Raw genomic sequence first — 60948 nt, 5'->3', positions numbered from 1 at the left:
ATATTCGGTTTTTTTTCACAAGCGGCTTCAAACAAAGTAACAATATGAAGCTAAAATTTATTAATTGGATCAAAACCATGAAAAATTTGACCAAAACCAGTACGAATTTCTAGAAACTTAACTGAACCATGTCAATTGATTAACCAAACCATAACCATTGCGATAAGTTGGTTACCCTACATTAAGTTCTTAACAATAACAATTCCAATGTAGATCGATCGACTTACAATATAGATTCAAACAGCTTAAAAGCTGTTTTTTGCTCATTTGTAAAGAACTGAGGCAATCGTTCTTGGATGTTACCTAATTAAACCATGACTCACTTAACCAAACTATGACAAAATCACTAAAATAAACGCCCTTCGCTATGACGACGTTACTACTCGTGACCAAAGCTAACAATAAAAATACAAGTAAGCTGGGTCCTGGCTGACGAACTATAAAGATGGGGTCAGAATTCCATGCTAAATCAAAAGTACAAAAAACGTCACACAAAACAATATAATAGTGCACAAGTCTTTCTTACCTAATCATATTCAATAATGCGTTCTACACACACTGATATTTCTGGCTTTGGTGTCACCGTAAAAGAATAACACAAATATACTAGCAGAACTAACTCACAAACTGTGAATCGCCTCGTTGATTGCATAATATCTTGTTCGCTTCTAATACGGAAGGTCGTGAGTTCGAACCAACGGCTGAATCAACATATCTGAAGACAATCTGGAGCAGGATTGTCTTTTTCAGTAATTGAGAATATTTGAAGATCTCAACGTGCATTTTTTTAATAAATCTAGCTAAATAGGCATTGTCTAAAAAAAATAAATCAAATCAAAGTTTTATTTATTGTCGAAACAAAGTAACACAAGCTCTAGGTATCTTTTAAAATCGAAATTATAAAACATTACACACAAGCAAAATGACATGCAAACAAACACACAGACACACAACAAGACATAAAACATCTAGCACATAAGTAAAATAAAATAACAGTGTTAATGCAAATGTATTATTAAATCAAAGTGAACTAATTAAAGTATAAAAGCAATTATGTCTCTTGTTATGCAATTGTGTTATATTCTTAACTAGTCAGACCTCCTTTCTTGTCTGAAAACTAGGCCAGTTGAAATTAGATAGTAATAAGGGTATCTCGTGACCTCGAACTACAGGTAAACAATCGACCAATAGTTCAAAAATAAATGGTGAGTAAAAAGCATTGAATATTTACACAGGATAAATAGTATACAAAAAGGTATGTACGTCTTAAAATCTTGTCACTTTCTGAAATTTTGAAAAAAATGTTGTAATTGTAAAACATATATGCTTAGCACACCATATTAGACGAGAATGCAAAGAAAATTTATACGTAGATCCTACTTATATGTGATTGTCTCTAAATTGCGTGTTTTTATGTAAAAAGTTCGTAGATTTTAAAGTAAATTGACATTTAAAAAGTAAAACACCGTGTAAATTATACTCATATAGAAAAGGAGAAATGTTACGGAATGAAAAATATTGAAAATAGTTCAGGACTTCATGTAAGCTAGCTTCGACTGTATATTCATGGCGTTTGTCTCAGTTTGTTCACATATTATAAACAATACAAGTATTTTAAAAACAGTAAAATACATTAAAAAGTATTAACACAAAGCATTTGAGTATTATTCAAAATCAACTACACAATCGTCCAAAAAAAATGTGGAGTTCCAACCCCGGAACCCTCCCCTGGATCCACCAGTGCATGATTGTCAACATATATTTGTTCCTAATAAGATTTGTTCCTGAGGGAAACAATATCATAATAATATTTGTTCTGTAAAAATTATGTCAAATTATTTCCATCTGTATTATATTTGTTCCACTGATATTAGGAACGTATCTTATATGTTGGTGAGTATAACAAATGTTCCTATTATGCTATAGTTTAGTATTATATAAATCAAAACAGGGTTGAAATGCTGATTATATGATTATTATGTAAAATGAAAAGTGTGAATGAGTTAGATATATTCACCTGTACACAACACGTGAATGTAACTGAAACATGGAAGCTGATGAGTATAAAAAAATATTTATGTTCTTAAAAAGTAAATAAATATGTTAACAAGTTCAGCTGTGAAATATAAATATTAATTCTAATGAGAAAAATATCATTTAAAGGTAAAATATGCATACCAGTAATTGTAGATAATTCATAAATGATTATTTAATGTCTACAACATTGAATCGTTACATTGGGAACAATTATTTCACATATTCACGATACCTGTTCTTATAATAATTATAAACACCAATTTACCATTCCCGCATTAGTAATAGATAGAATATAATAATATTTTTGGGTCGGAAAAGATATTATATAATACTTTTTCCAATTGGAATAATTATATATAAGATTCTTTCCATTTTTTTAAATTCATTTTAATGAATGATTGGTCAAATGATAAAAGTCAAAATGTTATACCAAAATTTCCATCATAATATTTATTCCAAAGATAATTTAATATGTAATAAAAATTCCTATTGGAAATTATTTTATGTGATAAAAATTCTGAGGCATTGGTCCTTTTATTATGGTGATGGAATAAATAGCACATAGCAATAATTCCAATTGGAACTTTTGTTACATAATAAATTATCTTTGGAATAAATATTATGATGGAACTAATATTCTGTGACATGATTAAGGTGGATTGTTCTGACATTTTGTGCAGTACCTTTATTTTTATTTTGAATTTGCAGAAAGTATACACTTAGATGTCATTATTCAATTATTATTTTTGTGGTAGGATTTGTTTACAAATTGAAAACTAACATAATAATTAAACGTATTATAGGCAATAATTCTAGTACTAATTATTCACAGGTATGCGTACTTCCTTAGTATATGACAAACCCAAAAATTATGACAATTGATGATGGATGACATTACAACTTTTCTGTAAAGTTTTAATAAATCATTTAAATTGATATTGATCAATTAAACTTTTTATTACTTCATTTTGTTTTAAAACCAAACAAGCGTTTAAAAACTGTGGTTGAATGTCGTTTTTCTTGTCCTAGGGATATTTAACGTATGTAAACGTAAGTAATTTTGAGATATCTATACTAATAAGTATATTTGGTTTTAGGTCCAAGAGATTTGACCATTAGTTGTTTATTTATGCGTCATTTGGTCTCTTTTGGAATTGTCTCATTAACAATCATACTTACAAGTTGATTGATAGATTGGCCAGGCTCTACAGTTTATACACAATTTATTTTTATAGACAGTTGAGGATTACATGTTTGTATACCTGTTGGCTATGTTGAACCCATTTTTTTTTAACGGAATTGCGCACTAACCGAACTAAATGAAAATAATTCTTTTGGTTAATTCCACCTCAAAGCCTCTTGAAAGTCGCGAGGCATTCAGTGCGAAGCATAACCTCATACCTAACTGCATATTCAAGACGACCCCCTATCACTGGTTCGAACGATATATTTTGCTAACTCAAAGTTTTGCTGACTACCCATCTGTGCAATAAAAGAGTGACACAGATGAATACGATGAAAAGTGAAATATCAACATACTGATTTAATCCAAAGTAACATTGAAAATACTTTCTCTTAAGAACATGTGTATTTCTTTATAAAAAAGACAGTTTTTCATAAAAAAAATCAAAATCATCAATTTCAACAAAATAAATAACTTTCTTTTTTCTTTTCTTTTTAAATACTATTTTAAACTTTTGAGATATAAGAGAAGTTCAAAATGTGTGCTTGTTTTTTCATAAACCAGTTTATCAGACCATTAAAATATTTATCAATCCATCACAATTCATTTAGTATATATATACATATGGTTTGGTTTGTGTATTTAAATTAAGGTAATTTGAAACCATAACATATCAAATATATGTAGAGTATAGTAACTACCTGATTTGTCTAAATAAGAAGATATGCGGTAGGGTCAATTTCCCCTAGATATATTCATACCTGGGACATTTTCAAAAGTCTTCCAATCTTTGACTAACTTCACAGTGTGACAGCTTTATATGTATATGCATTGCGATTTTAAAAACATCAGATCGGATGTATTGGTGTGTTACGAATTTGTAAATAATCTGGGACCCTGGCTCACTGGTCGACAGTAGCGTATTGAGTCGAAGAGGGGTTATACTACACACGTAGGATGCTAGATTAATTTATAAAGGCCTAAAGATTTCAAAATGTTTGTATATTTTGCACACTTCGGATAATTATCTCAAAATTGAATAAGAAGGACATACTGATCAAAAACCAAAATTATATTTTGTAAGTAATTTATAGCTTTATTTTGTTTTTCAGTTAGAATGATTTACTAGCATTTGAATTAAGAACAATGCAAAATAACCATCACGATTTTAGGAGTCTGTATGCAAAATATTCACAACCCGGTACATGCATATGATATTACATAACATAAAATGAGATAAGAGAATCTTGAAGATAATTATGTTAGATTCATGTATGTACAGTTGTACTCAGAAATTTAAAAATAAATAAATAAATATAAATACATTTTATTACAGACAGGTTTTAAATTGAATGATAAAAATAGAAACTCGGTCAATGTTTTCCTAGTACATTGTATATCGACATACAGGTGCATACTGCTCCTTTGAAACAAGTTACGGTTTTGTTGCTTTTCCGTGATTGTTTTAATGTTAGTTTGCTTTGTCTCTCAGTTACAGCATAGTCCTTGAACATTACAATATAATAGTGCATGTGTCCCTAAAGTAAGTAGTGTCTCATATATAATGTATTCTCATATGATAGTTGCCCTTGTGCTATTCGTAAAAAAAATTCCTTTGATATCCAAATCCGAACGCTTTTTATTTGTCTGGTATCTTAGTTTTATAGCATTATTCAATACCAGCATGGGTCTTCGGTCAATATTTTATGACCAATCAATGGCCCGTGAACATTCTCCTCATTGTCCTTCTGACAGTGTCATTGACATTTACGCCATGTCTCAGTTTTATATATGTGAGTACGTATACTAATATATGTATTTACAATAACAAGATATGGAAAGAGATTCAAATGACCCCCACCCCCTTTTCCCACCACCACCACCACCACCAAGGACTAAACTACGTTGTTAATTGTGTTTTCCCCGGAAGTGTCTGTGGTGTCTCGTACGGGATTCATACCAAAAACAAATGTAATTTTGAAAATATTGCACATTAAAAAATAGCTTTAGTTACTGAGGGTCTGTATAATGGTGAATGAGTGAAATTTCAATGAATATTTTATATGCAAAAGCATAAATAACAATAAGGCAATACATAAACAAGTATATTCAATGTGACAAAAAGACAGATAGCAGAGAACAATACATAATGTTGTAAAGGTACAATAGTTCACAATATATGTTTCCATGCATGTTTCAGATAGTTACACAGTTTAAAATTGAAATTTCAATATTTCAAATAAAACTAATTGGTATTCCATGTAATTCTAGAAATTCATTCAGTACAGCATACAGGTTTGTGGTATACAAAGTATATATTTTGAATATAAATAATGTTTAACAGCCGGAACTCGTAGAAGTATGTCCTTGGTCAAAATATGTCTTATTCTTTTCTGTTGTCCACATATAATTCTTTCTAACCAATAAAACAAAGTAGAATTATATTATCTCAAAATGAACCACGAACATGGAAAGTGTTGCCACAGAATCATCGCCTCAAATCTAGCCACGGAATCATCGGCAAAAATCAAGCCACGGAATCATCGTCTCAAATCTCGCTACAGAATCATCGGCTCTAATCTCGCCAAGGGGAAACTTTATATTATCGGAAGCAGATATTACAGCGTTGGACTACATATCAGATGAAATATATTTAAATTGTGGTGGTAGCTTGAATAACCCCTATAGGTGATATGAGGGGAAGTTTTTATCATCCTATTTTGGTTAATAGTGTTTGTTTTTTTTGACGATTGTCAGCTTCTGTCAGAACGACATACTCGTTATCTCTTAGTTTTGAAGTGCATGTTTTTCCATTTTTTGTCGAACCTGCGACTTTTGTCGCAGAAAGCTCGACATAGGGATAATGATCCAGTGGCGGCTACGGCGGCGTTAGCTAACTTCTTAAAAGCATATATTTTAGAAGGTGGAAGACCTGGATGCTTCATACTTTGTATATTGATGCCTCATGTTACGAAGTTTCCGTCAGTCACATGTCTAATATCCTTGACCTCATTTTCATGGTTCAGTGACTACTTGAAAAAAAGTTAAGACTTTTTGTAATGTTAAATTCTCTCTTATTATAAGTAACAGGATAACTATATTTGATATGTGCTTACCTTGCAAGGTCCTTATGCCTGTCAGACAGTTTCCCCTTGACCTCGACTTCATTTCATGGATCAGTGAACAAGGTTAAGTTTTGGTGGTAAAGTCCATATCTCAGATACTATAAGCAATAGGTCTTGTATATTCGGTGTATGGAAGGGCTGTAAGGTGTACATGTCCAACTGGCAGGTGTCATCTGACCCTGACCTCATTTTCATGGTTCAGTGGTTATAGTTAAGTTTTTGTGTTTTAGTCTGTTTTTCTTATACTGTATGCAATAGGTCTACCATATTTGGTGTATGGAATGATTGTAATGTGTACATGTATAGCTGGTAGGTGTCATCTGACCTTGACCTCATTTTAACGGTTCAATGGTCAAAGTTACGTTTTTGAGTTTTGGTCTGTTTTTCTTATACTGTATACAATAGGTCATCTATATTTGGTTTATGGAAATATTTATTTATATGTCAGTGGCGCCGTTTTTATTTGACCTTGACCTCATTTTCACGGTTCATTACAATTGCTCAGTGTTAAGATTTTGTGTTTTGGTCTGTTTTTCTTAAACTATAAGCAATAGGTCAATTATATTTGTTGTATGGAAGAATTGTTAGCTGTACATGCCTGCCTGGCATGGTTCATCTGACCATGACCTCATTTTTATGGTTCATTGGTCAATATTAAGTTTTCTTGGTTAATGTTAAGTTTATGTGACAGTTGTAATAAAGCTTTATATTGAGGACTATCAACATAATATCAAGGATGAGTAAAGAAGGCGAGACATTTCAGCGTGTGCACTCTTGTCTTAGATTGCTTTGGTATTTTTTTGAAGTGCATGTTTTTCCATATTTCCTAGATTACTATGGCATTATTTTGAAGTAATGTGAAAACTTGTAATAGTTTCTACGTTTGATTCTGAATTAATCAAGTCTATTTCTAGGGGTGCTTATTGATCTATTTCGTATAGGAGAACCATCGTTTTTTAGCTATGATACTATAATTGTACGGTTGTACCACTTCTTTTTCTAGGGAAATTCCAGTGATTGATAACCAGGTTGTATCATTATGAAGAACCGATTATGTCAACTTATGAACCAGAAACTACAATAAAACTAGACCCAACCTTAAAACCTGATATTTTCGAGCCTAAACAAGACGAAGATAACCAGTAAGTAACTGATAATTGATTCATCTGTTTTAAATGTTTTGTGTTTGCATACCTGTTCTTACAATTTATAAAATTCTAAATTCATTGATAAATTAAATTATAAAAAACTAAAGATTCAGCCCCCTCAGACATGGTTGACCTAGGGTAAATTTTGCTACGTTAGGTTCTTTTCGGTCATAAAGTTCAAAATGTATTCAAGTAGTTATATTTCCTCGATTTTGAAAATAAGTTTGAGAGTTCCTGTGAAGTTAATCGAGTTATTTCACAGGTTTATATGTTATTTTTTTTTACTATGACTGTATTTTGGTGTCTGAATCAACAAAAAATGCTGCAGTAATATGTTTGACAGTTACAACATGTTGTCTCGATGGAGGCTTGGTTCGGGGTCAGAATAATGTGTTCAAGTAAGGTGACATGTCATTCTGCATGCCGTTATCCCGTGAACTAGCATATCAAAATCCCATGTTCAGCATGTCAGCTAAGTACAAAGAAGGGTTAATATCCAAATAATCATGTTTTCGTTCTGATTTACCACTGGATGTTAAACAGCTATTCATTATCATCATTAAATTCTCCAATTTGACCAGTGTTTATCAATGATTTCTTGTTGAGGTGAAAAAGTATAAATTTCAAAATTCTAGGGCCAGTTTCAATATTTCCTGAAGTAGAGATGAATATATTGCGCTATTAAATTGTTATAGTGCATTATCAGATGTATATGTGTTTCGTTATATTAATTAACTTGAAAACTTTGTAATTTTTTAAGCAAAACCGTTTGTAGAAGGGACGTACGGTGTGTAATATACTTCTCGCTCAGTCTTAAATTTATACAGATTGTTTGACCATCAGATATTTGTTAAAAGAGCAACCTCTTCAACATAGCGAAATGTGTGCACATCCATTTTAATGTATATTTTCTATAATCAAACTCGAAGAAAACTGAGGTATAGAAATTAGATCACTTGAACTTCCCCAATCGACAGTAAATTCTATACTAAAGAGGATTGTCCGTATGGTCCGGCGGGATCATATAGTATACATCTGCAGACGTCCTTGGTCGGAATGCACTGAAACACTTAACCTGTTTCATTCTGTATGAAAATAGTCATGTCGTCTTCGTGTTACAGCTGCCTTTGCAAACTATCTTTAAGGTGCTCTTTTGTACATTTCAAACAATACCCCTTTTTCTGTTGGAATCTATTGTTCACGCTCTTCATACCGTTTACCTTAATCTACTGTCTGAATTTGACGTTCCGCAAACAATAATTCATCACTCAATCAGGTTTCTTCAAATTGCTTATGAAGAATTCTTTTTCATTATTCCCGTAGTCTGTATAGGAACGACATCAAAAGATCAATGTTGGATAAAAACGTAATTGAAATATATAATATGGGGTGGTTGTGGTAGGGGGTTTAAAACTGCTACAAGTTTTGTTTATCGAAAATCGATTTTACATATATCCTTATTGTTTTGTTTTTTTTTTTGCTTTTTTAGCTCACCTGGCTCGAAGGGCCAAGTGAGCTTTTCTCATCACTTGGCGTCCGTCGTCTGTCGTCCGTCGTCGTCGTCGTTAACTTTTTACATTTTGAACTTCTCCGAACTTCTCCTAGAGAACCACTGAATGGAATGAAACCAAACATGGCATGAATGTTCCTTATGAGGTGTTGACCAAGTGTTGTTACTTTGTAGCCGATCCATCATCCAAGATGGCCGCCAGCAGGGGAACTTAGTTTAACATAGGACCCTAAGGGAAATGCATACAAATGACTTCTTCTAGAGAACCACTAAATGGAATGTAACCAAACATGGCATGAATGTTCCTTATGAGGTGCTGAACAAGTGTTGTTACTTTGTAGCCAATCCATCATCCAAGGTGGCCGCCATCGGGGGACTTAGTTTAACATAGGATCCTATATGGGAAACGCATACAAATGACTTCTTCTAGAGAACCACTAAATGGAATGAAACCAAACATGGCATGAATGTTCCTTATGAGGTGCTGAACAAGTGTTGTTACTTTGTAGCCGATCCATTATCCAAGATGGCCGCCAGCGGGGGACTTAGTTTAACATAGGACCCTAAGGTAATGCATACAAATGACTTCTATCTTCTAGAGAACCACTGAATGGAATGAAACCAAACATGGCATGAATGTTCCTTATGAGGTGCTGACCAAGTGTTGTTACTTTGTAGCCGATCCATCATCCAAGATGGCCGCCAGCAGGGGGACATAGTTTAACATAGGACCCTAAGGAAAATGAATACAAATGACTTCTTCTAGAGAACCACTGAATGGAATGAAACCAAACATGGCATGAATGTTCCTTATGAGGTGCAGACCAAGTGTTGTTACTTTGTAGCCGATCCATCATCCAGGATGGCCGCCAGCGGGGACTAAGTTTAACATAGGACCCTACGGGAAATGCATGTAAATGACTTCTTCTAGAGAACCACTGAATGGAATGAAACCAAACATGGCATGAATGTTCCTTATGAGGTGCTGAACAAGTGTTGTTACTTTGTAGCCAATCCATCATCCAAGGTGGCCGCCAGCGGGAGACTTAGTTTAACATCGGACCCTAAGGTAATGCATACAAATGACTTCTTCTAGAGAACCACTGAATGGAATGAAACTAAACATGGCATGAATGTTCCTTATGAGGTGCTGACCAAGTGTTGTTACTTTGTAGCCGATCTATCATCAAAGATGGCCGCCAGCGGGGGACTTAGTTTAACATAGGACCCTATGGGAAATGCATATAAATGACTTCTTCTAGAGAACCACTAAATGGAATGAAACCAAACATGACATGAATGTTCCTTATGAGGTGCTGACCAAGTGTTGTTACTTTGTAGCCGATCCATCATCCAGGATGGCCGCCAGCGGGGACTAAGTTTAACATAGGACCCTACGGGAAATGCATGTAAATGACTTCTTCTAGAGAACCACTGAATGGAATGAAACCAAACATGGCATGAATGTTCCTTATGAGGTGCTGAACAAGTGTTGTTACTTTGTAGCCAATCCATCATCCAAGGTGGCCGCCAGCGGGAGACTTAGTTTAACATAGGATCCTATGGGAAATGCATACAAATGACTTCTTCTAGAGAACCACTGAATGGAATGAAACCAAACATGGCATGAATGTGCCTTATGAGGTGCTGACCAAGTGTTGTTACTTTGTAGCCGATCCATCATCCAAGATGGCCGCCAGCAGGGGACTTAGTTAAACATAGGACCCTAAGGTAATGCATACAAATGACTTCTTCTAGAGAACCACTGAATGGAATGAAACTAAACATGGCATGAATGTTCCTTATGAGGTGCTGACCAAGTGTTGATACTTTGTAGCCAATCCATCATCAAAGATGGCCGCCAGCGGGGACTTAGTTTAACGTAGGACCCTATGGGAAATGCATATAAATGACTTCTTCTAGAGAACCACTGAATGGAATGAAACCAAACATGGCATGAATGTTCCTTATGAGGTGCTGACCAAGTGTTGATACTTTGTAGCCAATCCATCATCAAAGATGGCCGCCAGCGGGGACTTAGTTTAACATAGGACCCTTTGGGAAATGCATACAAAAGTCTTCTTCTAGAGAACCAAGGAATTGAATGAAATCAAACATAGCATGAATAGTCCTTTCCTTATGAGGTGCAGGCCAAGTGTTGTTACTTTGTAGTCAAATTTTATCTGTTTTTATATGTTTTCAAAAACCCAAGTAGAGTCAGGTGAGCGATACAGGCTCATGAGAGCCTCTAGTTTTTTTTTTTATCCTACATTGAACTTTTGATGTCGTCCCAATAGTGATGTTTATTTCATCCTCATTAATTGTTAAATAGAGGTTACACATAAAGTAATTTTAAAAAAAATCAAGTGTAATTCAATATACATGTCTTTTTTGTATATTTGCATCTTGTATGTTCGTATACTAGGCAGAAAAATATAACTTGTAATTAAATGTCTTTTTGTCCATATTTGACTTTCAGTACCAGGTATGCCATTACATCAAATCTCCAAATAAAATATCTATTTGTATTTTTGTCAATTTTTTACTTTCAGTACCCAGTATGCTATTTCATCAGTCATCTGTGTATCTATTTTCATCTTGGTAGGAGTAGTTCTTGTTAAGTTTTGTTATTTACGGAGATTGTCTGCTAAAAACTTTCAAAATGGTAAGTGATTTATAATTCGTAGAGTGCATGCATGCGATCAAACACATCTAAATACATTCATTACTAATACCAGGCTTAAAATTTTGTACGCAAGAAGCGGGATTCGTCTACTATAAATCTTATCAGTGAAACGCTTGAATAAAAATAATAAAACAAATACAAAAAAAAAAAAAAAGAGTTGGAGAGTAGTTATAACAGATACAAATCGTGAATGTACACATAAAACTATGCAATCCAAATATTTCCCATTACTTTGTGCCTTTATCATGTTTATGGAGAATTATTCACCTAACTTCAAGACATACAATAAACTTTTATAAATATATACACACGCTTAACGGGGAATAACTTCCGATGTTTGTGCTTAAAAGCTTGTCTAGAATGAGAAAAGACTACTTAGTATTTGATGGACGTGCATACCTACATGTGTCAAACGAGAGATACGGGTATCGATTACACAGAACAATACCATTGTGTTATACCACAACTTTCTTAGTTATATATTCTATAGTTTAAACTGATCGTTTATGTTATGTTGGTTATATTCTTTCAAAAGAGTATATCTTAAATGCCATATTAAACCTTGTGTGTTTTCACTGGATCCCCTTTGTGGTAGGTATATGAGTTTGCTTTATCATTACAGTTTGTAGCACTCAGACACGAACATATACTTGTATGATTTAATTCACATGAATCATCTAAGACAATTATTCAATATTATATATTCCAGCTCGGCGAATACGTACTGTGTCTGAAACCCTCCGAGACAGGCCACCACAGTATAATGACATCCCATGCAGAGTAGCAATATCTACAGATGGATCTATAGAAATAGCAGTTCCAGAAAGCCCACCCTATGTTAAAGATCCTCCACCATACACAGAATAGGGCTTGGGTAATGATAAATCTGCAGAAACACTATAACAGGTGTAAGCATGGGGACTAAACTGAAAAAGTAGACCCCTTCTTAACAATATTAATGCATTTCGATGTGTGCCAGTATATATGTATATATCGCGTTTATATTCTGAATGGATAATATTGATAAAATAGAATTCTAATGATATTAGTGGAAATATAATCTATATGCGATAAATGAAAATTATCTTGCTACAGCTGGTATTGTTTAGCAGACTATATAAATATAGAAACACATATTTTGGTTTTATGACATTTTGATAGACGTCTGTATTTTATCACTTTGAACTTTTCGGAGAAGTCGTGTATTGATGTTTTATATGTTCTGTTATTAAGATATTTTTGGAAATGCCAGTTAGCTGTTTAATTTGTCTAGTACAAGCGTTACCGGGGTTAACTTTTCATTAACTTGACGTCAGATTGAATGTGTTTGATGTGTACGTACGTGATTATTTCTGGTCTGATTGGGAAAGTGAAATCTAGGATGTTGTTAATTCAGAAATTGTTGTGTGCAATGGATGAACAATAGACCTAATTAATAGATTAAATATAACAATTTTAGAAAAAAGAAGTATGTAAATAACATGAATAATGTCGTTATATAAAATGTCGTTCGAGTTAGTGTCACGCTCATTGTACGTTATATATGAATACTAGTGATGGAGATATTATATACAAATAGCAGTAATGCATTGTATTGCAAATGTAATCGGAATTCACTTATTTTATTTCTTACAAAAATATGCATACATGGTTATAATCCAACAAATCACATTTTTAGTTGCACATATTTTAATCGTCCACGACAAAAACATAAGCATTTATTGTACCAGAAAAAGATGTCTTTTAGAGAATTTTCGTAACTATTTTATTAGAGTGTAAATATTTAAGTGTTCAAATAACTTTGATTCGTCGGCGATTGAAAAGAAACTGTTTTTATTGCATTTCAATATTTTGAAGATATGAATGGTTTGAACTTATTTCTTTGTCTGTATATTGTATGTATATATATTAGAACGAATAAAACTATTGAGAAAGATTTTAACATTAAACGGACTTTCTGTATTATATTACTGGCCCCCCATTATTGGGAAAAAAATGGTAGCTTATATAGGGAATCGCTGAAGCGTGACTGGAGCGGGCCCCCTCTTAGGCAGTCAATGGGCCCCCACTTGTGAAAATTTCTGGATCCGCCACTGTATATTAGTATAAACTGTCCCTGCATTAAAACAGACATGAATTATAAGACAGGCATATCGTGTATATTTATCATTTTGTTGAATCTGATATATTATGTTTACATTGCATCATCTCTTTGCATTATTGAATCATGAATAAAAGTGTAAATATTTATCGTTTTTAAGTGTAAATATTTATCGTTTTTAGTTAAATTTATGCATATGTATGGTATGATTGCAAGCTTCGTCGGGTTTCGTCATCCCATTGATTTCATTGTGATCTTTATTATATTAGTACTGTATTTACATAAAACAGATTATTACCTCTGTTCTTCATTGATATATTTAAAATAGAAGATGAGGTGTGATTGCCAATGAGACCACTCTTCACAATAGACACAGAAATTAATAGCAATAGGTTACCGTACGGCCTTCAACAATGAGCAATGAAACTGTTTGCACTTGAATATGTTCCCCTTTTTTACGTTGTTCATGAAGGTTCAGAAAACAAAGAGTAGGACATCGCAAAGTTCTGTGAGGGTAACAATGCTAGCTCCAATAAACAAGCCTATAGGACCCCAAGTTTAGCTAAATTAAAATGAAAGTAGAAATGATTAGAAACTCTAAAAGTGCGTGAACGATGGCGTGACAGGGTACAGGTCTCTTGCTTTATATGTTTCACCCGCCAGCCGAATCTACACTCAGTCACAATGGCGAATAGGACAAACTCGCTTCAATCGACAATAGGACATACTCGTCACAATAACTTATCTGATATAATGTGTTCTTCAACTGCAAAACCAGTGTGCCGAGACATAGACAACCAATTAGAGATGGTGACTGTAAAACTTTATTAGTTTTGAATTTAAAAATCTTCCTCATAAATCGGATATGAGCAGTTTTGTGTACGGTACACACCATCAATTGAATTCTGTATAGAGTGAACATTAACGTATCAAATAACATATGTGTGAAAGCAATTAGATGAAGGCAAACATAGAGTATATGGCTGCTGAAAAGAAATGGGAAATTGACGATTGGAAAGTTGAAATCATCACGTTTGTCATATGGATTTGAGTTTTAAGCCATCCTTCTGTCTCATATTGAGAAAATAAAATTGAGAATAGAAATGAGGAATGTGTCAAAGCGACAACAACCCGACAATAGAGCAGACAACAGCCGAAGGCCACCAATGGGTTTTCAATGTAGCGTGAAACTCCCACACCCGGAGGCGTCCTTCAGCTGGCCCCTTCAAAAATATGTATACTAGTTCAGTGATAATCAATGGACGGTCATACTAGACTCCGAATTATACACAAGAAACTAAAATTAAAAATACATTAATACATGAAGCAGACCTTCTTGTACGGTAGTGTACATAATTTCCAATTTACATGGGAATGTGATATTTTGCAAGCATCGACTGAAATTCGGTTAAATTGAGTCACAGGACATCATAAATATATCTGAATGTGAAATAAAAGAACATTGCATGATGTTCTCCCTTTCTTATTTTTTTGCAATATGGCATAAAAAACATTTCTTAAATAACATACCAAAGAAACATTTGTTGCATATTTTCGGTAGATAAAATTAATTTATTCGTATTTTTTTTCTCAATGAGCGAGTTTTTGACATGACCGGATGGTATTGACCATCACACCAGTTTGTCTCTCGTAACTGTCAATTATTATAGCTGTATGCTATGTGAAAGGTTAATAACACAAACACACGTAAGGCGCTATGTTGATTTACTGTCGCTATGATGACTGTGCACATAAAAATCAGTATGAAATAAATGATGTATTGACACTCTCTCGAACAACCTCCGTGTTATTTAATGTAAAGTAAATAGAACACTTTGGAGTTCATCCGTCACCGGGAAAACTCGTCAATTATGCACGCCGTTATAAAGTCATTTACCAGATAGAAGGGATCGTATGTATCCCTGCACCATCCCCGTTCATCAAGCGTCTTAGTAATCGTCATTGTGCAGGATAAAGTAGGAATACTGTTTATTTTGTAAGTACTTAATCGCAATCCTCTAATGACAGCAGTGCTGATTGTCAATTATGAGAATTTAATTTGACGAATAATTCGTGCAATATAACATTATAGTTTTTCAACCACTCGCTCAACATTGGAACGAAACTGTTGATGCCCTTAAACGCACGAATGATTTTCACTCAAACCAACTTTTTGTTTCAACCTTTTTTTTCTTCTTTTTTTCCAACATGAGGCATTTGCCTCCATATAGTTACGACCCTGTGTTTTAAAATAAATATACAGAAATTACGTTTTTCCAGTCCAAAGGATTATCATAGTTTTTGATCACGAACAATATCAATCATTTATAACGAGTTAATTCCCCTGATAACGAATTATTAAAGTATTAAAGTCTTTTATAATGATTTCCTCCGATTCGTAAGCAATAAATTAATCTATGATAACGAATAATACAAATTGAATTCGCAATGACGATTTTAATCTGAGATCATGATTTTTCAAATTCGCCTTTACAGTTTTGTGATGTACTTTATGGTCTTCGGTGTACGGCCTTTATATTCTTAAACAAAAATTAAAGTAGTTTAATGCTATCCTAATTTTCACACATAATTGTTTTTTAAAAATCGCCAAAAAATCATTCAATATGGTGTACATAAATAGTATTTGTCTGTAAATAATTGTATTTAGTAATATCCAGCATATGTATGTGTCAGTACCTTGTCACATATATATAATGCATTAAAAATACATGGATCTTATAAAAAAACGTTTTACTAAATTAATAATATCATGTATTGGTTGTTATGAGGGCATTAATCTGTCCGAATAGTACGAAAATAACACAGTCTTAAGAGACAAGCTGATTGATTGGGCTATTTAATAAACATCTACCAATAAAATGGCCATTTGTTGTTTTATCTGTTAGTTCAGTCCCGTTTGCTTTGTTTCTCAAATGAAAGTTTTGATCTCGTAGGACTAGACAAAGGAAAATATCTAGTGATGGGATCTAGTCTTATATTAATTTCTTCTTGCTTACTTGGTTGCGGTGAGTATCTTTCTAAAAAAATGTAGAATTGTTTAACATAATTAATGCATACAGGAATAGAATCATCTAGAAGAAGATAGTTTTGAGGGGATAAGTATAAAAATAAGAAGATGTGGTATGATTGACAATGAGAAAACTCACCACCAGAGACCAAATGACATACATGTGAAAAAAAAACCCATTTTTGTTTTGTTTTCTACTGTAGTGTAACGTATTCGTGACTAGGAGATTTAAAAACGATCCTTTTAAGTTTTTTTCTGCTGTTTTTGACACAGTTAAAATGGTTAAACTATACGCAATTTATACATTTTGAAATTTGAATAGCCGATATAATCTATACAGGATTTCTTAAATTTTAACAGAAAGAAATGAAAAATAAGGCATTCGGAACAACACGAATTTTGAAATACAAACTGCAATTACAAAAAAAAAAAAGAGAAATATCATTAACATGACAAAGCATTAATGCAATTTTGGATTATTGTGCCAACAATGTTAAGAATTATATTGAAGTATATATAATAACATTTACGTAATATATACAAAAACATTTTTTATCATTATATAAAGAATCTACGAGTACAATGAAAGCCATTTTTATCTAACCAAAATTTTGTAAACGTTGTGTGACGTTTGTTGTTGTTTTCTTAACGCTACTCAAGTACATGGTAATAAGCTGAGAACATATAGACAGCTTAAAGAAAATTATAAATTGGAAACCTATTTATTGTTAAATATAGACAGAAAAGTAATAGGGCATTTTGCTAAAATTCGTATTAGTAATAGTGTTCTTAGAATTGAACAAGGGCGTCACACTAAAACCCCTGTAGAAGAAAGAATAACTCCTTTGTGCCTCTTAGAAGTAGAAGATGAATTTCATTTCACTTTAAAATGTACAAAACTAAATATAATTAGAGACCAACTGTTTTCCAAAATTAGTGAAATAGTTCCCTCTTTTTTAAATATGACTAATGAAGCAAGATTTAAATTTTTGTATACGTGTGTTGAGACTGATATAATTAGAATTATTGTTAAATTTATAAGCGACATGTACATTTCTAGAAATGTTTTATTAAGCACTAAATAACTTTGTGGTACCACCTCCTCATATAATGTTTATGAAATTGGTATGATATATATATGTTTGTATGTTTGTGTATAACAAATTTGTATTGTCTTGGTATCAATCCTGTAATTTTGGATTTTAAACCAAAAAAATTACTTACTTACTTACTTACTTACTCAAGTAGAAACAAATACATCGTTTAATCAGCGTTTATTGACCCTGTTTGAACTTTCAATAATGCATGCACATGTTGTTGCTAATCAAACTTTTTACAAACGTAGAAACAAATACACCGTTTAATCAAGGTGAAGATAGAAACAAATATAGCTTTTGATCTAACAAACGACGAATGACAAACTGTAGACGCATTTTTAGCTCGAGTGCATAGTTTGTCAAAGTTTATGTAAACTTTGCAAACGTATGTTAGAATCAAATGATCAAAACATGTGCACGCTTAGCCGTTTGTATCGTTTGTGTTAGAAAGAAATGGATCCTATATGTTAGTTTTTAAAATTGAGAAAGGAAATAGGGAATATGTCAAAGCGACAACAACCCGACCATACATAGAGCAGACAACAGCTGAAGGCCACCAATGGGTCTTCAATGTAGCGAGAAACTCCCGCACCCGGGGGCGTCTTTCATCTGGTCCCTTAAAAATATGTTTAATAGTTCAGTGATAATGGACGTCACACTAAACTCCGAATTATACACAAAAAATTAAAATTTATACCAGACTAACAAAGGCCAGAGTCTCCTGACTTGGGACAGGCGCAACATGTTTATGAAATCTCAACCCTTCCCCTATACCTCTAGTCAATGTAGAAAAGTAACCGCATAAGAATACGCACATTAAAATTCAGTTCAAGAGAAGTCCTAGCCCGATGTCAGAATAATTAACAAAAGAAAATTAACAAAATGACAATAATACATAAATGAATACAGACTATTAGCATTTAACTGACATGCCAGCTCCAGACCTCAATTAAACTGATTGAAAGATTATGTCTTCATCATATGAATATCAGGCACAATCCCTCCCGTTAGGTGAAGTCAATTGTTTATACTAGGCATACTAGTCCAGTGCGATATAGTTAAGAGGTCACGAAAGTAATATACTGCAGGGTATGCGTCTATGAAACCATACATCTTCTTTCTGTATCTCGTAGAAACAAACCAAAATAAAACGAAAATACAAAAAAAAAAATATCGAAACCAACCAGTCAGTTGTTGGAACAGGCAATAAACACACGCGCATCTTTGTATCGTGGGGACAAAAACAATAAAAATAGAGCAAATCATTAACAAAACGAAAATAAACAAGACAAAAACCATTGTCTAAAAAACAAACAAAAAAAACCATTTCCCAACCAAATATCCAGATTTGTATAATGTAAAAATATCCTTATTCGACTGAAACAATCGTTTTATTACACATTGGTCAAAGCAGACGAATGGATAGCATTTGTAGAGTTATTATAAATAGGAGAAATACGTCGGTTAAGCTATCTCAAAATTTATCAATTGATCACCATGCCCTTTCTAAAAAGTAAAGAACAACGTTACGTTATTGATTTGAGTTTCCATTGGACAAAGTATAAAGAAGACGAACAATAATTGGAATAATTAAGAGGTCACCATCAGTCTTTAACATAAAGAGATTCCAAGGTCAGCAACATGCTGGGCGCTATATATTCTTGAACAATAATATTGTTTATCGCTCTTTTGTGAATTTTTCCTTTGATCCTTTTTTGTAATAATTTTTCTTATCATGCTAGTAGCTTTAGATGGAAAATTATCGCTAGAAACTAAGGAAACACGTGGCGTTGCTAACGAAATTGACATGAAATTGACATCGATTGTCGTCATAGGTAAAATAGCGATAAACAGATTATCATTGGTCATCTCAACTCGATTGCTCTTCTCGCTTTTGCCGTCCCGGCTCAAGCGAGAAAAATCGATCTCGTTGAGATGATCAACGATAATCTATAATAATTGTGGAGCAAAGTTTCAGAATCAATTTAACATGTAAATAAACATTTAGCGGTGTCCGGAAAAGTTGGAAAATTGCATGTAAAATTTTTAAAAGTTAGCAAAATAGTTTTCTTACAGTTAATTGATGCATGGCGGATGTATGTCTGACCTCTAGATCGCCGCATACTTTGCCTTTCCGTTATTCAACTTTAATGATTCCCCGGAGTACAACATGTGTGCTCGGGACACCGAATCAAACACTTTTATCGATTTATTTTTGAGTCTGAGTTAGTACCATTTTCGTTCTCGGAAGTCTTGTGACCTTTAAGTTTGAACTTGACCTTGAATTGTTTGCAAAACATTTATTAGAATGATGGACGAGTCAAATCCCCAAACCACATCACACGAAATGATATTGACACGAATTTTTTAATTGTACATGTACCAATAAAAACAAGGATGTCATCATGTCATTTACATGTATATTTGATGTACAAATTCTAGAAGTTTTATAAATAAAATACCAAAAATAACTGTTTTGAATCAAAGATAGAATATTGTAATGAATCTGACAAGTGGAAATTAAAATTGTCAATTAAATATTGCTTTGTATTTCGTTGTTCTCATACATACATTTAATTAAGGTAGTTTTTATCTCTGTCATAAAAAATAAGCGACAATGTCCCAAAATATACAGCAATGTGTGGGTGTTCTTTTACCAATACACTAAACAATGAAAATGTTTTAAAAAATAAGTGCCCTTTTTAAATTTTATTGAGGGTGCTAAAAGGCGTTGTCCGAACTCATTTCGAATGAAGATGAATAGCTGCATATTAAAAATCTGTGACGATCAATGATTTTACATTTCTACAAACATTCACTGAATTCTTATAACTGTATGTTGACGCGACCGTCATACAAGTAAGATGTTTGCCTACCTATAAAACCAGGTTAAATCCCCCATTTTCCGTATAAGGAAATGCCTCTACCGAGTAGGAATATGCATTAGTTTTATAAATGTTGAATTTGATTTGGAAATTAAACCTAAATTGGAATGACTAGCGATTGTTGTCTTCTTCGCAATTTTGCCGATTCTAAATTTTAAACATAAATGTAATGTATCATGAAATCAAATACATCAGACATTTTAGTTACACGTAGGCGACTTTCTTTGAAAACACAGTGCGTATCTTGTAAGTGTTCGCTTTTTAATATTTGTCATAACAATTCGGTAATAATAAATTGTGTTTGATTTCAAAACGCTATAGAAAATCTTATCATGTAATTTGAAATTGGTCCACACCAGAGAGACTCCAAACCTAAAACTGTAGTAGCTAAATACACCTAAAGATGATTGCTGTTATTTCTCAAAATGTCAAGTCTTTTAAAAAGACGGACATTAAATGATAGCAGAGACATATAATACAATTGTATTATATGTCTCTGATGATAGCAAATGATAGATTAGGGATCTACAAAAACAGCAAAAAATGACAAGTCCGTACCCGTGTCCTTGTTTTTATGATATGAGACATTGAGAAATGATTCTATCTAGGTTTTTTTTTTCATAAGTAGGTAAAATAGGTATCATTTTTTCTAAAACAAAACCCAACTTCTGTGGATTCATTGATTTTCGTGGGCACTAATGATCGTGGATTAAGGAAAATAACATGGATTTTCGTGGGCACCAATGATCGTGGATTAAGGAAAATAACATGGATTTTCGTGGGCACCAATGATCGTGGATTAAGGAAAATAACATGGATTTTCGTGGGCACCAATGATCGTGGATTAAGGAAAATAACACGTTAGTGGATATTTAAATTCGTGAATTTGCTGAAGTCTGCATACAAGCCTTGAGAGAATTTGTTATTCGTTGAACATTTAATTTCGTGGTTCAAATGTATCCTCGAAATCCACAAAAATTGGTATCCAACGAATAATAACGAATCCACAATATGATAAATATAGGATTTTAGAGAATTATCTAGAATGGCTTTTTAAACGGTATGTAATAAAATATTAATTAATTGCAATACTCATATAAGAAGACCCTATACCAATACTGAACGAATAACAATGAGACGAAGAACAACGATCAAGAGTTGTTGACGTATTTTCTAAACTATGTTAAAAATTAAACTAGAGTTGTCTCTCTTTGTGTGTTGTTAATTGTAATTCACAAATACCAAAATTAAAATACTGTACAGACTTTATACTGTATATTATACTCATTTGTGTAGAGGTTCCATCCTCTGTATTTCATTTACAACTTATACAAAAACAATCCTTTGAATTAAAAATACATTTTATTACACCAACTTGTATTTACATTTTCATGACTAGAATATACATTTTTACTTTGTGGCATTACTTTGGCTACAGAGTATACTATAATATTTTGTTGAGGCGCCAGGGTGACTACTGGTTACCTATACACAATGGCTATCAGCTGACCTATGTTGACATAGTGTCATAAAACCCCTGGTAGTTAAACACGGTTACACCACCACCTACCATGGGGAGTGACCGGGGAAAACACTCGTATTACCAATGCTCCAGTTATTAGTGCCCCACCTGTTGGCAGGTGTAGGCCTCCCCTCTATAAGATGAGGTGGAGGAGGTCCCAGAGTCACCCATCTGTAGACCCCACCGTTACCACTAACCACATTTTCCAAACCTGCAAGTTTTAGAACTTGTCAGGCCCAGAGCAAGGGCCGAGTGAAATAATCCCCCAATCACTACCAGTCTCCCTGGACCTCCCCCATTCAAAATTGACTCTGCGCCTTAGGATAGAAGAAGATGATTAATTTCTAAAAAGTGTCTTGTTTTCTTTTCAATTATTAAAATTGTTAATTACTAAAAACTAAAATTAATTCTGGATGTTTAAATCACAATAGTCCATAATATGTTAAAAAGTGCTGAATAACTGAAATGTCCAATTCATAGAAACACAAGTTTATTCGAAATTATCCTGTATTGGTCCAATACTATGAAGGTCAGCCTGGATACTGGTAACCATAATATTCCAATCAAATACATCAAACAAGTGCCTGAAAATATAAAACAAAAACAGCAGCAACTATTCTCATAGGGAGGATGGGCGGGTTTTAAATAGTTTAACTTATTTGTGAAACACCTGCTTTCAAGTCGACAGCAAATTAACAAGTGCCCGATACGGGAATTCCAAAATTCTAATTCAAGCTGATACGGAAATTCCAAAATTCTGATTCAAGCTGCGAGCGCCATCTATGGCCATGCCGAATATGGCAATGAGCTACAGACTGCAACACCCACGCACCCACACAAATATTCGATTGAATTAAACCAGATTATTGAAAATATAAAAATTTTATAATCTCTATTATTATGCATGTTAAACTAGAAGTAATTATAATACTTGTTTCGATACACAATTCCCTATTAATGACAGCAGTGCCGATTATTAATTACGATATAAAGAAGTTAATTTGCCGATAACCCGAATAATTCAGTCGTTATATTCCGCTGATCTACGAAGGCTACATTGTGTGGGAGAAAATCGGACACGGAAAGGGCTTGAATTATTCGAGTTAATTTGCCGAAGGATTCCGCTTGCAATACAGCATTATATTTCTTCAATCACGCACAATTAACATGGGAAGGAAGTGACAATGCCCATAAACTCGCGAATGAAGTTCACTGAAACCAAAAGTTTTTGACGGAAAAAAACGTTATAAAAAGGTCCAGCGTACATCCATGGCAACACACGAATGTATGAGCGAGAAAATATAACTACTTTAACTATACATGAAAGTGTAAAAGAGACTTTGCCCTAACAGTTTAATACGAAATACTTTTGTTAAAAAGTTAATTCAGAAAAATAAAGAAAATGTAGTTTTAACACTTGAAAAAGATATACAAAATGCTTCAAGTGACTAAAATTTAAAGACGAGGAACTAATTTTTCAATTAAATTATCCAATATACAAGAATATCTCTTTGGAATTATCGTTTACGTATTTTTCAGCACTGAATTATCTGTATTCACAAATTTCACCGAAAATAATGTTTTTTTGAATGTATTGAATACATAACACAGTTTAGAGGACGACCATTTGATTAGGGGGGGGGGGGGCAGCAGGAGGATTTGTTTTTGATCGGTTATTTTTGTAAACTACTAGGAAAGATAATTCATTTTCTGCACAATTGAAGCATGATTTTTCATTTTCATTAAAGCAAGGGACTGATTATTCATTTTCACAACTATATTTATGATATTCGAAAACATACAATTTTTAAGTGATTTGTTTATTATAAATAATACATGTATAGTCGAGTCATTATATACCATTTATTCAGAATTAATCATCACCCCCTGTAGAAATGAATCTTTTATATTCCCAACTGCATATACAAGTATTGCATACATACATAATATTAAAGTTTAGTCTCATTTAAAAGTATTGGCAAGCATATGTCGCCAAATTTTTTTGAAGGGTTTTTGAGCCACTGAAGGCCCAAGAAGCTATAGAACAAATGATGCAAAATCATGCAAAATCATGCTTTCTGGGTGTTCCAAAGACCCTTTCATAATCTAAAAATGCAAGTTTTGTTTTAATAATTTTTTTGACAATATTTTGGTCTCAAAGCAAAATGTATAAATTCAGTGTAAGACTTAAGTTTCTAGGAACAACACCAAAAGACCAATGTGCATGATAAAGCAAAAATTGAATTCACATAGTTAATTATAAGTCTGTGGCTGCTTGTTTTTTTATACTCAATGACATGATCAAGTTCATAACAAAACTTCAAGATTACAAAAGAAATGCAACACTAACAGAATACAGAAGGGCAATCAATGAACAAAAGACAAATAAATAAGAAACATTGATCCCGAAAAATCAGGGCTACGTCTGAGGGAAAACAGAACTTGCTTTTTGCAAGGCACTCGCTGTGAACATAATTTGATATGGAGACTAGCGTTTGGTTTTGAAATTTTCCTACGGCCCTGTTAAAAATAAAAGTGAGATAAGGTTTCCTGAGACAATATACCTCACGTGTAATGAAATCAATTTTTAGACATTCGAAGTATATTTAAATAATATTTATACTTTTATTATTAAAAAAAATTGGAAGTGTTTCCGATTTTTTTGGGGGAAAAAGATGAATTTATGTAGAATAAAGTTATTTATTTTCAATTTATTGGAAGTCAGGTAATTTTTTTTAAACTACCACAGAACAAACCATTTATTTTTTTGATTAACAAGGCTGAGTTATTTATTTTCAAAATTCTCCTGCCCCCTTCCCTCGAATATCAAATGGTCGTCCCCTTATAAGAGCTATATGTATATGTGCAAATTTCATTTCATTTCAAGTCCGCCTATAAACATCCAGATAGACACCATCAATTATCAAAACAATTGTTTTTATCCTTTTATATAAATTGTGTCACTGGGTTGTCAAAACAGTGTTTGTGACATAATTAACATAATTTAGTCACAACTCCCTCATGTAAACACACATGTTTATTGCTGAGGACCGTTTGTCGACCTTTGACTTTTAAAGTGTTTGAGATGTTGACCACGTGTTGCCATCGCCGTGACGTATGACTAACGTCTCTTCTCCTGAAAATTTATTATTTCTGGAAAATATTTTCGATTTTATTTAAGAATTGAATGCTTCTTTTTGTAAATTTATTGGGGTGTAAAAGCGTTGACCGAAGTACATTTTGTATGAAGCGCGGAAGCGCTTCATTCTAAAAATGTGCGCACGGTCAACGCTTTTACAACCCTATAAAGTTACAAAAAGAAGCATTCAATACTTATAATTACATTTTTTTAGCTATGATCATGAAAACACGAATTTTATATATTTTTTTATTTAATTCACCTGTGCACTTTATTGTTTTACCACGCGTATTATGAATGAAAAGTTGTATTGAGCAATGCAACTGCTTACGGAATAACACGTGATGTGCATTTGGCCAATCAGAATAAAGTATTATAATGAAACATACAACTTATGTAATTATTTATTCGTATCAGTTTCATGTATTAGATTGCATTCCATCTACTGAGGAATAGACACCTAGAACGGTTTTGTTAGTCATGACATCTTGTAAGTGTTTGAAAATTGGCACGATATCCAATCATCGGGAATCTCACCACGAATTCACAATAAATCTTTGTTGATTTCGAATCTGCGCCAATGATCCCCAAATGCTACAACGAGGCAGTACCAAGGGCAATTAACCATAGGTCGAAGAATACCAGAATTAAAAAATACAAGGAGGCCACACCAAAATAGGTGTAAGAACTTCATGGCCAAAATAATAACACGTAGTATATGTAAAGGGAGCAATCAATCATAGGTCGAAAAACACCATGGACTAAAACACAAGACGAAATTCAATATAAAAACAACAGTACAAAAAACCCCAACAAAGCCAACAAAATAAGCGCACCGGAACAGTCGGCAAATGGAAAATTAAAGTTTTCAGCAGTGAGCCCTTTTTTCTAACAATAGGAATTTCAGTCTATGTTAAGGGTTTTCTTCTATATTGCCCTATCGGCATTCTAAAAAATAAATGGCGAATGACTGATGTACAATGTTAATTGTCAGGACATTAACTCCCAACATGGTAAGTGTCGAGTTAATTGGTTACAACGAGAATACATTTTGATACACTGTGACAAATAGACAGTTCAATGCCATTGTCTGAGGAAATGATTGACACACTTCGCGACAGGTCAATAGTTATATACAGAAAATAATTTATCTCGCCATTCAAACTTTTATATTTAATAAATACTTGGGGATGTTGGTGTACTCAATAGAACAATATCGAAGTATTTTGAATACTAAAACACCCATTCAAAACAGGTAAAGTGTTAGCAAAAAGTCTTACATGAGAGCTAAAAACTTCAAATTGAGTGAACTTGATAAACCTTAGAGTTAGAAGATACTTGCTGTCATTAAAACTACGAGGAACAAACCAAATATTGTTGCAACTAATTGCCTACTAACAATTAACACATTTTATTCTAACCAAACCAAATTTGAGATATGAAAAGTATAAATTCCCTTGCTCTATTTTCGTGAAGCTCGCATTAAAGTACGTGAATGAGGCGTTTCCAATCTGATTTTATATGTGTTACAATCCTCATTGGTTTCCTTTGTTCGATTGAAAGCAACAATCAAAATGTATCATAATTTTTTTCAGTACCTTTGTTTTCTCTGACTTACATATGTATTGTTCTTAATCAATTTTATAACAAATTGGAATGTATCGAAATACACTCGATTATATCTTAAGCTAAACATAATTTCTTAAAACCCTTTATATATACTGATTATATATAAATTTGCTTTTTTTTACAAAAGAAAATTGTTTTTTTTTTCATCAATAACATGACATAAGGTTCACAAACAACTAGTATAGACAAAGTACACACATCTATAAAATAGTTTTTAAAGTAACAAAAAAATTAACAAAAACCAAACAATTATAACCAGTACAGAGTAGCAAAGGACTTTCTCATTTTATAAAGGCTATTAAAGAAATACTTTACCCACTATACACACTAAATGACATATTCTGCCCTACACTGTTTATTTTAGACGTACGAAAATCTTGATGGCCTTAATTCTCGATCTTGAAAGTTTTATGTTCACAATAGTGAAATCAACAACTTGAAAAAAATGTTATGAGAGTAAGTATCAAAATTTTAAAGATGGTGTTTGTGAATTTTGTACTTTTCAAGAATCAAACAGATGTTAATTTTATTTTTCAGCTGTCATAGTAAATGGGTTAAGTGGATCAGTGCCTGAAAATGGGCCAAGATATGTGTTTTCCGGTGGTGCTACATCTCTTAATAAGCCGCAGTCGGCCGGAGTTAAATTTTCTGCTATAAGAGTAAACGACAATAATCAAAGGTTCACTATAAAACAAGGGAAATCTATAAGACCTAAACCAGTATCAGCGAAATTTTACCAGCCAACCTTTAGACCTGGACCTCCTATGCCAGCATCAAATAGACCTGGACCTCCTATGCAAGGATCAATTAGACCTGGACCTCCTATGCCAGCAACAAATAGACCTGGACCTCCTATGCCAGCATTAAATAGACCTGGACCTTCTATGCCAGCATTAAATAGCCCTGGACCTCATAAGCCAGCAGCAAATAGACCTGGACCTCCTATGCCATCACCTTATAGACCTGGACCTCCTATGCCAGCACCAAATAGACCTGGACCTCCTATGATAGAATCAAATAGACCTGGACCCCCTATGCCAGCAAATATGCCTGGATCTCCTATGCCAGCACCAAATAGACCTAGACCTCCTATGCCACCATCAAATAAACCTGGACCTCCTATACCAGCACCAAATAAACCTGGACCTCCTATGCCAGCACCAAATAGACCTGGACCTCCTATGCCAGCATCAAATAGACCTGGACCTCCTATGTCAGCTTCAAATATGCCTAGACCACAACTGGCGTCTTCAAATATGCCTGGACCTGCTATTCAAGCCTCAAATAGGCCTCAACCCCCTTTGCCAGCTTCTAATATGCCTGGACCACCACTGGCAGCTTCAAATAGTTTTGGACCCTCTCTGCCAGCTTCAAATATGCCTGGACCCCCTCTACCAGCTTCAAATAGGCCAGGATCTCCTATACCGGCTCCAACATTTAATAAACCAGGACCCCATATACCGACTTCAAATAGACGTGGACCCTCTCTACCAGCTTCAAAAAAGCCCGGACAACCATTGGCAGCTTCAAATAGACCTGGACTTCCATTGCCAGCATTAAACAGACCAGGACTTTCTCTACCAGCTTCAAATCAGCCAGGACCGGTAATTCCTCCATTTGCAGCAAGTCGACCTAGTTTATCAAATATCCCGTATAAACCTTTGACACCTCCAAACGGGGCTTCTACAATGATGCAAAGATCTGAGATGACTTTTTCTGGACTAAAACAAGGCAAAGCTGGAGCGACTTTTTCGGGACAATCATTAAATAAACCCAATGTAAGGGCAACCTATTCAAGTAGTAGGGGAATAGCTGCAGGCGCAAGAACAGTCGGAAGCGTAGGGCGTCCAATGACAGGTTTTACGCCACTTGTTTCTGCCGTTGGAGGACCAAGTGCATCACCTGGTGCCACACAATTAGCCAGAAAATCAACAGGTCCAGTATCAAAAGTACCAGGAATGAACCGTGTTGGACGACCAGCAGTTGGAGCAGTACAAGGGGCCAGTGCTGGAACAAATTCGGGTTCAGCATCTGGTATAGTACGATCTGGAAGACCTGGAGCAGTGCCTGTAGCATCAAATTTTATATATAGGCCAGTACAAGGCAAACCAATAGGAACCAAACTTGTAAATACACAAAGTTCAAGGGTAACTTTGAAAGGGCTTGCACCATCAGCACCCGTGGGGGGAGCAACACCATCGGCATCTTTGGGAAGATCAGCACCAATGAGACCTGCGAGAGGACCATTATCTATGGCACCTATTGGAGGACTAGCACCAATGAAACCTACTGGAGGATCAGCACCAATGACACCTGTCAGAGGATCAGCACCAATGACACCTGTCGGAGGATCAGCACTAATGACACCTACGGGAGGATCAGCACCAATGACACCTGTCGGAGGATCAGCACCAAGGACACCTGTCGGAGGACCAGCACCAATGACAGGTATGGGAGGATCATCACCAATGACATCTGTTGGAGGACCAGCACCAATGACACCTATGCGAGGATCAGCACCAATGACACCTGTCGGAGGAACAGCACCAATGACACCTATGGCAGGATCAGCACCAATGAAACCTGTCGGAGGATCAGCACCAATGACACCTATGGCAGGATCAGCATCAATGAAACCTGTCGGAGGATCAGCACCAATGACACCAATGGGAGGATCAGCACCAATGACACCTGTTGGAGGACCAGCACTAATGCCCTCTGTTGGAGGACCTGCACCAATGAAACCTGTAGGTGGACCAGCACCAATGAAACCTGTCGAAGGACAAGCACCAATGACACCTGTCGGAGGACCAGCTGTAGGTAAAAATCAACAACCTAAAAATAACTTAGGAGGACCTGTATTTAGTGCAAAAATGTCAAGAGAATTTGTTTTCAAACCTAGTTCAGGTAAACCTGCACCTGCTGGGTCTTCAAATGTAAATAGAGGACCAGATAAACCAGCATCAGTTGGAAATTCAGCACAAACTATGAAAGAATCGACACCGGTAGCACCTTTAGAAGGGCCAGTGCCTGTAGGAGAAGCAGCTGTTGCAGAACCAACGCCAAAAGTACCTATTACAAAACCAAAATCAATAGTACCTGTTGCAGAACCAAAGCCAGAAGTACCTGTTGCAGAACCAATGCCAGAAGTACCTGTTGCAGAACCAAAGCCCGAAGTACCTGTTGCAGAACCAAAACCAGAAGTACCTGTTTCAGAACCAAAGCCAGAAGTACCTGTTGCAGAACCAATACCAGAAGTACCTGTTGCAAAACCAAAGCCAGAAGTACCTGTTGCAGAACCAAAGCCAGAAGTACCTGTCGCAGAACCAACGCCAAAAGAACCTGTTGCAAAACCAGAATCAATAGTACCTGTTACAGAACCAAAGCCTAACATACCTGTAGAAAAACCGGCGCCAGAAGTACCTGCACCTCAAGTAGCTGCTGCATCTTCAACGCAAAACATAACATGCAACTGGTCACCTATTTGTGGTACTGATGGTAGCACCTATCCTACAGATTGTGTTTTACCAAGGTATGTGTGTTATACAATAAGATCTGAAAACTGATTAGTGTGTTACCAAATACTTGCTTATATCATGCGAGTAAAAACTCCCTTACTGGTTTATCACAGCAGTTTTCCTTTTATTCTGTACTTTACTTTTATATATATGAATATAAAGTTTGAAAGTTATACAATTTTAATAAGGGCAAAACTAATTGTTTAATGTTGTTAATTCGATTTGCTTGTAACGCTTATGTCGAGAATAAACTTTGATAGTTTGTGTTAGCTCCACCTTTATTTGTTATAAAAAAGACTTTTGGTTATATCAAACATTGCGGCACGACATAACAAAAGTAGTGATTCAAAGGGTTAACTTCTCTTAAAAAAGTTTCGTTCAGAAGCTTTTATTACAATACCATTTCTTGAAGTGAATTTTATAAGGTTTGAATAAGTAAAACATGGAATCAAAGACAGTTTTCTTTGAATCGGGTTTGTTTAACACCCTTTATATCGATTATATAGATAATAATAGTATATAAAAAAATAACGGAAAATATACAGGGTAAATGAGGTCACTTAAGAAACAAATTTACAAACATTTATAGATGAATGTAAAGTATAATAACACATTTTGAACATGAAGTACTTTGAAGTGGTAAGCAGACAATTAGTAAAATGAAGTTAACACTCCTTTTATGTGTCGGTTAGTGTATAGAAAGGTATATAATATGAATAAAGAGCGAGGGGCTTGCCCCGATCTCTTAGTTTCATATTGAGTGTCGGTTAGTGTATAGAAAGGTATCATGATAATATGAAACTTAGAGCGAGGGGCTTGCTAAATACCTTTCTATACACTATCCAATTTATCACATATTTACAACTTCAGTAATCCTGTAATCAGTCTATTGACAAGTTTTGGCTGACTAGATGTAGATAAATTTGTAAATATACTCACTAATATCATTGTAAAAATGGGATTTCAAAAGGCCGTTGACTTTAGAATGCTGCTGGTGTAAGTGTTTATTGATATAAAGCGGTGTTTTACTATACATGTACTTATTTACATGGTAAGATGACAAAATAAATTGCCCAAATTAGACAATTCTTAAATTACAGTGGGAGCTTTACATTCTTGAAAACATTTTTTTAATTTCACATAAAACTATAACTATATTGAAAATGCTTTTGAATGAGTACAAACAGTTGAATCCCCTCCCATATCTTTAATTGAAACACCTTTTAAAAATGGCTGGATCTGCCCCTGGTATGTACCCATATGTAGTCTAGTAGATAGTTTACATGCATGAAATATTTGTCACTGGACATTAGGCAACCAATAATCGACCAATTTATGACGAAATATATCAAATTGCTTTATTAATTTAATTTCCCTTCGAAAGATTCATGGTTGACTCTTTTTGTGTACAAAGTAATTGCATGGAAGATAAAGGATTACACATTTTAGATGGAGTTGACTGTACTTTAATCAAGGTATAAAGAACCATAATTTTTATTTTAATGAAAGAAACTTGATTGTCAAATATTTTTTTAGATCAAAAGATTGATTAATAGGATGTTAAAAATTTGTTTGAAAACAAATTACAAACTATTTAGTTAAATTTTGAACACAGAATTTATTTCAAAATAGCCAGTAAGTAACTTTTGTTCTAATATCTTGATTACGATACAATGAAATCTTACCCTAGTGGTCATTCATTCGTAGTTACTTAGTACACGGATAAAGTTTGTACTATGAAAATTAGAAGGCAAATTTTAGCAATTTGATTGGACGAGAAGTTGTAAATATGTGCTACACATTCATATCTAAACACCGTCTGCTGTAAAATGTATTGTGATCATTAAGGAAGGCAACAGTAGTATACCGCTGTTCAGAAAGCATACATTGCATGATTGAGAGAAAATAAATCCTGGTTACAAACTAAAACCGAGAGAAACAAATAAACTATCAAAGGAAAACAACGAAATAACAGAAACACTTAAGTGAAACAAAAAACAAAAGACAATGCAACATACATAGAAACGAACTATAAGATAACAAATGACACAGTCCTGAATTGGTACAGGACATTTTAAGAAAAAAATGACGGGTTCAACATTGTTTTCGTGGCTAGGCAAACCTCGCGCTTTATACCAATATTAAATTTACCGCTAAAATGACAACATTGCATAATAGGAATACAGTACAAATGTTCACCAAGTCCACTTACTTAAGCAACTTTGATTTTTACATGTTCTTTATTTGGAGAATATATGAATAATGCATTTAAAAATGCGCATTTGTTTATTTCGTCAATATTTTTCTATTTTCGTTTGTTCATACTTATATTGCAGGAGTATACTAAACTTATGCGAAAATAAATTACTATCACATCTAGATCTATACCTAAAGTTTTTATAGTTTTCAATAATTAAATGAATTCACATAGATGTCTTGAAGTACGTTCAATTTTCGAATTTACGTCAGATGTAACTCAATTGATAGTTTTGTTTTTACTTTAGTGGTGTAGGAAAAGCATGTGACGGATATTGTCCATGTCAAGCGGCATCTAGATGTGGCTGTGGACAATGGTATAGTCCAATTTGTGGTATTGATGGTGTTACTTATGATAATGAATGCGAACTCCTCTGTGCGTAAGTATAAGTGTTTTTAAATGATCACTTATAAGGTATCACTCTTCCAGAGCATATAAGATCACGTCCTGTTTGTATGAGTTTTAGCTGCTCAGTTATGTGTTTTGTAGAGTATTATTTAGTCTTTTTGTCATATTCTCGGATTTTTCAAAAGATGTTGTCAATTTTTCTTCGAATACAGTGTATGAAATATGTCTTCAGAATCTTTTGCGTCTTTTACAAAAGGTAATGAATCTAGAGTTTCAAATGGTGAAGTTGAAATCATCTCTTCGTAAAATTTACGGACGCCATCACGAGTTGGTTGACCGTTATGGAATAACCGTTTCGCAAATGATATCGGATATGTTCCTTACGTTGTAACTACAATCCCCCTTCCATTTCATAAATGTGACCTACCGAATTATACTATTTAACGGATTTGTTATCTCATAAGCAACACGAAGGGTGTCACATGTGGAGCAGGATCTGCTTTCCCCTCCGGAGCACCTGGAGCACCCCTAGTTTTTGGTGGGGTTCGTTTTGTTCATTTGGGTTTCTATGTTGTGTCATGTGTACTATTGTTTGTCTGTTTGTCCTTTTCATTTTTAGCCATGGCCTTGTAATTTTTTTTTCGATTTATGAGTTTGACTGTCCCTCTCGTATCTTTTGTCCCTCTTTTATATTAAACGTGTATTGTCGGAAAATATAGAGTATCTAAATGGAATAAGACAAAGTAATGTGAGCAAAGGTGATGTATTTTATATCAATGTTTCCATAAAGAGAGTCATAGAATGTAACGTCTATTGTAAAATATAAGTTCCTTTAAATGTCCTTAGAATAAATATTGGCAATCATTTCTGAAGATCTGAAATATCAAGCAAAAACTACCAGTAAAGATGAGTTTTTCCATGCATATCGTATTTCTAGCATATCATAGGCTATTATCTTATATTCAAATAGCATTGTTCCTTTATTTGTTGTATATACAAGTATATGCTTTCACATTACAACTGAAGTTTTCTTCACGTCAACTGCAGGGGGTATCTGTGGATTGTGATATTTATCTGTTTATATGTACTAGTATTATGCTTTCACATTGCACTATAACTGAATTTCTTTTCATGTAAACTACAGGGGGTCATCGGTGGATTGTGACGGAGAGTGTCCATGTCCAACAATACCACAACCAACTCAAGCATACATGCCAACATTAGTTCCCCTTCCAACATGCCAGTGTCCAGAATACTATTACCCAGTATGTGGAGTAGATGGACAAATCTACGACAACGACTGTCTCAGAGTATGCGAGTAAGTACTTCGTAGTAAATGCTTCATTATATATACACACAGAATAGCAATAACATACAAAATCACAAAAAAATACTATTTATATTTAAAAATTAGCCTTAATTTTGCGCTCTGATTATAAATAAGGAATATCATATAATCACAGACCAAAAAAATGACCGTCTACGTAAATTTATTTCAACTACAAATCTCTGATAGAAAATGAGTTAAAAAAATGGTAAATATTTCTGGAGTCTTAAACTTCATTTCTGTGAAAAATAAGATTTTCTGAATTTTTCATTCCGACCACTAAAACACATCCTTAAACCAGAAACGAAAACGTGTTGCCAAATATTGGTAAACTGAAGTCCAGTGCATCTTTTCACGCGAATAAAAATACATAACTTTGGTCTTATGTTCCTTAATCGTTCCTTTATCCCAATATGACAAAATTTTAAATTAACGGATTTTATGAAATTAAGACTTTTTATATTTTATGTTTATTTACACGGATATCCCCATCACAACATCACCACTTAAACAATAAGTCTTTCCTGTAAACTGTGGTTTGATTCTAAGGTTACATTTAATTTCTCACATATGAGTTGTAACCACAATAAATTATGAAATTGCTATATATTGGAAGATATGGTTTTTCATTTGTATTCTCGAGTAAAACAACAAATAAAAAAAAAATCCAATTCAACATGGATAAAATAAGGGGACAGTGTAATTTATTATCGATACAAATCTGAAAGACCGACTAGACATACATGTCAAGGTAAAAACACAAACAGTGGTAAAGATTAAAATGATTGAAATGTTTCAAAACGTTAATTAGGCTGTGATTAAAGTAAAGAAACACAAGAAACATCTTATTTATACATACTATACTTCAGAGGCGTCGCTAAAGACTGTGATGGTACGACCTGTCCATGCGGCGATAACAATTCACAGATCATGGAAGTTAGTGGTTGTGGCTGTAGTAATAGTTGGGACCCTGTTTGCAGTCAAGACGGTCATACATATAGGAACTTGTGCTTAGCTAAATGCAGGTATGTTTCGGATAAACATTGATTCGCTGATTTACACAATGAAACATTGATTAACTAGTTGTATATAAGCTTGCACAGAAATGATTGTTTTGGTTTAATTTCCCCCGCGCCGGCTTTGCTGACCAATAAATAAGTCTCTATATACAAGTACATTCTAAAAAGATAAGTCATATGTGATATATACAGTAACTATGGCCTATCAAAGCCACTATTATTTGCATATTTCTAGCCATAAAACAGACCATAAAAGAGTTCTTTAACCAAAAATGTTACAAGTCAATGCCCTTTACAGAATAATACAGCCAACATATCAAACTCTGGCTCCTTTGTTGTCATGTTTATCTCTATGCCCTGTGCCATGATAATTTGAGGTAGCAAAACTAGATTTTGAGTAATTTATTTACGTGTTATCATAATATGTTCAATAAATCCATAATCGATTCAAAAAGTGTCACGTCGAAGGAAAATTTGTTATTGAGATATTATGAGATGTAATGTTTCACAGGCCCCTCCAACTCCATATCTTGTTTTAAACCACTAGAGGTTGGATATGCTAAAAGATCAACAAACACCAAGTAATAATTCTCAAACTAGATTGACATCAAATTTGTTATACGAATATATAAAACGATTTACTTTTAAGTACACTGCTATCGACAATAGTCACATTCCAAAGGTGTTTTATTTTTGCTCACAAATTTTGACCTGTTTACCGCATTTTACTTATTATTAGCTCCTTTTAGCCCTTGGTAGATTTATATGCCGACTCTTTTGGAAGACGCGTTATCTGGTCTTGTATTGTCAGTTCGGATAGTATTATGTTTTTGCTGTTCGTTAAGGTATACTTATTTTTACCTTCATTAGTCTCGTTTGTGTTTTATTCTCTGAAATGTTAACCTCCCTTTTGAAATAGCTTTACAAACACATAGGGTGCAACCAAGACACAGCATAATTTTAGAGCTGCTTTATTATAATTTATCACATATTTTGAACTGATATGTACGTTATTGTAATGACCAATACTAGCCGGAAGTAAAGGTTATCAGCCCGCGGGGCCAATATCGATATCAGCCCTAGCCTCAAAGTTTAACTTCCGGTAACCTGTCAATCAATAACTATTTGTAAACAAGTTGTCATCCGAAGCAGCAGGTTTCTCACAGATCAAATGACGATGAATGTAAATTCATATGAAAAATGAGAACTCAATGAAAAAAATAAAGTTACGAATTTGCCGTAGTAGAAAAAAATATAAAAATCAACAGTATATATCACAAAAGTTCCCGTAAAATTTTGACGTTATAATGAATTTAGAAAATATATGCCGCAACAATGGAAAAAGGAGAATTGTAGCCGTTGTATGACATCGAAAGTTCAATCGGAACATATTCCAAATCATAGTAGCGATATGGTGTATTCTTCCTCAGCATTAATTGGAAATGTAACGCTTTAAGTCGTTTAATATTTACAATTCTGAGAATTAATATATGTATTGTGAATTATTTGCTTAACTTTTCACAAAACTTTGTTTACTCACTGTGAAACGAACTTTGTTAAGTCACTGTGATACATTTTTTAATTTTCTTTTGTTAAATGTTTTTTTCAAAGTTGATTTTTTTTAAAATAGCAAACATAATTTGGTATATGCTATCTTTTTTCTCTTGCTTGAAAATATGTCATAAATAGATTATAACATGTCATTTTCCGTATGGTCCGTGGTATCAGCCCACAACCCATATCAAGCCCTCGGGCTAAAGTCCTCTGGATTGATATGGGATTCTAGGGCTGATACCAGGGCCATATGGAAAATGCCATGTAATAACCTATAAATAGACACACTTTCACAAAATTTGAAGTTGTTCCTTGTTTGTGCACATACTGTGTAAATCTAAATATATACTTAAAATTTGATGAAAAACAATGAAAATCAAGACATTTTATAAAATATAAAAACAATACTTTGTAAATTTGATGGGTCTATCAAGAAACGTTTTACTTTTGTCCTTTCTTTTCTTTAACATTATCATACATTTTAATAGAATCAGATTCATGGATCTGTTTCTTTTTTTTAAATCGTCCGAAATTATAAATAAGAAAAGAACATTATAATTTCCTGTATTTTTTCAGCTGACTTGTTTTTTTTTATAGACTTCCTTATTTGCTTAATATCCACATCGTAATGTTTCTTATAACCTTATTACATTCTCAATAAACGTTAAAAACATGTTTTTAAAATGCATCCTCTAACGATACTGGGACTTTAGGCTATTATTTTAACTAAAATTAACATTTATCAAATACCTATCATAAGATGTAGAAATTTGAAAACGTTTTATTGCTTATTTGGCGATGATATTTTTCATGATCATTTTAATTTTCTGACGAGGTGAACAGCAAAAAAACATTTCTTGAAAAGTTTGCTTTCTATTCTAACCGAATTAAAATCATAAAAAAATGCATTTGTGTGTAATCCATCAGATAATGGAAACAAACTTCACGAAAATTATGACCAAATAAACAATAAAGCTTCAGAAATTTCTACATATTATTGTGTCTTTTTTATATGTAAAAGTCGCTCGTAAAGTTACTGGGTAATAATTTTTGGAAAAATATCTATTTAAGTTGAAATGACAAGACATTTATTCAGTAGAACTCATTTGTTCCTTTGCCAAGAAATACAGCACCTGGACGTCATATAATTAAAATATTGACGTCATTCAAATTATGACGTCATGACAGGTATGCGAAACGGTTTTTTTTGCGATACGGGGTATGCGATTCGTGTTTAGCAAAACAAAACTTTATTAGATATACAAAGTTGCTGTATTTTGTACTAAACATATGATAAAAGCTGCTATATAATTGTCTTAAAACGTCGTAAATATACAGTTTATGAATCACTTCACAAGAGTTTTGAAGAAAATGTATAAAACCCACAAACAATATGAATAACGAATTGTTTATTGTTCACTATTTTTAAAAAGTGTTTTTATTTGACATAATTTACTTTAATATGATTAATCTCTTTTATTTCAGTGGAATAAGTGAACCAGATCTGGCTTGCTCATCCGGCTGCCCATGTTAAAATGAAGAGAGACAATCATGAAAAAACACTTTTTGTCGGTTTGTTTGTCCATGTCCCAATATTTTGATCATTACCATAATGTGTTACGAACAGTTATAGATTGTGCAGTGATCAGCGTTTACAAAATCCAATGTTTTTTGTACTTGATTAAAGAGTGGAAGATTGAATTTGTTCAGTTTACATTGTTGAAATATTGTTTACAAATAGAAATTTCTTTGACTTATCAATTGTGGTCATTTGAATCGAGTATCATCTACTAGTACCATTCAAGTAACAACACTACATAAAATATATATGGAATGCACATAGAAATCTTGTTTTATATTGCAAAAACTTTTGGTAGTTGTAGAAAAAGTCTTTACGACACTTGTTAATATTTTCAAATACTAGTATTATATTTTTTTTAAGAAGTAACGATTTAATTTAGTATTAGGTCAGCTTATATATTTGATGATATCTAATAAGACGACCAGATATTCAAGACCTTGTTTTCTACCAGGGTTTATTTCGCTTAACAGATTGTTGCTTCTAAAGTAATTAGCTCCTGAACAAAAGATTTAGAGTAGATAGCTTCTAATCTGACTTTGTAAAGCCGTCATCATGACTTAGTTGACTTCCGGTTTTTATTGGTTGTATACATGACTCTCCACGTTCTAGGTTTTCTTTAATTTTGTTGCCGTTCTCCACATTTTTGTTATTTTCCTTTTTTAAACGCATTTGGTTCGTTTGCTGTTAAAATACAATAATCTAATTGCCATAAGATTATTTATTATAAACATAACGACTTTTCCGTCTTATTGTATATTTTCCTTCCTTTGCTGGGGATATTTAGTTAAATATTTCTTATGGAGAATATTAACCAGTATGTTTGATATGCATGTTTGATCAAAATCTGCATACTTATTTTCAGTAAGACTGATCGATTGTTGCTGATGAATCTGTACTATGGTTTTTATTTGTACATGAGTTTTGTTGTCCATTTAACCCATGTTTAACTGATTTTTCTTGTACGTTCTTTTATGTAACTATGGTTATTATTTTAACTTGATTGAAAGGAATAGGAATGGGCCCGATTCCAGCCAGATAACAACATATTGTGATACTGGAATTTATTTAAAGTTAAATTTTTTCAAGTGATTTGATCTGAATTTTTAAAGTAAAAACATGATAAAAAATGTAAACAAACATATTTCTTTTTTTGTGAGATGTGAAAGGTAATGCAGGCATAGATAATGTGAAGATACATGATATTTGTTGATATGTATATGTACTGGATAATGAACAATGTGTTTTAATGGGTGCCCAGTGTAACAATCACTGGAAATATTAGACATCCTACTTGTACCGTTTACCTTCGAAGATTCAAGAATAACAGCAATGTCTGGAAAATGTTAGTTGCACAGTCGCTCATCATTTGTTCGGTTCGTCTCGAATTCACTCAGTTTTGTTGGACTTTTATGAATATAGTAATGGACTTTCGTGAACATTTTATTTCCTAAAAAAAAGATGTAGATTTGACATTCGCCTCCTCTTTATTTGTAAACAAACAAGACAGTTAAGAACAGAGTAATATGGCCCATAAAATCTTACGTAAAAGTTTAGTAATACATAATAGTAACAAGTTCTCAAAAATTTGATATAATCACACTAAAGCCAGCGAACAATGTGGTGTACTAGGCTAGCGAACAATAACAACAAATGTTCAAATTGATCATGCATAAAACCGACGAATTGCAAAAAGCCATGGTATAGTTGATATAGTTAATAAGTTCTATATTATAGGTCCAAGACTGTGGTCTGGGCAATCAGATTGGTACAGGGTTAGTTTTTTGTCAATTGCAGTACAAATAATACACACTTGCTGAATGATTGTCGTCCCTAGATGCAACAATGGAATGTTACTGCTTTATTTGTTTTAGATTTTTAATATTCCAAAATTAAATGTACAAGTGTCTGTACAATGTTAATCTCTCTAACATAAATATTTTAGAGGGCGAGATAATCCTCGATTTTTCTCGCAGAATTAGTTAAGTGCGACTAGATTAACCAAATATTCTCTAATTTAGGCAAATACACTTACTAGATTTTTGTTAATTCATTGAGATTTGTGTTACCTTTTCTGATACAATACCTGATTTTCTCTAATTTGAATTAACTATAGATAATCCAGGTTTATTTGAAATAAAGTATGATTAATTATCAAAAGTGCTTATGTGGTCCCATAACCAACTGTAAACGGTATTTGTGACATTCTGGCTAGTCCATGATTATCTGATATTTGTCCCAGTATTGAAAGTGTATGAAATTTTGTTTTATTAAAAAACTAAAAACAACGTTTTTTGCACTCTATCAAACTTTAAATACTAGCACATGACATTCACTGTAAGCTTGCAACATGTTTTGTAAAAGGAGCCAATCTAATAATATTAGTTTACATTTAAGTTTCTTTCCATTTAAAAACTAATTAGTTTCTTTTTAAATACAGATGAATGTGGTTCATTCAACCTATGCCAAAAGTTTGAAATTAAGGTATAAAACTGTATGAACCTTTTTTGGCATAGGTTGAATAATTTGTAACAGCTTAAGTGCTATATAAAAAAATAAATTGATTAAGGTCTAATCAATTTACAACCAGATGAAACTTACCGTTTAAGGTGACACCATACTTGTTTTACACATACCAGTGAAAATGTAGGTAATGTTGGTATCAAATAGAACACTTGATACTAGCAAAAATTGTGTTGAAGTAAATACTTAAAATTTAATATAAAGATAGACAAAAATTCTAAAATTGAATACTTATACATATACTTGAGACAAAATATACAAAAATAAAATTTTGAAATTAAGATCAATTTTGCAAAATGAAAATTTATAATGAATGTTAAATAAAATTATTTTGTAGTCAGTACTTCGGTGTTGACATGAATATCAATTATATAGTTATTTTTATAAATTTCCTGTTACAAAACTTTTAATTTTTCGAAAAACTAAGGATTTTCTTATCCAAGGAATAGATTACCTTAGCCGTATTTGGCACAACTTTTTGGAATATTGGGTTCTAAATGCTCTTCAACTTTTTACCTTTTTGGCTCTATAATTATTTTGATCTGAGCGTCACTGATGAGTCTTATGTAGACGAAACGCGCGTCTGGCGCATTAAATTATAATCCTGATTCCTTTGATAACTATTTGATTCTGTATTTATAATACAGGGGCTTTCCAGTGAACAATTAACGATTTATTCACTTTTTTTTCTTATATAATTTTGCTAATACTTAATTGTTAATTGGTAATTGTCATAACAACACGTATTGTATCTTGAATGTTGGCATAGGTTGAAAATGTAACAGTAAATTTGGTCCGGTAGTTAAATTTGTCCGCCAGACTTTTCTTCTAGCTAATCAAGTCCATTTCCATGATTTTACTATGAATGTAAGTCCTAGGACCAAATTTCATAGGAAAATAAGTCCATAGCTAGTAAAATATGTCTGGCACTTATTTTTCTAGGAAAAATTGTCTCAATGACTTGTTTTTTGAATAGTTTTTTTATTATATTATGAAAATGATTGAAAATGAAAAAAAACACCTTAATTTATTATTAATGCACAACATTAACTCTTTAACAATATTCAAACATAAAAATTGAGTTTTCATTGTTATTATGTAAATAATTTGCTTCATTTAAATTTTCCTTTCAAAGTAAAGAACAAGGACATTTTAACCTAGGAAAATTAGTCTGGGGACACAAATATTATTGCAAAAAATGATACGCAAATGCAACTCTTTATTAATATCAAAACATAACATTTATACTTACTTTTCAAAATTAAGGGCATGGACATTTTTACCTACGAATATAAAGGACAAAGACATAAATTTCCTGGAAAATTAGTCTGAAGACATAAAGTACTAACATTGGAATAAAAATACTAGTAAATTCTGTAACCATAAACTCTTTATACTAGAAATATTTGTCCACCTAGACACATTTAACCAGGTCAAATGTTTCACTTACATAGACACCATGGATGTTAAGTTTGTATTTCAGCGTGACGCATTTGTACAAAAGGCTGAGTTATGTTGATATTTATCGTATCATATTTCACACTTCTGCATAACATAAAGTCTAAAAGATCCTAAAACATAATACTTCAAATCTTAGCGTCACTTGTATTGATTATTTCTAGAATATATTGCAATAATTTGAAATTGTGAAACTTTCTGTTTGAATATCGGACATAAACTATGATTGTTTACCTTTGAAATTGCAGGTGGGTACCTACCAATACTTTTGCTTGCTTTGTTTTTATTTTATTATTTTGATAACATGTTATGTAAAATGAGCCAATTTAATAATATTAGTTAACATTTAAGCGCTTTACATTTAAAAACGTTTCTTTATAAATACTGATGAATGTGGTTAATTCAACCTATGCCAACATTTTGAAATTAAGGTATAAAATTATATGAAATTGTTTTGGCATAGGTTGAATAATCTGTAACAGCTTAAGTGTTATAAAAACATAAATTGATTAAGGTCTAATCAATTTAGAACCAGTTGAAACTTACCGTAAAAAGTTAGACCATCCTTTTTTTTTAACACATATTAGTGAAAATGTAGGTAATGTTGGTATCAAATAAAACACTTGATACTAGTAAAAATTGTGTTGAATTAAATACTAAAATAATAATAAAAAGATAGACAAAAATTCTAAAATTGAATACTTATACATATACTCAAGGAGGTTATATTAGAAGGAGAGAGGACGAAAGACGATAATTACACATAAAATGTTACCGACTTTACTGTAAGTGGGTGTTAATTAGTTGAGATCGACTCTGTCACAGAGGGAGATTTTGTCCTAATTACATACCCGAGTAAGAACGGAAACACCCGAGGTGTCATAAACTGATATACAATTTTTGAAATGTTAATCAGATTTTTTGTGATATTTTTTATTAAGTAATTAAAAATTAAAATTTCATGTTAAAAGTAAACTTATTACCAATGGAAATAAAACGAATATCCGTCTCATTGCCGTCAATGGTAATATCAACAGTCATAACAGAAAGTCACTTATACTTTTTTTTCCTTTAAAAATGCCCTGTACCAAGTCAGGAATATGGTCATTGTTATATTATAGTTCGTTTCTGTGTGTATTACATTATAACGTTGTGTCGTTTGTTTTCTCTTATTTTTGAATGTAAATTCACATTGCGATAAGACGTGTCACGGTACTTGTCTATCCCAAATTCATGTATTTGGTTTTGATGTTATATATATATGTTATATTTGTTATTCTCGTGGGATTTTGTCTATATGTGTTACATTTTAGTGTTATGTCGTTGTTCTCCTCTTATATTTAATGCGTTTCCCTCGGTTTTAGTTTGTTATCCCGATTTTGTTTTTTGTCCATGGATTTATGAGTTTTGAACAGCGGTATACTACTGTTGCCTTTATTTATACGTTGTTCCCGATAAATTTCTCTATGTTTCAATTGCAAATATTCCTTCCGGTCGTTACCGGTCACCGTAACTAAAGTCCTTTGCATATTCGTATACTTTCTATGATTCAGACTTGGGGTCAATTACATTGGAATGTAATTAATCAAATTACACATTACATTTCAAAAATGATCAGTTACACTAATTACACATTACACAGTTTTTGAAATGTAATTAATTAAATTACAATTACTTTACTAAAGTAATTAATTAAATTACACATTACATTTCATCATAATATTTTTTAACAATATTATACATGTATTTATTATGCATTTGTAAAATATTCATGTAAGCATAGTTTAAGCATTGCATTTATTAAGTATTATTTATTTTAATATTATGTCATTTAGACCGCATCTCTCAGGTTTGACAGCAATTCTAAATAGTCTTTCGACAGTAGCTAATGTGGCAGATATTGATTGATTAAAACATGAAAGTTCCATGATCTGAAGATATGTTGATAGGAGATAGGAGAGAGAATTTGTTGCTTCTAACTTGCCAATACACAAAGGGGTATTTTGACATCTCAGAAATGAAGTCTTTTAAATTAAACATAATATAAATAAAGAAATTATAAATAAATTAAAAAAAATAAAATTTTACTTTAATAAAAATATTAAAATGTGCATGTCAAAATCTTGAAAATAATTTTTAGTACAAACAATGTATATATAATGTCTAAATATTAGCAATATTTTGCTAATTAGATAACCTATATGTAATAGTGGCAGTGTCCCATGACATTTAATCTGATAAATTGCTGTTTGTTTTTACAGCTGTTAATTTTTATTTCTATAATCCTTTTGTGTATACTAATTTGACAAAATGATTGTGTGCAGTAATTTTAAATTCTAAATGAACTGTCTAAGAAAGATTTTTCACAGTGACACATTTTCTTGTTTGTGATTAATTAATTATCAATCTATTTAGTTAAAGATCTTTCTAAAAAACTGAACAACACATATATATATGATTCTCACCTTTTTTTTTAAATTATAAGATTTTTCAGGAAAAAATTCTGTAGGTCAAAGAAAATATATATAAAAACTTCAGAATAAATTACAGACTTCAAATATCAAAAAAGTATGTGATATTAATATTTGAAAAATAAATATATATTATTAAACACAAATCCATATCTTTAACGCCATAAAAGTACATGCAATTGAAATGTAATTCAAAAGTAATTGAGCATTACATGCTTTTTTCAATGTAATTAATTAAATTACTATTACATGTAATTAAAAAAATACTCAATTACACATTACATTCAATAACATGGAAAATTGTAATGCATTACACTTAATTACCATTACATTTTCAATTACCCCATCCCTGCTATTATTATTACCTGCCAATTCTTATAAACAGAAATTGACAGGTGAAGCGAAAATCCTTGTTTAAAGCAATGTAGTGTTGAATAAAAATTGCTCACTAACTTTCCTTTAAACCCTCATAACTTTGTCATTTCTTTATCTTTTTTCACCGTAGACAGACGGTTGATTTTGAAATTGCGCGTCAAATTTTTTTCCAAATCATAAACATACACCTATTCACTGCACTGTTACTCAAAATACACCTGAACTTTAATGACCCAGTCACTGATAACAATCAAGTGACATATGCGATTTATCTAATAGTCCTAACTGCTCGCGGTAACAGTCCGGTACATCAGAGGGCCATGTTAAGTGGGTGTTAAACATGTCGGTTTCTTTATAATTTTATCATTTTTCTCTGATCGAACTGCTATCCTGGGGATGCTTATTTTGTATCAAGCAGAGTGTTCACTCTCCTTCTAATATAACCTCCTTGATATACTTCAGACAAACTATACAAAAATACAAAACTTTAAAATTTTGAAATAAAAATCAATTTTGAATAATGCAAATTTATAATGAATGTTAAATAAAATGATCTTGATTCTTTATTTATGATACAGGAGCATTCCAGTGGACAACGCACGCTCTATTTACTTTCTTTCACTTTAGGATAAGTACTCTTTGGTTTTTTTTTTATTTGTTAAACTGAACTGGGAGATTTGTTGTTACATTTTCAATTTGTGTTGCCAATTTGTAAATTGAAGTTCCATCATTTGCAGTCAGTTTCCACGGCAAATGCACAGTTTTTCAGTTTGTCGCCAATAGAATAGAGTATAATCCACAATGAATACCAATAGGGCATCTGTGGTATTAATCAATATGTATAAAAAATGGTGATACATCTGCACACTCAACTTGTGTCATGTTGTTATCAAGGAGTTCCTGGTTTAGGTCAGCTAGTCTGTTGTCATTTTCAATGTACTGCTTTGACGATGTTACAGAACCACATGCTGAGTTCTAGATAATTCTAACCTATGTACCTACTTGCTGTTTCTTCAGTAGTTTAACCAACATGACGGCTCCATCGAAAAAAGGATGGTGGGTATAAAGTTAAACAACCAAAATGTTGACAAGCTAGTGATACAGTAATTATGAATTATTAGACCATCCGGCAACGGATGCCATATTGGTGTTCATTGGAGATAACATTTTAATCTATTGATGACAAACTGAATAGCTATCTGTGTATTTGCCAAACAGTATTTTTTCCTGAAGTCAGTAGTTTAACTGACTAATATGCAAAGTACTTTAGTTACTTAAGTAAAACTTAAGAATAAAAGGGTGCCTTGTCACACTGGACAGCTGTTTAATAAATGATGATAAAAAAATTCATTTGATTTGAAAACTGTTTTAAATGTCATATTGCAAAATTAATTTGATTAAAAAAAATGTCAAAGTATGGTATTTTTGTATATTTTGTTGATAATTGTATGAAGGCATAATTCATATCTAATATAACAAAATAATGAACAAAACTTATCATAAAAAATCACAAAAGAAATAGCTTGTTAACTTTTATTCTCAATTTTTGTATATGATAAGTGTTCAATCTAAAAAAAAAATGTTTTGTTATCAATTTAGTATTTAATTATACACAATTTTGTTAGTTTCAAGTGTTGAATTTAATCATTTGTTTTTTTTTATTCTAAATTAATTTTCACCACAACATAATTTTGTTAATACTTTATATTTGTTTCTAATTTTTGAAAGAGTTAATATCCAAAACTTAAATAAACTGATTGCATCTTACCTTTTATTAAATTAGTAATTGTCATAACAACACCTATTGTAGCTTGAATGTTGGCATAGGTTGAAAATGCAACAATAAATTTGGTCCGGTAGTAAAATTTGTCATCCAGACTTTTTTACTAGTTAATCAAGTCTATTTCCATGATTTTACTAGGAATGTAAGTCCTAGGGTCAAATTTCCCAGGAAAATAAGTCCATAGCTAGTAAAATATGTCTGGCACTTATTTTGCTAGGAAAAAATGTTCCAATGATTTGTTTTTCTATTTGTTATCATTAAAAGAACATGTACATTATAACTTAGGCATGTTAATGACAACGTTAATTCTAAAACAATATTAAAACATACCAGTTAATTTACCGTTTAAATAAAGGAAAAGCACTTTTTTCCTCGGAATACTAATGAAATTGACATGATTTCCTTGGAAAATTAGTCTGAAGACATGAATTTTATTAAATATTTATGCACAACGTTAACTCTTTAACAATATTCAAACATAAAAATTGAGTTTTCATTATTATTATGTTAATACTTTGCTTCATTTAAATTTTCCTTTCAAAGAAAAGAACAAGGACACTTAAACCATGGAAAATTAGTCTGGGGACATTATAAAAAAAATGATGTTCAAAATGCAATTCTTTATTAATATCAAAATATAACATTTATACTTACTTTTTAAAATTAAGGGCATGGACGTTTTTACCTACGAATATAAAGGACAAAGACATAAATTTCCAGGAAAATTAGTCTGAAGACATAAAGTACTAACATTGGAATAAAAATACTAGTAAATTCTGTAACCATAAACTCTTTATACTAGAAATATTTGTCCACCTAGACACATTTTTACAGGACAAATGTTTCACTTACATAGACACCATGGATGTTAAGTTTGTATTTGAGCGTGACGCATTTGTTCAAAAGGCTGAGTTATGTTGATATTTATCGTATCATATTTCACACTTCTGCATAACATAAAGTCTAAAAGATCCTAAAACATAATACTTCAAATCTTAGCGTCACTTGTATTGATTATTTCTAGAATATATTGCACTAATTTAAAATTGTAAAACTTTCTGTTTGAATATCGGACATGAAATATGATTGTTTACCTTTGAAATTGCAGGTGGGTACCTACTAAGACTTTTGCTCGCTTGTATGGGCATATTTTAACTAAATAAATGTATATGCTTTGCAAAACTCTTTCTAACTCTAAGTATGTATTGAAATTAACAACTTACCATGTTTGTTTTATGCTTTACACTATTATAATTAAAAGCAACAACTTACCTAGAAGTAATAGATAGGAGTTTCATATATGAAGAGTATGCATATTTAATCGTCGAGTCATCTTTCCCGTGTTCATACTGGTGTCGGCATCCCTTATAAAACATATTTGAGTCGAAAAATCAAAATATATAAATGTCTATATTTATTTAATAAATTTGACAATAAATGAACTATATTTGTACCAATATTTATTTACATCAGATTACATCAGGACCGATTATGCCAAGATGACGAATTGGTATACGGACGTGCTCCAATATTACAATATTTTTCCTTTGATATAAATAATTTGACAATGAACAAATATCGTCCAATTTTTTTTTTACACCAAACAAGAACCAAGATAAGAAGGCGATATCCTAATGAAAAGAACAAAAATATTTCACGCGTTTTTTAATACAATTATTTAAGAAATAATTGATGCAAGCTATACTTTATTGTAGTTTTAACATGGCTAGGAATTATATTCGTGTATAATTTGTATAAGGGTACAGTGTTTGCGTATGCTCTACCATGAACCTCCCTTTTTGTTTGTAAACAATCAACCGACTGGCAATGTGATTTTTTAGAGGGAGGAGTTTGAACAGCCAGCATGAACAGTTGTCGTATCTAGGTCAAATATGTCAATTTCAAATTGCAACACGTTACAGTCATAATGAATGAATTAGTAACATGCGCATTATTTAAGAAGCTGGAAGTGTTTTAAGTTTTATAAAATATATTAAATGCATGCTAATTTGATCAAATTCATTATTCTACAGTAGTCAATATACGCATATGCAAACTAATTTTATTGGATTTAGAGCATGGGTTTATTCACAAAGCGAATAAAGCACGTCTTATTAGAAATGAACTTAAGATTCACATGATGCAATGTCTAGCTCCAAACATGTCTCTTCTTGAAAAATAGTGATTCCCATTTGAATGGTTTAACACTAGTTATTTTTGGGGCCCTCTATAGCTTGCTGTTCGGTGTGAACCAAGGCTCCGTGTTGAAGGCCGTATCTTGACCTATAATGGTTTACTTTTATAGATTGTTACTTGGATGGAGATTGTCTCATTGGCACTCATACTATATCTTCCTTTATCTATATAAAAAAAGACGTTTATAGATCTGTCATCGACATGAATTTTTTCCAAAAACGATGAAAACACAAACCAAGTCAGCCAATAGCAAGGTTCTTACCGTATGATAATCCTATGAATACACTTTGAAAAATACCAGGCTAACCATTTTAAGTATGTGCGTTTCGTCAACTTGAATATCATCGAATGCAACCAGTTGGAAGATCAAATCAAACACGAAGTTGAGGACCATTGAAGTTCAAAAAGTTGAGCCAAATCTTGCTATAGTCATATATTTGCGGCGCATTTGTTACTTTTTGACCGGTTGTTTGATTTTCTAGTAGGATGATCTTGTTGTCCGAAAACACTTATTCAGAAGCTGCTAGAGATTGAAAAAGCGATGCATTTGCATTTTAAAACACGAACCAGTTTTTGTTACTAATCAAAGCTCAAGACGTGTGGTATACACAGTTAAAAAATAAAACAGTATCAGGGCTAGGACATTTAATTTTCCCACAAATTCATCCTTACATTTTTAAAGCTGGGCTATTATTTTTAGATATCAACACTTTGGCATTTTCCCGACATTTGCATATTTACACCAAAAATTAAAAAAAATTAAAAAAATTAAAAGGAACAGGGCTTGTTATTTTGTATATTAGACGCGTGTTTTGTCAATAATATACTTAAACGTTACGCTCGAATTGAAAATTTCAACAGGCAAGAAAACAAAAACAAAATATACAAACCAAATATATAATAAGATATAAGTGAATTGCATGTAGGGGTAAACTCAGTAAAAAATATCCCATTGACTTCAATGCTAATCTCTGTATGGAATTAAATTTATACCTGATTTACCTTTACAAATTAGAAACTTTCATATATCATTCATGAAAGTACAAATGTAGCCCTATCTTTTGCAACAATCAAAACATAGGGTCATGCGGCATTTTTGGGCATTCACATGGCTTTGTTTACAAACAAAAATGCTAATCTCTGTATGGAATTAAATTTACACCTGATTTACCTTTACAAATTAGAAACTTTCATATATCATTCATGAAAGTACAAATGTAGCCCTATCTTTTGCAACAATAAAAACATAGGGTCATGTGGCATTTTTCGGCATTCACATGGCCTTTTTTTACAAACAATTTAGATTCGCACTGAATTCTTATACTGACCCCATTACTTTTTAATCCTGTAGAAAAAAAAAATTAGCACATTCAGCATTTTAAATTTTTTATTCAACTCAAGTTTTGATCCCTCTACCAAAAAATATTTATTACAAACATTATCTACCAATCAGAAGAGCACATGACATCAGTTTTGTACAGAAAGCTCTCCCCCAAATGGGCGGCCCCTGATGACGTATATTTATTTACTGAATTTACCCCCTGTACCTGCTGTCATGAAATCATGCCATCGTATGCATTATTAGAAATTACATGTATCTGTAAAGGTCTATCTAATAATTATTTTTATATTTAACTTTATGGTATTTTATAAATATATTTTTCAAATGGCATATTTTTAAATTTCAGTTGTAAAGTAACACAAGTTAAGGAGCTGAGAGTTACATTCGGAGTAAATGTTAACATGATGACGTGGCTTGCCTTGGCCATAGTGCTTGTACCTGTGTTTTCACAAAATGGTAAGTGTTGATGAAATGAAATAAGGGGAATAAAACGTATTTTAGACACAGAAATAAGGACATATAGAGGTTAACAAGTTTACGACTTTCAACAATAAACGATTGTTTTAAAGGGCATACATTTAAGCTACGAATGAGACAAACACATATTGATATGATATTTTTTCCCAAACATTTATAAAAGACAAATATAGAAATTAAATTTCAATTTCGACAATTAGTTCTGCTGAAATTTCGTTAAAATAACTGAATGAAGATAAAAAAAAATCTAAGTAGTTTCGTACCATGTGTAAATTATACAAGAAGAAGAAAACACATGCAAACAAGTTGCTGAGAGTACATGTGATCATATCTGATGCAAAGACCATATGTCTATTGCGTGAATCAAAATATTTATTACAAAATTTACAGTATTACAACCATACATACCCTTTGTGAATTAGTCTGTGTAAAGGTTTTGTTAGCTTTAAAAGTCAATGCCGTCATTTTCGTGCTGTGTATAGAATATAACACTTGAATGTAAAAATACGTATAAGATGTCTTCATGTTTATTCATACTTACGAATGATATCCGTGTACCGATGATAAAGATTAGTAAACGTGTTCAATATTTCAGTAATACAAACCTTTCTTTTGTTAAAATCAAATGCGTTGTTGTGTTCCAGTTATCAAGATATATGTACCCCACACAATGAAAGTCACCCTGTTTAAAAGGATAGTTACCAGTGTGAATTGAAAAATCATCTATTTTATCGTTATGAGGAGGATAGATTAAAAATTACATTCCATAATTATGGAAACCATTACGAATTTGTTGATCCATACGATGTGTATTTGTCCAAACTAACTACGGACATTTTTTGCGAAGTTTTAGATTATGGTTTCCCATTTACGTCGTCTGGTCCTTTAAGTACCGAACATGACCTATTCCCGAATATGACTGTTTTGCTGAGTGTGTATTCGCTTTGCTATAAGACGCGTCACGGTATTTGTTATCCAACATTCATGTATCATTAGTTACATGGTGTGTTAGTGACCTAATACGATATATATGGGGTCAGTAAATTCCATATGGGATGAGAGGTCACTAGCACACCGTGTAACGAATTTATCTCACCGACTATCTTCACATACGGTCTATCAAAGTGATCAAGAACCCCATTCTTTGTATTAAGATCCTCCTTCCATTTGTCTATTCAAAAATCAAATGCCATCAATAACAATCTTTCAGCTTTAAATTTGTTTTATGATTTTTTTCAATCGTTCATTACATGTATCAATTTCTCCGTCTGTTGAATCCTTTCAGATTTCTTTTTTGTCCTGTAAGGGAAGTAAATCCGTTATGCCACCAATAACAACTTGTTAGCCTTAAATATGTTTTATGAACTTATTTCAACCTTTCATCATCAAATTCCTCGTCTGTTGAATCCTTTATGATTTGTCCTTAACACCTTTTTGATTGATTGTTGGTTGCTTAACGTCCAGTGGCAAATGTTTCATGCATATTCAGGACGAGAACAAGTTCAAAATAAATACAATAGTTAGGTTGATACGATAAAGGCAATCTGGGATGATGGTCGGGGAAAATTTGATTGCCACTGGAAAATGAGGGTATCTTGGATAGGGACAGAAATTTTGCCTTGCAACAGGCCACCTACGGACCCCTCGAAAGAGTTGTTACAAGGGTTCTTAACGTGCAAAGAGCGTGGCACTCTCTTTACACGAGGCATCGGATTTAACGTTCCCCTTCTGACCGGACGTGACTGCGAACTTGATACATCCCGCACAGCCAAACGGACGCCCCACTTCGGCAAGCGTTTTACTGCCGGTCGGGAGAAGACCAAGTGACCATATTTCTATACCCCAAGTCACCCTTAACACCGTGTTATTTTTATAAAGGGTTGTGGTATCTTTTTTTGTTTTAAAAGGGAAGTAACTCCTTACTAACCCCATATGGTAACTAACCATATATGGTAACTAACCCTATATAAATGTGATGTCCTTGATCCAAAAAAAATAAATAAAATAGGTCAAGGTCAGAGGTCAATGTCATATTTTCAATTTTGATTTTGGCTTATTTTCAATTATTTTCTAAAAACGTATAATATATCGACAACACATTTTTACTAAATTGTAAGTTGCGACATGTCGTAACACATGAATTTTGGTTGAAAGGGTACGCTAACAATAAATTGGAGTTTTCTCCCCTCTTTAAAATTAGGCATATAGTGATGTAATTTATTAACCATATATAGTTAATACCTATGGTCATAGATTAAATTGACGTTCTAGTTATTAAACTTTGCTTTTACCTGATATGTCTACATAATAAAGCCATAGGACTTTTTGCATTACGTTGCTAGACACTTGGAAAAGCCAGCCTCAAATGACCTAGTGTTAACCGAAAGTAGCTTTTTTTGTACTTTTTTTCATGTAAAAGTATGATGAACAATATATTTTTGGAATCAGTATCAAGCAAACTATAAAAAAAACCGGACGTGACATATGTCAAACCGGAAGTAACAATTTATCTCCCTTATTTAGATAAAAATGTATAGAACCCATATATTTTTGGAATGAGTGTACACCAAGGTATCATTTGACGCTGGATATGATATTTCAAACTGAATTTTCATAGTTATTTATCAAAATTGATCTTTCTGGGTGGAAAGACCTTCAATTGTTCTCTGAACAGTTGGTTTTTAAATATTATTATTGTTATTTTCTTCCGCCAAATTTTGTTTTCGCGTAAAAGCACTTATTTTCACTCAATCTAAGGCAAACAATTTTCCTTGTGAGAGTTATCTCCCTATTCACTGTTTATCATGTGACTGCATCTCCTTTGTAACAAAAAGAAATATCATCAAAATTCTTTTTCTAAATTGTTCGTTACATTTCCAGGAATTGTTTCCTGATTTGGAGCGAAGCGATTCGATGAAATCTTATAGGAGTTACCTACCTTTACCAAATGAATTTGTCGGTATGTTTTTTCAACTCATAAACCGTTAACCGTATAACCCTGGAATGTTTTTATGTAAGGTTCCTATGTCCTAACTTTGAAAATGAGGTCAAGGTCAAAGGTCAAGGTCAAGTTCTCAGTTTTGACTTTTCCTTGTTTCTGCATTTTCTCAAACACTTTTAAAGATACATATATAAAAGAATAACTGGAAAATGTTAACTTTACTGTAATAAAGATATGTAACATTTGGTTTGAACCAATATAATGGCATCTTATAGGAGTTAGTGCCCCTGAAATGTCTAATTATAAGGTTAATTGATTATTACTTCATAATTAAGTCATGTGACCTATTATAAAAGGTTGGGTGACATATGACCTTGAAAAATGACAACCGTAATGAACTTGAGAAAACCGACAGTAGCCGTTTTTGCATCTTTGTCACGAAAAAGTACTGATAATTCATATATTTTGTAATTTAAATAAATAAACTTATCACTCAAGATTAGAATTGACTTTTAATAATCCGGATGTGGCCAATTATCTCCTGGTTTACAGGCAAAAGTATATAGAAACTATATATTTTCGGAATCAGTGTGAAATAAGATGTCATACAATGTATGACACCGGGAGGGACATAAATTTCTTTTCGTTATAAGGCTTAACGAATACCGTTATGCGTAGTAATTTGCACGGGTGGATTCACCCGTGCATACCTAAGCGGGAATTAAATCATTCGACGGTTTGCATTCAATCAGTCTACACGTTTAATTCAATTGCTGTTAAGGTCTGTTTGACTTTTTTCTACTTCATGTCTGACGAGGAAGTCCAAAGTTCTCCGGAATGTGCACCTGCAAGAAGTCATTATAGGAGTGAAGATGACAATTCTACTAACATCCCTACAGCTGAGGCTTTCTCGTTGTTTTCCTCAGGACATTGGTCGTCTAAGTGTCCAAAAATAAGCGGTCTAACAACACCAGCAGTTCCAAATGAGGTATAATCTTTGATTGACTTTAATTTATGTTTAGACACATATGAGTATGACAATGAGTGAGTACAAGTGTATAATGTAAAAGGTCGATTGTATTATAGCCTACAATTTTGGAAAGAAAAACTTTTATTGGCCGAATTCAAAAAATTAGTTTTGCCTAATTAATAGAATAGATTAGAATATACTTGAATCTGGTTTTTTTTTTTGAAAATTACCGATGCACCTACTTCTGTATTTTTGGTATTTACGGGAGTCGCTAAGGAAGTTAGCACTCCCCCTTTTGTTGTTAATCCTTTATCGGTGTTGATTCTTGACCTCAGACACATACATCAATACAAAATGTTATTTAAATTTAAATACGAGGTTGTAAAGAGGCCAAAACGTATGCAGCAAATACAAATTTTGCATTTAAGTTTGATTCAAGACATCATCGGGGTACCTTCATATAGATATGCATGTTGAATCACAAAAGTTTCTTGTGTTTTCATAGAAAAGTGACACTTATAAATCCTTGTTATACGACTGCAAGGAAATTTGCAGCGGATATTGGTAAAATAATTGCATTACCACCCGCATTAGGTAATATATGTAGAATTTTTACAAGACACAGTCACTTACACCATTTAGTAAATGATCGATCCTCTTGGGACTCTAGAGTTAAGTTAAATCTTGTGTCTATTAAAGAGTTAGAATTTTGGCATTCTTCACTAAAATCTCAAGGTCAACTTGGCGAGAATTCAAGGCAGTGATTTTGACTTGGAAAGCTTTCCTGATCATTTTAAAATAAATTTCAAACTACTCACCGATTACCAAAACGTAGATAGAATATTGGAAGTTGGCAGTATGAAACTGGATTTGCCCAATCTAGCTATGGAGATTTTTTATTTTTGTACAGAAAATTCGATGTGTTTGAAAATTGAGTGGATACCAAGAACTTTGAATACTACCGCGGATCAGTATAGGAAAATATTTGATTTTGACGATTGGTCGTTGTCGGACAGACTTTTCCATTATTTTAATAAAATATTAAGACCTTTTAGCTTAGATCGGTTTGCTAATAGTGACAATGATTAACTCCCAAGGTATAATTCAAAGCTTTTTGATCCTTTAACAAAAGGTATATTTTTATAATTGATGCATTCACGTTTGACTGGTCAATCGATAATAATTTGCTCTTGTCACATGTATCTTTTATATCTTACACTGTAAAACATATTCAATTATGTAAAGCTAACGGTACATTGGATATCCCTTACTTGAAATCGACAGTTTTCTGGCCGATACTGGAGTCTGTTGACACCGGCAAGTTTGTTGGTTTAGTGCAAGACTTTGTTGAGTATAAAACCCCTTCTAATTTTTTTTTCAACAGGGGATGTGCTGAGAATTCGGTTTTCAACGATTATAGGTTTATTTCAAATGTGCTTGTATTGAAACTTGATGCTAAAGTGAATGAATGAATTTCGAGAAAAAATTCTTTATGCGGATCTTGCCGCTTTTTGATTTTTGATATTGTAACTGTAGATTGTACAATGTACATATGTTTAATATGCGGACCTTGCCGCTTTTATCACGGACCTGGCCGTGATGTTCTGTCCTTGAAGGATAGGACATTGCATATCGTTCCATGTCTTGTATTGAAATTTGATGCTAAAATGAATGAATGAATTTTGAGTAAAACTTTCTTTATGCGTACCTTGCCACTTTTTGTTTTTTCATATTGTAACAGTAGATTGTACATTGTAAATGTGTTTACTATGCGGACCTGGCCGCTTGTATCACGGACCTGGTCGTGATTTTCTGTACTTGAAGGATAGGCAGAGGCGGATTTAGAGGGGGCCCCCCCTTTTTGAGAAAAAATTTGGTTGCTTATATAGGGAATCACTGAAGCGTGACTTGAGCGGGCCGCCTCTTAGATCAGTCAGTGGTCCCCCACTTATAAAAATTTCTAGATCCGCCAGTGATAGGCGAAAACCATACAAAAGAAAGAATTTAACTTCCTATTTAACCTGTATCATGATAATTCTAACCTGTCCTATTGTAGGTTACTTTGTATGTTATAATTGGCTTATGCTTGATTTTTTAGATACAAAGAACTCTCTCTTATAATAATGAATGATATCAATTTTCATAAAACACACGTTGAAATTATAGTTCACAATGGCAAGACCGATATTTATAGACAAGTTAGTATAGTTATGATAGCAAATACGGATATTATACCAACTTATCCTGTTAATTTTTAAAAAAAATATTATTGTGACTTAATTAGCAATCTTAAGATTAATTCTTCGGAGTACATTTTTGTTCTTTGCAGCCCCCAAAAGATACCTTAGTATTGAGTAAAATATATAAGCCTTCATCTTATACTAGAGCCAGAGAAGCTTTAAGTGCAATAGGGTTAGACAAAAACAATTTAGTTTGTATAGTTAACGAAGAGGAGGCGCTTCTCAAGCCGCAAACAACGGTGTTTCAGATATGCTTTTCAAAGTTAATGGCCGTTGGCGAGCCGAAAATTCTAAAGACGGATAGGTGAAAGACAGTCTGTTTCTTATACCTTGGCATCTTATATACACTCTTTCGCCTTTTGTCTCGACTGGATGTTGCAAACCTACATCCCATAGTATATTTGTGTTTTGTGTTATTAAGCCTTGTATAGAAAAGAAATGCTTTATGTTCGATTGAACCCGTGAAAAAGAACATAAATACATTTCTTTTCGTTATAAGGCTTTACGAATACCGTTATGCGTAGTAATTTGCACGGTTGGATTCACCCGTGCATACCTAAGCGGGAATTAAATCATTCGACGGTTTGCATTCAATCAGTCTACACGTTTAATTCAATTGCTGTTAAGGTCTGTTTGACTTTTATTTTGTTTTTGTTTAAAAAAAAAAAAAACACTTGTTGTTCTATAGGTACTGTCTTTTACACGTATATTAAGATGATTCTTATAGAATTGTACAATTCAATAGATGCACATGTATACTGTCCAAAGTTACAGTATTTAATCAATTTCTCTTTTCATTCATTTAAATGTAGTTGCGAATTGTTTCTAATTTTTGTAATTATATTTTGTAGATTGTTCAGGCTGTTGATCATACTTCTAGTGAAGAGAATGTGATAAGGACCGTTTTTTGGCGTAACACCTACCGCATTCTAATTTTTTTCCCCACATGTTATTATGTTCTGAATGTATTATTAAAGACTGGATGTTGCAAACCTACATACCATAGTATATTTGTGTTTTGTGTTATTAAGCCTTGTATAGAAAAGAAATGCTTTATGTTCGGTTGAACCCGTGAAAAAGAACATAAATTAACTTCACCGGGAGAAGCACATCTCTTTTATTTCACACAAAAGTATATCAAAACCATTTATTCATCGCATCAGTATGAAGAAACTAGCTTCTTTTCCAAAAATTTTGATTTGGAAAGGTTTTTTATTAAAAAAAAAATCTTCCGCCAAATTTTTTTCTTGCGATTAATATTTGTTTTGCAATATGTCGCTTAGATATTTCACATATTGTATCGTATAGTTCATACGCTTTTAAATTTCACCCTGCTAAGACGAACAATTTTCTGTGTACGAGTTATCTCCCTAAACACTGTTTTCCTTGTGACGACATCTCCTCCATTACCGTTAAAGATTACGACAAAATTATTTCATAAATTTGCTTGTTATATCCTCCAGATCTATAACAATAATTTTGACTGGAGCGCGGTCCGGAGACCAACATCGGGGAGTAATTTCCCCTTTTGTACTTTAAATAAGAAAAGTGTAGTTGCAGCTTGTAAACCATCAGTGAAAGAGACCTGGGGTCTTTTGATTTTAGGTCCTTGGTAAAAAAGCGAATATAAGGTCAAGGTTAAAGGTCAAGGTCATTTCTAAATTTGGAATATGGCTTATTTTCACCTATTTTCAAACACGATATAAGATATCGACAGCATGTTTTTACTCAACTGTTAGTTGCAACATGTCGTAACACATACATATTGGTTTAAAGGGTACGCTTACATCAAATTAGAATTTTCTCCCATCTGTATTTAAAAACATGCATATGTTGATATAACTCATAAACCAAATATAATTAAGACCTAGGGTCTTTAGATTTGAGGTCATTGGTTAATGATCTTGAAATGGAGTTAAGTTCATAGGTTAAATTGATGTTCTAGATTTTTACTTTTTCTTTTACCTCATATGTTTACATGATAAAGCCATGAGACTTTTTACTTTAGGTTTTAAGCCATTTAACATTTTAAAAAAACCCAAAAGAAAGTGACCTTGTGTTAACAGGAAGTAGCATTTTTTTTTTAACTTTATCAATATTAACAGATAAAAGTATATAGATCCAAATATTATTGGAATCATTATCAAATAAACACTCGAATAATATCGGAAGTAACATTTTTCAAACCGGAATTTCGTAGTAACAAACTATCTACTTTTAAAAACAATATTGTATATACACCATATATGTTTGGAATCAGCGTACAATAAACTGTCATTTGACGCTGAAAATGAGATTTTAAACCTGATATTTTTTACTTTCTTATCAAAATACATGGTTTTTGGTGGAAAGACCTTCAACTGTTATCTTTTTCCGCCACTTTTTTCTCACGGTGATTTTTTGTTTCGCAAGATGTCGCTTAGATTTTGTTCATATGATATCGAACAGTTATTACACTTTTGAAACTAACACTGTTAAGCCGAACACTTTTTATTGTGAAAGTTATCTCCTAAAACACTGTTTTTATTGTGTTCAAAACTCCTTCGCAACCTTTAAAGATTACGACAAAACTAGTTCACCAATTTGCTAGTTGTATCTTAAGGATCTTAGAAATAATTTCAAACTTCAAATGAGATAATATTTTTTTCTTCTGCCGCCACTTTTTTCTGACGGTTCTTTTTTGTTTCGCAAGATGTCGCTTAGATTTTTTTCATATGATATCGAACATTTATTACAATTTTGAAACTGACCCTGTTATCTCCACAAACACTGTTTATCTTGTGTACAAATCTCCTCCGCAACCGTTAAAGATTATGACAAAATTATTTCACCAATTTGCTCATTATATCTTCAGGATCCTAAAAATTATTTGACCGAAGCGGTCCAGAGACTGCATATGGGAGTTATTTCCCCTTCTGTATATTTGATAAGAAAAAATAGTTGTAGCTTGTACACCATAAGTGATAAAGACCTAGGGTCTTTTGATTTGAGGTCCTTGATAAAAAAAGAAAAGAAAATAGAGTCAAGATCATTTCTCAACTATGGATTTTTGACTTTATTCACCTCTTTCAAACACGATATAAGATATCGACAACATATTTTTACTTAAATTATTAGTTGCGACATGTCGTAGCACATACATATTGGTTTAAAGGGTGTGCTTACATCAAATTAGAGTTTTCTCTCCTCTTTATTAATCATATACATATGGTGATATAACTCATGGATCATGAACCAAATAAAATTAAGATCTAGAGTCTTTTGATTTGAGGTCCTTGGCTGATGACCTTGAAATTGAACTCAAGGTTATAGGTTGAATTGACGTTCTAGATTTTGACTTTTGCTTTTACCTCATATGTATGTATGAAAAGCCATGGGACTTTTTGCATATAGTTGCAAGCCATATGACTTGAAAAAAACAGAAGTGACCCTTTGTAAACCGGAAGTTGCTATTTTTTTGTACTTTTATGTAAAGGATAT

General features: G+C 32.7%; 2 protein-coding genes across 4 annotated transcripts; both read left to right on the top strand.

Moving 5' to 3' along the window:
- Positions 1–4146: 4146 nt before the first annotated feature.
- Positions 4147–14093, top strand: LOC143047882 (uncharacterized). The gene is made up of 4 exons (XM_076221208.1): positions 4147–4299; positions 7349–7487; positions 11556–11668; positions 12399–14093. The coding sequence occupies exons 2-4, from the start codon at positions 7399–7401 to the stop codon at positions 12554–12556; spliced, it is 360 nt and encodes a 119-aa protein (XP_076077323.1). The 5' UTR covers positions 4147–4299; positions 7349–7398; the 3' UTR covers positions 12557–14093.
- Positions 14094–15692: 1599 nt separating this feature from the next.
- On the top strand, positions 15693–38814 carry LOC143047881 (uncharacterized). Of its 3 annotated transcripts, none has more exons than XM_076221206.1 (6): positions 15693–15786; positions 27628–30622; positions 33113–33244; positions 34358–34531; positions 35410–35565; positions 38599–38814. In XM_076221206.1, the coding sequence occupies exons 2-6, from the start codon at positions 27855–27857 to the stop codon at positions 38645–38647; spliced, it is 3279 nt and encodes a 1092-aa protein (XP_076077321.1). In that variant the 5' UTR covers positions 15693–15786; positions 27628–27854; the 3' UTR covers positions 38648–38814. The 3 variants fall into 3 exon arrangements, with proteins under 3 accessions (XP_076077321.1, XP_076077319.1, XP_076077322.1); XM_076221207.1 differs by lacking the exon at positions 15693–15786 and adding an exon at positions 16690–16816; XM_076221204.1 differs by lacking the exons at positions 15693–15786; positions 33113–33244 and adding an exon at positions 16684–16816.
- Positions 38815–60948: the final 22134 nt, after the last annotated feature.

This window comes from Mytilus galloprovincialis, chromosome 10 (assembly GCF_965363235.1).
Source record: "Mytilus galloprovincialis chromosome 10, xbMytGall1.hap1.1, whole genome shotgun sequence".
NCBI classification, from domain to species: Eukaryota; Metazoa; Mollusca; class Bivalvia; order Mytilida; family Mytilidae; genus Mytilus; species Mytilus galloprovincialis.
The sequence above is the reverse complement of the archived record's forward strand: the minus strand, read 5'-3'. Positions and strand labels throughout refer to the sequence as shown.

What these genes read in the sequence shown, in the direction of transcription:
- LOC143047882 (XM_076221208.1), top strand. Translation starts at nt 7,399, where the DNA reads ATGTCAACTTATGAACCAGAAACTACAATAAAACTAGACCCAACCTTA. An exon ending in AAACAAGACGAAGATAACCA is followed by an intron (nt 7,488 to 11,555) that starts GTAAGTAACTGA and finishes TTTTACTTTCAG; the next exon opens with TACCCAGTATGCTATTTCAT. An exon ending in TGCTAAAAACTTTCAAAATG is followed by an intron (nt 11,669 to 12,398) that starts GTAAGTGATTTA and finishes TATATATTCCAG; the next exon opens with CTCGGCGAATACGTACTGTG.
- LOC143047881 (XM_076221207.1), top strand. Translation starts at nt 16,771, where the DNA reads ATGGGATCTAGTCTTATATTAATTTCTTCTTGCTTACTTGGTTGCG. An exon ending in ACAGATTGTGTTTTACCAAG is followed by an intron (nt 30,623 to 33,112) that starts GTATGTGTGTTA and finishes TTTTTACTTTAG; the next exon opens with TGGTGTAGGAAAAGCATGTG. An exon ending in GACTGTCTCAGAGTATGCGA is followed by an intron (nt 34,532 to 35,409) that starts GTAAGTACTTCG and finishes ACTATACTTCAG; the next exon opens with AGGCGTCGCTAAAGACTGTG.